Raw genomic sequence first — 67,312 nt, forward strand, 5'->3', positions numbered from 1 at the left:
GGGGGAGGAAGAGGGGACAAGGAGGGAGATGTGGAGAAGGGGGAGAAGGAGGGGACGAGGAGAAGAGAGAGAAGGAGGAAGAGGAGGAGGAGGAGAAAGAGGGGACAAGGAGGGAGATGTGGAGAAGGGGGAGAAGGAGGGGAGGAGAGAGAAGGAGGAAGGTGAAGAGGAGGAGGAGGGGGAGGAGGAGGAAGAGGGGAGAAGGAGGAAGATGAGGAGAAGGGGGAGGAGGAAGAGGGGACAAGGAGGGAGATGTGGAGAAGGGGGAGAAGGAGGGGACGAGGAGGAGGGAGATGAGAAAGGGGAGGAGGAGGGAGAGAAGGGGGACGACCGAGAAGGGGGGGGGGGAGAGAAGAAGGAACGCGAGGACCGGGAAGGAAGGGGCGGAGCCGGGGGGCGGGGCCCCGGGAGCGCCAGGTACCGTGGCTGAGCGGGCGCGCCGCCCCAGCCGGCTGGGCCCGGGGGGCTGCCCCCCCCCCCCCCGCGTGTTGCGCTCTGGGCAGGCCCGAGCGACGGACGGACAGACGGACGAGCGCCAAGAGGGACGGAGGGAGGCGGGGCTAGCCTCGGGCTCGGGGGAGGCGGGCCCAGGGGCGGGCTCGAGGGCGGGCGCTGTCCCGGTCGGGGCGGGCCCAGGGGCGGGCTCGGTCTGGGCACTGCGCAGTGACTCCGCAGCGGAGCTGGAGCCCGAGCCGGGAGCCGGGAGCCGGGAGCCGGGAGCAGGGAGCCGGGAGCCGGGAGCAGGGAGCCGGGAGCCGGAGCCCGAGCCCAGGCCAGCTCCGCTGGGCCGATCGCTGGGTCGAGCCTTCTTCCCTCCCCCCTCCTCTTCCTCTTCCTCTTCCTCCTCCCTCCCGCATTATCTCCCCCCCCACCCCGCCTCCCGTCGGCCCCTCTCCCCAGGCCCGCAGCCCCCGTGCGCGCCCGCAACCCTCGGCGGCCCCCTCCCCCCGGGCCGGCACCAGCGCCAGCGCCGGGACCCGGGGGGGGAGGACGGAGAGGCGGCGGCGGAGGAGGAGAACGACGACGACGACGACGAGGAGGAGGAGGAGGAGGAGGGCCGAGGCAGCTGCCTCCGGGGGCCGCGGCCCGAGGCCCCGGGCGCCCGCAGCGGGGCCCCCATGGACGAGTCGGGGGGCGGCGCGGGGGGGGCCGCCGGGGAGAGCCCCAGCCGCGCCGTGGAGTATCTGCTGGAGCTAAATAACATCATCGAAGGGCAGCAGCAGCTGCTGGAGACGCAGCGGAGGCGCATCGAGGAGCTGGAGGGCCAAGTGGACCGGCTGAGCCGGGAGAACCGAGACCTGCGCGCCGGCGCCGCGGCGGCCGCGGCGGCGGCGGCCGGAGCGGGGCCCCTGCAGGCCCGGGAGAGCCCGTACCAGAACCTGCGAGACACCCAGCGCCTGCACCTGCGCCGCGAGCCCCGGCCGGGGCACCCGCACCGGACGCCGCCGCCGCCGCCGCTGCCCCTCGCCGGGAAGGCGGCGTACGGGGCGCGGGCGGAGCACCACCACCACCGAGGGGAGCCCCAGAGAGACGGGCCCTTCGGCGGCGCCCCTTGCCACCTGCACCACGAGCGCGCGGCCCGGGACTGCCCGGGAGCCGCCACCACCCCTGCGAGGAGCCCTCTCCGTACCCGGGAGGGGGAGGCGCGGGGGGCCGGGGCGAGCAGCCGCCCCCGCCGCCGCAGCCCCCCCAGGCGCCGCCGCCGCAGCCTCCGCCGCCGCCGCCTCAGCAGCAGCAGCAGCAGCAGCAGCCCCCCCAGGCGCCGCCGCAGCCCCCCCAGGCGCAGCCTCCGCAGCCCCCGCAGCCGCCCCGGGGCCAGATGAGCCGGGGGGCCTCCAGGAGCTCCAGTCCGGGGGCGGGCGGGGGCCACAGCACCAGCGGAAGCACCAGCCCGGCCACGACCCTGCGGAGAAAGTAAGGCAGGCCGGCGGAGTGAGCGGGGGCACGGGCTCGGGGTGGGTCGGGGCGGGGAAGAGGCCTGGGTGCGCACGTGGGGACTCTCCCCACCCCGGCCGGCTGGGCGCGCGTGTGCGGGGGTCCCCCCCCTCCCCCGCCGGCCCGGCTTCGCCCCTGGCCTCGGGCCAGCCCCGCTCCTGCGGGCTTCTCCCACTGAGTTTCGGTGCAGCGAGGAGGAGATTGGAGCGCGGGGAGGGGCCCTGGCATCCCGGTGTGCGGGAGGTGTGGGCAGAGTTTGGAGGCCGGCCGTCCCCACCCCCTCCTCCTCCCCGGGGGAGAGCCGCATCTCCCCGGGCCTCCCTGGCCCGGCCGCGGTCACGGCTCTTCCGGGGCTGCTCCATCTTGCCGTGTGGGAAGCCGGGGGAGGACGCGTTCCGGGCCTAGAGCCTCCATCCCCGGCTTCCTCTCTGTCTGCCTTTGGGAGGCCCCGGGAAAGGAAGGGCTGTGGCAGCTGAGCTCACGTGGGTGCTTAGAGATCACCGGCCAAGACAGGAATGCCTTGGCGGAACCGCGTGCCCACGGGAGGGAAGTGGGGGCACAGGTTAAAATCGAGAGGCTGGGGGTGGGGGGGGCCCTCCCCAGCTGCCCTCCCGGACCAGCCGCTCCCTCGGGCTCTTTGAGCTTGGGGAAGCTGCTTTGTTGGACTTGCCACTTCCCCCTTCCTCTAGCCAGCTGGCCTGGCGCGGGCCCTTCCATCATCTCACCCCGCAGCGCTTCCTTGGTCTCCGCTCAACCTTGGGGGGGCTGTGTGTGCGTGTGCGTGCGCGTGTGTCTCGTGGCCCCCAGAGCGGGGTCGCAGGGTCTCCTGGGACGCCCCGGGTGCCGTGGCCAGGCTAGCCCAAGAGGCCCCTCTCTGGTGGCGGCTCCGGGGCCCCCTCCCCCCCCCCCCCTGTCCCCTGCACTGGCCAGTCCCTAGCTGGAGGACCACACCTGCCGGGTGGAGGAAGCCACTTGATTTTTCTTTTGCCTTTCTTAAGGTTTTCTCAAGAAGTTGCTTTTGACTGCATAGTCACTTCCCAATGATGCCCCCTCCCCCAGTGTCCTCTCTCCGAAAAGGAAACCAGGCCCAGTGTTCCAGAGTCCAGTGCATTAGCAGGGAGTTCTCCCACTTCTTCATCCAAGCTCTGTGTCTGCCCCTCCCCGTTCCCCCGTCTCAGGGTCCCATGCGCCGCTGGTGGCTGGGTGTGCCGCCCCTAGCAGTCTTAGGTAGCTGGTGAGGACGGCGATGACGACGCCGTGGTCTCTTCCCCGGGGCTCGGTCCACGCGACGCTTCCCGGCTTTTCCGAGAATCCCTCATGCCATTTCTCGTGGCATTCGCTCAAGTTCACATGCTATGCTTTTGTCCGGCCTCTCCGTGGTGACCACAAAAAGAGCCCCTACGGGTGTCTGGGTGCGCACAGAGCCCGGATTTCTGGCCTCCTCGGGCGAGGGCCCTCGCGTGAAAGGCAGGAACAGCTTAGTCCCTTTTTCCAGGGAGGCCACAGTTTTCCACATTTTATTCGGGAGCCAGTTCTCCAGAAGCCATGGCGTGAGCTGGGAATACTCGGCCCGGAGAAGAGGGGAGAGCGAGGGGGTAGAGTGGAACGGCTTTCCCCGGCCGGGGAGGCGGTCGGTCGGCCGTTCAACTTTGGGACCGCGCTCGGGCCGCTCCCTGCTGCGTGAGCTCGGGCAAACCTCGGTCTCATATGTAAACAAACAACATGTCCCAGGAAGCCATCGCAGAGGCTTCTAGAGGGCTATCGGGCAGAGTCACTAGGGAGCTTGTAACACAGCAGGCGCTTAATAAGCGCTCGCTGAAGAACCAATAGCCCGATCCGTCGGATCAGGGGCAGAATCATCTGAGGCCAGAGCCTTTGATGCCAAATTTAGGGCTCTTCCCGCTCCTTGGAGTGGAGCTGGCTAAGAATGGCTGCCGCTGGAAGTGTCTGAGCACAAGCGCTTGCCGCGTGCCATCTGCGGGAAGAGTTCTGGGGTGGCAGAGAAGGCAGAAGTGAGCTCGAGCTAGCCCCTTTCCCTTTTTGCTCCTTTTCTTCTTCATCTGCAAAATGGAGGGAGGAATCGGACAGAACTGCAGGCTCCTCCGGTTTCTGCTCTCAGCCGTGGCCTTCAGTAATTCTCCATCACTTCTCTTCTCTGTTGACATTGCTCTGTGTGTGTGTGTGTGTGTGTGTGTGTGTGTGTGTACAGTGGGGGGGGGGGGAATGGGCCCATATTCTGCTTCTCATGCTCAGCTCCGGTGGTAGAGGAAGACCTCAGTCCCTCCCCCCCCCCCCATTTCATATCAGACATAGAGATTTAGAGGCAGAGGGAAGCTTGGAAATTACGATTTCCCGGAGGAAGAAATCACAGGCTGGCCAGGGGCGGGCGACGGCTGGCCGAGGGAGCCCCTGGGCCTCTGCATCCCACCAATTGCAGTCCCTTGCCTGGTACTCCTTCCCCTTCTCCTCGGGCCCCTCGAGGAGTCAATGCTCCGGGAAGGTCGGGGGCGTCGAGTGCCCCCCGGGAAGGTGCCGGCTTCTTCTTGGCCTCGCCATCCCTGCCGTGGGCGGGGGGGCTGAGAGCTGGCAGGTTCTCCCCGCTCTCCAGCTCGCGTTGGTCTTGGAGTCTAGGTCCTCGATAGGAAGAGATATAGTCGTGCTGCCGGCACCGAGCGTGGGGTTCGCCAGACAGGCTAGAAGCTGCTTAGATCGGGAACGGGGGACCCTGGTAGTTCCTGGGAACCGGAGCCAAGATTAGCTCAGTTCAGGGCTATTTTCGGCTGAGACACTCGGAACGTCGGAGTCGGGAGAGACCTCGTAGCTTCTCCTTGGGGGACTGGAGAGCGAGCTGGGGCCCGTTGGGAGCCGGAGCGTTAGAGCGTCGGGGCCAGAAGGAGCCTCGGCAAATGTCTCACCACTTCGACACCTTTGTCCGACAGATGGCGAAGGTGGGACCCCCGAGAGGGGGAGTGCCGTGGCCAAGGGCATCGGGCGAGCGGGGCTTAGGGTGGGTGACCCGGGCTTCTGACCCGGGCTTCTTTCCCCTTCCTGGCTGGCTCGAGGGGTGAATGAGAGCTGTCTCCCCTCCCCCCAGTTGGGCCACTTCACGTGGTAGCCCACTGCTGGGCCTCCCAGGTGCACGTGGGCAGCTTGCAGGCCTGCTGCACTATTCCTGTTACATAATTTTCCTCAGTGGCAGGCAAGTCTGTTCCCTCCGGAAAGGAAGCCAAGGAAAGGAAGCTGGTGTGCAGGCGGCAAGTCGGGAGGTTCCAGGAAGGAGGCGGTTTGCGCCTCAGTGGGGGCCAGGGAGAGAGATGGGGAGGAGCTGGCCGTGGCCCAAGTGTGCAGAGACAGAACTCAGAGCTCTCCACGTGTCTCGGGGCCTCACTCGCAATTCTAAATCAGGCGGGGCCCGTGGCCAGTCTAGGGGATGCGACTGGATTCCCGGGCGGGGGTGGCAAGGCCGCAGAAGGGCCGGAGCTCTGGCCTCCACGCCACCCCCTAGTTGTGGCACCTTGGCAAAATCACCTGCCACGTAGGAACGACAAGTTCTTCACGGGCGGCCAGATGGCTGCCGCTGGGGCGGCGGAGACTGCCCGGGGGCTCCGAGCAATAGCAGCGAGGGGGTATTACAGGGCACAGAGCCCTCAAGGAGCCCCGAGTTCAAACTGGACTCGCTGTGAGATCCCGAGCGAGTCACTTCACCTATGCCTACCTCAGTTTCCTCGGTTGTAAAATGGGGCTGATCCTAGTAGCGAGGGATCACCCAGGGGTGTGGGGAGGACCCACTGAGGTAGTGTTTGTGAAGCACTTAGCACAGGGCCTGGGCAAATGGTAAGTGTGATAGAAGGCCTTATTCCCGTCCCTTTCCCAACCCCCAATCAAGTGGCCGCACGGAGTCTGGCATCGAGGTGTGAGCCCTCGGGAGGAGGGCTGGCGCCGCGGGTGGGATTGCTTGAGGCAGGTGCCGGGCGGCAGCCAAGGTCAAAGTGGACCGGAGCTACTTATGGAGCCAGAATGGCCTCATGGTCTCAAAGGCTGCAGGAGCCAGGGCAGGGGTGGGGGAGGACTGAGATTCCAAGAGGTGGCATCCCTCCCCAGCGATGACAGAGGCTCCAGGGACTCGTGCCGGTTTGCACACGGTCAGTTCGGCCTCCTGTGGAGAGGTGACCGGAGCCCTCCTTTCCTCCTCCTCCTGCCATCCAGTTTTCTTCCCTTTGAGCCTGAGGCTTCATCTTTCTGCTTAATCTTCTGAGGGAAGAGTGGAAGCGGGGGGGGGGGGGGGGGGGGCACATGGGCCACCGTCCCCCTGGCCAGTGCCCCTCACACTGGCTCGGCCGGAGCTCTGGTCTGCCAAGTGTCGCTTTGCAGTGTGGGCCTGGGTCGGGCCTGCGGTCTGCCCTGGTCACCGGGGGGCAGGAGCTTCCTTTATGTGGTAGGGGAGGGTGGCCCATGGGGCGGAGGGCCGGGGGGGTGGTTTCTTGCTTGAAGGATGGCCCAGGGAGGCGGACAGGGGGCTGGCACTGGGCCACTGGATGGGAAGGGCACGGAGATGGGGCTGGGACCCAGTGATCTTTCCCGCCAAATCCTCCCTTGGGGGGGTGGCCGGATCCAAGCCCAAGCAGTCAGCCTTCCTGCTCAGTAACTGGGGCCTTTACCGGGCCTCTCCCCGACTCTGCAGGTATTGGCGTGGAGGCAGCTGCTGTGGCCTCCCCGGCCCCTGGCCCCTGCTCCTCCAGGTCTCCCCCCCCCCCGGGCTGCTTCTGGCACTCCATTCCAGTGGCCCGTGGGACCTCAGGCCAGCCACTGTAGCATCGGGTCTCCCCTCAGGACCCTTCTTTCACAGACATTAGCGTATCTGCGCCCCCTTTCCCTGCCCGGGCCTCCATTCCTTCCCCCCGCCCCCTCCCTGGGGATGACGGAGTTGGCCTCTGTGATCTGCAAGCTTCTCGGGGGGTTTTGTAAAAGAGCTCGATGGGGACCTGTTATCTGCATTTCCCCATGTAGCCTTTCCCTCCTCACGAGGAGCACAAAGGGCCCGTGAGCCCCAGCGGCCCATGGCCCCTCTCCTCTTCCCCGAGACGGCTTCTCCTCTCCCTTCGCTCGCAGGACAGACTTTCCTTGGAAAGTTTGCCGCCTCAGACTCGGGGTTCAGTTTTTCCAGCCCCAGAATGGGTCGGTGGAAGTCCCTTCCAGCCGGGGAAGGCAGTGATCTTTGTTTGAGAGAGACGGGCGGAAAGGAGGGCAGCCCGGGGGCCAGAAGTGCGAGGCCCGTCCGGGCCTGGGATCTGCCTGTCTGACTGAGGCGGGGCTGGGGGCCCAGGGAGAGGGCCTGCTCTCCTCTCCTCCGTATAAGCCTAATTCCTTGTTTGCTTTTCTCCACCCCCTCCCTGCCTCCCCAAATCCCTTTTGCAGGTCTGATGGGGAGAACTCTCGAACGGTCAGGTCAGTCCCTGTTTCCTTTTGGAAGGGAGGGAGAGTGTGGGAGTTGGGGGGGGGGAGGCGTGCCTGGTCGCCACATGCGGGAGGATGGGGTTGGGGGCATCTGGCCGCCATCAGGGAGGTCGGGAGAAGGTTCGTCTGGCACCCGGGAGGGTGAGGCCCGGCCCCTCGGCCTCCTTCCTGGGGCTCTGGCCTCGGCAGCCTCGGGCCCCCGGTCCTGCCCGTCTTGTTGCGTGACCTTGGGCGAGTCCCCTTCTCAGCCTTAAGTTCCTGTGGCTCTAAAACCAGGAGCGCACAGAGGGGGGCCAGCCTCTTGGCCAAGGTCATAGTGTGGGAAAGCAGGGAGAGGGGGCGGTAACAGTGAGTGGAGGTTGCTAAGGGGATTGGGGGAGGAGGGAGGGAGGGAGTGCGTGTGCCTGTGTGGCGGGCTGGGGGGTATGGATATTGACACTTCTGCGCGGGGTTCCCTTGGCAACAGAGACGTGGTGTCAAGAGAAACCTCGGCTACCAGGGGCTGAGAAAGGAAGAGACCCCGTTCTGCCTCAGGGGGCCATCCCCCCCCAGGCTTCCTCCCCTTCCCTGGCATCCCCCCTCCTCTCTGGAGATCCTCGGGGGAAGGGACACTCCTAACCCCTTTCCCAATGACAGTTTGGAAAAGGGGAGAGCCAGGGAACAGAAGAAAGAGCCCTAAGGGGGGCTCACAAACCTTAAGACTCGTGGCCTCGGAGGGCCGCTCGGGGGGCTCTCGGGGCCTTGGGGCGTCCGTGGGACCTGCGCCTGGGAGGAGAGGAGGCACAGGCGGTTCCCGGTTGCCCCGTCTCCCCCTCTGTGGCCTCCTGCGGCCTCGGCCTCCTCCCCGCCACCGATTCTAAGCCGGGGAGAGGGGGAGAAGGCCCGGCTTCCCCCTTCTTCAGGTTTCCTCCTGCGGCCTTCCACTTCCCGACTCCTTTGTCAGGCGCTGGGCCTCGGTCCTCCCCTGTGAAATGGAGCTTGCCTTTGAGGCTCCTTGGACGGCCCCTCGCCCCAGGGGGGAGGCTGAGTGACCCCAGGGTGAGGGGAGGCAGGTCAGGCAGTTACCAAAATAAGCTAGGAGGCATTTCCCCCTCCCCTCCCCACCCATCCCTGGCGTCTCTGACGGCTGTAATTAGTAGCTCTGGAGATGAGTCAGCCATGCAGCTGGAGGAAGGGAGAGGGAGAGGGCGGGAGAGGGAGAGACAGAGACAGAGAGAGATACAGAGACACCCGGAATAGCCCTGTCCCTGCTGGAGTCCCAGCCAGCGCGAGGACAGGTGTCTGTGTCTCTGGCCGTCAACCATGGCTCATTGTGAGGATGGGGGGGGGGGGGTTCTGGCTGGGCCCCTGCGGTTGGTGTCCCGCTGTGTGTGGCGGCTCCAGGTGAGTGTGGCTCCTGTGCTCAGAACCGAATGTCTGCAAACACACAATAGCACCTCAATCCAAGGGGACTTGGGGCCCAGAGAGCCTAGGACACTGGAGCCAGAGGAGGAGCTTCCCTTCCTCGCACCAGGAGCCTTCAGGAAAGGAGCCCGTCCTAAAACACTTTGGCCTTGGGATCATCCGCAGCCGCGCCCTCACTTTGCACGTGACCAAAGTGAGGCTCCAAGACCTCAAAGTTGCTTCTCTCCCAAAGGAGGAACTGGTTACTGGGAAGGAAATGGTGGGATCCCTGAGGCCTGTCGCCCCCTAGAGTCGATGCTAGAGAGGGAGAGGAAACATGGAGTCTGAGGTGGCCCTGGGATTTGGAGAGAAGCGCTTCTGAAGGTTTCAGAGAAGGGGTGGGTAGAATCCCAAGGACTGAAATGCAAAATAGCAAGAAAGCTGGGGGCAGCTCTCCAGAAGGAAATCCCAAAGCCACAAGGGGCCGCCAGTCGGATGGGGAAAAAAGAAGGCGACACGGCTGTGCAGGGAGCTCCTTGGCCAGGAGTTGAGAGACCTGGGTAGAAGATGGAGGCTGGGCCCGGGAACAGGAGGATGGGCGAAGTGTGGCAAGGCTCTGCAAACTTGGCGTCTGGAAAGCCCAAGTTTAGAACTCATCGGTCTCCGAGGTTTAGTAAGCATCTGCCGTGTGCCAGGCCCTGGGCTAAGCGCTGGGGAAACGGGCAAAAGGCTCAGCCGACTTACAAACGACTCTGCGGGACCAAGATCTGCTGGGCCGAGTCGAAGGCAGTCACCAGAGGGGGGTCGGGAACAGCTCCCTGGAGAAGGGGATATTTTACCTGAGACTTGGAGCCCTGGGGGACAGCCAGGAGGTGGCGGGAGGGATGGCCGGTAGGCCGGCAGCACCGGGCCCCAGAGCGCAAGTGCGGAAGGAGACCGGAAAGGTCAAGAGCCGCGAGCTGGCGATGGCCGCGGAAGCCAAGGCCAACAAAAAGGTGGCGGTCTGCAGCCGGCCTCTCGAGGGAAAGGCCAGAATGGCAGAAGGGATGTGACGATTCCCAGGCACCAGAGATGGGGAGGGGCGGCCAGAGCCGCCTCTGGCTTCCGTCAAGGATGATGAGCGACCTTTGGCCAGGACGAGCCCCAAGAGAAGCTCGGCTCGGATGACGGGGAGGAGGGGAGAGGACCAGGTTTCCCGGAGTGAATTCAGGTCACCAGGTCCAAAAGGGGTGGACAGCCTCCCGCCTCCCTTGGAGCTTGAGAGAACCGGCAGGTGGGACTTCAGAGCACCATGGAGGGCTATCAGAAAGATCACGGGAAATGGGAGCGTGCCCGCGAGACCGGCGAACGAGTGAGGCTTTTCAAGAGGGACGAGGGTGCCGGCAAACTGGGGCCGGGAAGCCTGATTTTGGATTCGTGGGCAAATATCCGAAAGAGCAGACAAGTTGCGAAAGGGCTGGTGATTTCAGAAAGTCCAAAAGCCTCCCTCGAGAGCAGGCCCGACCGAGCCCATTCCTTCTTTGGACAAGGCCACTCAACTAGCGCGGCGGACGGGGCGCCTGGATTTCGGCAGATCCTTGCCTCGGACCTCATCTCCTCAGGGATGGGATGGGATGGAGAGACGTTGGCCACGGGGGTGTGGGATGGCTTCGGTGATGGCGACTCTGGAAGATTCACTGAGAACACAGCCTTAAGCTGAAGGAGGAGGGCTCTGGGAGAGGGCCACAGGGACCCATGGCTGGCCCCGAGCCGCGCTGAACATTTCTGCGCGTGCGTGACTTCCGGGAAGGCCTGCCCGAGGTCTGAGTCTTGAGAAGCGGGGGGAGATAATGAAGATGGCAGATGATGGCCAGGCTCCGAAAGGCCCCCGGCACATCTTCCCTTTTACAACCCAGTGCCAGGAATGGACGTCAAGGGTCACGCTGTCGTCGTCGTCGTTACCGTGTCTCTAGTGCTTTGAGTTTTGCTAAGTGTGTTACAAATATCTCTTGGTGATCCCAGGAGGGGGCTGTTGTTACAAACCGCTTTTTACAGATGGGGAAACTGAGGCAAGTGGCATTAGGGAAGTGACTTGCCTGGGGTCCCACGGCTAGGAAATGCCCAAGGCTATACATGCCCTTGGGTCTTCCTGCCTGATTTCAAGCCCGCAGCTACTTTGGGATAAATTCTAACCTCACAAATCAGGTACCAGGTCTCATGGGAGGGCAGTTGCTCTATTGCTCCGAAAGTGGTGGGGGCGGGGCAGTCCAACCGTCAGCGCCGGGGTTCTCAGGCTGCGTGGGCTGGGCTGGGGGTGGTCCGACAGCTTCCAGGACTGGGGAAAGAGTGACCCCCTCTCTTCCACCCAGGTCCAACGTCAGAAAAAGCAGAGGTGACTTGGGGTGTGTGGGGGAGAAGAGCTGTGGAGGGAAAAGAAGGTTGGGAAAGATCTCGTGCAGGGCGGCCAGGTGGGAGAGGTCGAGGGCGGCCAGGTCAGGCTGTCCGCTGAGCCTCAGACGACCGGAGCCCGGCCAAGTCTGAGGAGGCTGAGGGAGGCCCGGACTGGTTACCACGCGAGCCGGGGGCGGGGAGCGTGGTGCCGCGTGGCACTGCGTGGTGGGCAGGTGAGGCCGAGGCCATGAGTCAGGAGCGAATGGGGAACTGACAGGCAAGATCTCGTGGCTTCCGGGAGGGTCCGGGCTGGCTTCCTTCGGGAAGGAGGCTGGGAAGGCCCCGTGTGAGTGTCTCGGAGGGTGGGCAGGAGCCTCCCGTGGCATGTCCGAGAGTGCTCCCGAGGGGCTGGAGAGGAAGGGACAGGAAGGAGAGCAGGGCGGAGGGCAGAGCAGAAGGCGGGCATCCTCTTCCTGTCTTCAGCTGTGGCCCAGCTGCTGGGCGCTCTAGCCCCGGTCCAAAGGCCTTGAGGCTCCTCTTCCCCCCCTCCCCAGCCCAGGAGGCTGCATCGCTGGGGACTCTCCAATGGGGAATGAAGGCTCAGAAGAGGAAGGGGGACACAGCGGGGACACGTTCCCCTCCTCCCCGATGAAGGAAGGGCCTTGGGATCGTGGGACTGTGTCTCAGTCTGCTCCTGGGACTTGAGCGAACCTAGGGCAGCTTCTGTTTCTTGCACAGAGAAGGAAACTGAGACCCGGTGCTGCCTAAACCCGGCCTGCAGAGGAGACGCGGGGGGGTTGATGGGCAGGGGGAGCGGCAGGACTAAGGGGGAACGAGGGACTGAGGGAGCGACGGGGGAGAAGGAGGCAGGCCGGAGCAGACTTTCCAGTTCCCGTCTGGCTCACTGCCCCATTCCGTGGCCTTGGCTCCGCCCAGCCTCAGCCTCCAGCGTCCTGGTTCCTCCTTCCTGGCCCTGCCACAGTAGGGTGGTGCCCCCCCTCCCCCATCTGGCTTTGGGGCCCGAGCCCCATGGAGCCCCGTGCAGGGAGCAGGTAAGTTCCATGCCTGGTTCCCCAGACCCCAGTGGGTCTGTCCTCCCCGCGTGACTTGGCCCTTCTTTCCAGCTGGAAGGCTTCTAGGCCGCAGGGTCTCAGTTTCCTTGTCTGTGGAATGGGAAAGGGGAGAATCCCATGATTTCTCAGCTCCCGCTTGGCTCCGCCGTGCCCAGACCGGACAGAGGATTGGCGGGGATGTCCGAGAGCAGCCCCTCCCCAGCCCGGTGCCCCGGGGCTCCCCGGAGTCTGTGTGCTGTCTGTCTCCAGATGTTTCTCCCTCCCTTCTGTGTGGCCTCACCCCAGTCTCTCCCCTCCATCCTCCCTGCCCCTCGGCCCCCGCCCCTCTTCTCTGGGTCTGTCTTCTCACCTTTCTCCTCCCCCATTCCCCAAGCTCTCCTCCCTCAACCCACGGGGTAAATAGCGGGGCAGGTTCAGAACAGGACAGGCTGGAAGTGGACAGGAGCAGCTCCCGGGAGGCTCGGCCACAGATGGCCCCTCCTGGGGAGGGGCCCGTACCCTCAGCTGGCCGTCTGAAGTGGAGAACGGTCCTCGAGCCCAAGACCTCCCCCCTCGCGGGCCCTCGCCGTCTCCCCCCCTCCCACCAGCTCTCGCCGCGTTTCCTGCTTCGTCCGGGTCTCCCCTGCCCCCCTTATCTCTGTCCTTGTGTCTCGTGTCCATTTCTCTGGTCTGTGGGTTTCTCTGCTTCTCTCCCCCCCCTTTCCTCCTCGACCCTGTGGTGGTCCCAGGCCCCATGTGGCCGCAGAGGGCCCCCCGCCGCCCGGTCCTTACTCCCATCAGCCCTTGCTGCCTGGGCCCAGGTGCTCCCCGAAGGCCTCCTGCCCTGTATGTGCCAGCCTGGGTGTCGCCCTCCTCGCTGTTGCTGCTGCTGTTGGCTGTCTGTGGTTTTAGTGCCGTCCTCCCTTCCTGACTTCCTGTTTTCTTTTTCCCTCCTCTCTTCCCTTCTCCTTCATTCTTTTCCGTCTCTCTGTTGCCCTTTCCTCACATTGTCATGCCCGTCCCCATGCTGTACTCTCTCCGGGTGTCTCTGTCCTCCATCTCTATCTCCCTCTGGCTCTGGCTCCATCTCTCTCCCCCGTCTCTGGCTCGGGCTCCCCTTTGGGCTCCCTGTCTCTCTGTCTCTGACTCCCGCCCCCTGCTCTTCCTGCTGTCTCCCCTGCATCTCTTTCCTGAGTCCCTGCCCAGGCCCCGGCCCCCCCACCCCGGCTGCTGCCATTTCTCTTCTCCCCCTGCCTCTGGCCACCCCCCCTCCCCCTCTGCCTGGTCCCTCCCCCCCTCCCTCCTCTTGCCCTCCGCCTTCATCCCCTTCGCAGCTTTCCTTCTCCCCCCCCTTTCTTTTTCTCTTCTCCGTGTCTCCCTGTCTCCTTCCCTCTCGGTTTCTTTCACCCCCTCCATCCCCTCTGTCTCTCCCCCATATTTCTCTGTCTTCTCTCAGGTCCACAGAGTCTCCCACCCTCCACCAGTATTGCTGTCCTGCCCAGGTGTTCCTCTCCATGCAGCTACTCCCCCCAGGCAGGCCGACCGAGAGCAGGTAAGAGTTAGACCCGCCCCTGCCTCCACGCTGCTCTCCAGGACTTCGCCAGCCACGCCACTTTTGGGGGGGTGGCCGGGAGGCTCGGAGGAGGGCAGTGTCTGGGACGAGCGGCCTTTGAGCTGGACCGTGAAACGGGTCGGAACTGGGGGGTAGTGCCTCCCAAGCGGGGGGGGGGGTCACAGGAATTGAAGGCGCCTGAGGGGGCTGACGCAGACACAATGACGGGAGCATGGATCGTGCCCCGCTGGTGGCGGGGAGCCACAGAAAGCACTAGGCTGAGGAGCAGTCATCAGGCCTTTAGAAAAAGCAGAGGGAGGGAGGCGCAGGCGGGCAGGGTGGGACCAGAGTGAGAATGGATGGCTGCCGGAATGGATGGCTAGCGGAAGAGGTGAGTGGACTGTGTGGCGGCTAGAGACCTGAATAGCTGCACAGCCAGCCAGATGGAGTGGCAGATGGGTGAGTGATCGGCAGAGTGGATGACACGGGTGGCGGGCCGGGCGGGCAGCCGAGCGAGCAGGGGTACTCCAGCCCCAGCTTCGCTGGCCTGAGCCTCCGGTTCAGCAGTTCCACCCGATGCTGACCTTTCCCCTCTGATCCTTCACCCCTCAGGCTAGTCAGCTTGGAATGCCCCCCCCTTCCCCCCCCCATTCTCATGTGCACTGCTGCTGCGCGCGCCTCCCAAAGGCCACACAGCCCGGGCTCCCAACCCGGCAGAGCCCTTCTTTCTCCCTCTGCTCCGGGCTGTGACGAAGAGGCGCCCTCGCAACGTCTTCCCTGCCGTCTCCTCCTTGTCCCTTTCAGCTGGGTGGCCGGGCAGTCTGACTGGGTGACTCTGAGCCACTCACTCTGCCTCAGTCTTGCCTTAGTTTCCTTAGCTGTAACACGGGTGTCCCAGAAGCAGTCGGGAAGGTCCGGCCCGGTAGCTGGCACGTAGTAGGTACTTCTTTGTGAAAAGGTCCGCGAGCTCCAAAGTGCCCACTGTTCTGCTTCATTTTTCCAAAGACAGGCTGAGATGTCTCCCAGCGTTCACCTCGGCCCACCCTTGGTTCCCAAATGTTGCTCCCTCTGGCTTCCTCTCCCCGCTCCCCAAGACTCCCACTCTTCTCACCTTCATCCCCCAAGTTCCTTCTCATCTTCCTTCTTAACCACCGGCTCCTTCCTCGTTGCCCAGAAAGCCAGCCAGCCAGCCCTCGTGGTGCTCAAATGGCCCACAGGCGACCACACTGGAGCCCTGCCCCTGTCCTCCACCCCCCCGCCCCAGTGGCCTTTGCTTCCTCATCACCTTCTCAGTTCTCAGTCTCTTGCGGTGCCGAGACCACCGGGTGAGCAGGCCTGGTCTCTGATGCCATCCTTCCGGATCCTTTGTCTACGGCCCCCGCCTCCCCCCCACTTTGTCCCTCTCTGTCCCATACTTTGTGCTTTTCCTACCAAATGGAAAGCCTCAGCACAGCAGCTGGCCTGTTGTGGGTGCTTAATCAGCCTTCTTGCCTCCCCTTCTCCTACCAGGATGTCGCTTCCTTCTCAGCCTCCTTGGCAGAAGCAATCCTCACGTCCCACTCTCCTACACATGGTGACCCCCCCAACGCTGTGCCTTGGGGCCCCTTTTGGCGGGCTCCGTGACCTCCTCCATGCTCCCTTCTAGGAACGTGTCCCCCAGATCCATTTCTCGAGCTCAGACTCCAGGGTTTTGATCTTTTACTGACTTTCAAGCATCTCCAACGGTATATCCTGCAACTGACATCTTACGCGGTCCCGATCGGGCCTTGTCCTCTCGGCTTCAAGCCCCGTCCATCCTCCAAACTCACCCCTTTCCAGCGAGGGCGCTGCCGTCCCGGGCATCCCTCGGGCTCACCAATTGGGCGTCTTCACCCCTTCCTCCTCGGCCCCCTAGTGTATTTCCCGAGATTTCTCCCAGCCTCTCCTCCCATAGAGCTTCCCCCCTGATTCAAGCCCTTGGATCAGCACCCAGGCCGTAGTGATCGGCTCCTCTGAAGCGGTCTCTCCTCGTCACACAATTCCGTCATCACGCTACTCACACGACCTCTGCACTGCTCTTTCGTGTCCAGCGGGAAGTGCGATCTCCTCAGGCCTGCCCGGTCTGGCCGTGAAGGGCCTTGCCAGACCGTACGTATCATTCCTCTTGGCCTTGTCTACACCAGGACAGCACTCAGCCACTTCCCATTTCCCACCCTCACACTGTAGGCCCCCACTGCGTGGGGGTCTTTGCTGCCCTTATCCCTTATCTTGGAATCCTTCAAATCCTTCAAGGTTCAGCTCAGGCACCGCCTCCTCTGGGAAGTCTTCCAGAGTCCATACAGTGGCTAGTTCTGTCTCCAAATTATCTCGCTTTCACTCATCCATTTGCTTGTGGCCCATTGTTTCCTTCGGGAGAATGGAAGTTTGGGGGGGAGATGCTTCGTTGTGGTTTTTTTCTCTGTGCTGTCAGCGTAGGAAGGTGCTCGTTGGATGGATGGACAGACGGATGGTCAGCTAGATGGAAGGAACGAGGGATGGATGGATGGATGATCATCTAGGGAGACGGAAGGCAGGCTAGATGGAAGCAAGGTTCAGTGGGTGGATTGATGAATGGTTGGCTTAGTAGGCACATGGATTAGGGGCTGGCTGGGTAAGTATTGAGTGGATGGGTAGATGAAGGGATGGTTGGGATATATTTTGGCCCAGTCCGAGTAAAGCTTGGACTATTGCTTCTTCAGTCTTTCCCTTTCCCAAACTTGTGGAATTATTATTCAAACATAGGTCTTACCATGTCCCTGTCTACTTACAAATCTCCCGTGGCTCCCTAGTCCTTCTAGGATACAACGCAAACTCTTCAGGCTGACATTTAAGGCCTTCTACCATATGCCTCCCATTCACATCCCCGGGCTTTTTTCCTGACTCTGTGTATCCCCGGGGGCTAGAGCCTGGGCCTGGGATCAGGAAGCCCTGAGCTCAAGTGTGGTGTCTGACACCTCCTTCCTAGCTGTGTGCCTCTGGGAAAGTCACAGAACACTGAACGGTGTGCCTCGCTATCCTCAATGATAACAGCCCCTCCCTCCCAGGGTGGTTGGGAGGAGCAAAGAAAGTATTCAAAAAGCTCTTGGCACAGGGCCCGAAACATAGTAGGTGCTATCGAAATGTCCGCTCTGTGTGCCATCGGACTGGCTGGCAAACTGGTCCCACTTCTGCTCCCCACGTTCACAGTGCTTTCCCTCCTCCCCGGCCCGCTGAAAATCCGTCCCTTCTCCAAGATGTAGCTCAGGCTCACGTCCCCCTGCAGCTCTTTTGTGTGGTGGGGTAGGGTGCGGCCTCTGACACAAACCGCAGGACTCTGGGAATTCATTTCCCAGTGAGCACCTCGGGCAGTTCTCAAAGCTCCTGTCCCCTACCTGTGAACCTCCTCTTTGTAACTTCCCTCAACGTGGGTCCCGTCCCCCCCAACTCAAGCTTTGCATTTACTTTTCGTGCCCTTTGAGTCCCCCCATAGGTTCGCCACTAGCCCCAACCCCAATCCCAGGCTTAAAAGCCTGACCCTGTTTTGCTTTTTTCTTGGTATGTCAGGACACCTAGCCCATACCCAGGACACAGCATGGGTGTGGAAGAGAATTGAGGAGACCCCCTCATACCCCCATTCCCAGAGGGGCGGCCACAGGAATGGGCAGAAGGACAGTCAAGGATAAGGCTGGCTGGCTGGGGCCATAGAGAGACGGATGGTCCATGGATGGACGGATGAGTGCATGAAGGAATGGATGGGTCCATGGTCAGATGGATAGATGGCTGGCTGGCTGAATGGGTCCATAGATGGCTGGCTGGCTGGCTGGCTGGATGCATGGCTGGATGGATGGGTCCACAGATGAGTGGATGGATGGATGGATGAGTGGATGAGTGGATGGGTGGATAGATGGATGGATGGATGGGTCCACAGATGAGTGGATGGATGGATGAGTGGATGGGTGGATAGATGGATGGATGGATGGGTCCACAGATGAGTGGATGGATGGATGGATGGATGGATGGATGGATGGATGAGTGGATGGGTGGATAGATGGATGGATGGTCCACCAACGGATGGATGCATGGATGGGTCCATAGATGGCTGGCTGGCTAGAGGTATATGTAGGTGAATTTCTAAATAAATGAGCCGTTGGTCCTGTGCCATAGGATAACCCTCTCAGGCCCGTGAATCTGTGTGCCCGGAGAAATGGAGTTCTCACTGGTCCAGTAAAGCAGTGACAGATGGGGTAACAGTGGAAACTGTCGAAAAACACTGGCAAAGTGAGATTGGGAGACTTGGGGTCTTCTAACTGTAACAGCTCGGCTTGTCATAGTCGATCATTTTCTTCTCTCTGAATCCCAGTTTCTTCCTCCTTAAAAAAAGGAAGGAGCCTTAAAGGGGTCCCTTTAAGACCCCTCTAGAGAACTAGCTCAGAATGGGGTGGAAACGAGAGAGCTCTCGAGAAGGGGGGAAGAGAAAGAGAAGGAAGAGGCGTGAGGACAGAGCGCTTCGTCCCTGGTGGCCGGGGGCTCCCTGGGGGGGCGGGGCTGGGGTCCTCTCCATCTCACGGTCGTGGGCCTCAGGCGTCCTGTCAGAAACAGGAGGCGCTTGGTCCTTTTGGGTGCCGCGCTTCCCGGGATCTTAAGCAGGCCTTTGCAAGTTCTTCCGAGCTGGGCCTTGGTTTTCTAAGCATTCCTTCTTAGCGCTCCCTCTCAAGCTCTGATTTGCGCCCAGGCTCCTGTAGCTGGGGGCTCCAGATCTCTGGAGGGAAGGGATGGCTCCTGGAATGGGTGGTGGTCAAGGATGGAGGAGGCCCCTAGGGTTTGCTGCTAACTCAAGTCACGTAGGACCACGGGATAGGGGGCTGTCGTTTCCCACCCCACCCCCCTTAGCCCGGTTCCCTCCCACTTTCCTGTGGCCAGAGCATCCCCAGGACCGGCTCCCTGCCCACCTAACACCGGCTCTCCCTCTCTCTCTGTTGCCCACTGCCCGTGGCCCCACCTCTCTCCACTCCCCTTCACCTTTCCCGCCCCTTCCCTCCCCTCCCCACCCCAGGGACGAGGCGCTAATGGAGGATGACGAGGACGGCCACCAGTTCTGCTGCCCCCCTTCTGAGTCCAGTAGCCCTGCTTCTAGGTAACCTGGAAGTCCAGAGGCTTCACCTTCTCGGCCGGAGAATACTTGGCTTGGAAGCGGGCCCCTCCCCACGCTGCTCTCTCCCTCCGTCAGGGTCCCCGTCCCCACCTTCCTCAGCTCCATGGGCGTCCCATGTGTCTATGCAGAAGCCAAAGCCTTAAGTCCCCGCCTCCGGAAGGAACTGTACTGGCCTCTGTCCAGTGCGGGCCTCTCGCACTTTGCTCTGTCCTCTCTCCCTGGCCGTAGGGACAGCAGTGCCGATGGGGACCGCGAGGATGCTGGTCTTGGATCTCAACCGCTCCTCATTCCCTGCTCTGCCTCCCCCCCTCCCCCCCCCACGGACTCAGGGAGCCCGATCCCCTGGGAAAGCAGCTGCTCTGAGGAGTGCAGAGGAGGCTAGGGGAGGGCGGCCAGACGAGGGCCCGGATTAGGAGTTTGGGCAGATCCAGGGGGCTCAGAAGACGTTTCTGGGGAACCCTGTCCCCTCCTCCCCCCCCCCCCCCGTTCCTACTCTGTGCTGACTTTGAAGCTTCTGCCTACCACCCCCTCTCAGGCCTTGGACCCGGACAGACCGTCTCTTCCCTCTACTCTCCCATTTCAATAAAAAACAAATCTGCCTTCTTTCTTCTTCCACCTTAGCAAAGGCCTCTTGGGCCTGGCTCTGCACTCTGGGAAACGAGGCGGGCCGGGGCCGATGGCAAAGCTCGGCCCCGCCACCCACTCGGGGGTGGTGTGGGCTCTGGTGCAGCGGTAGCTCAAAGTGGGATTTCCCTTTCTCGGGAGATCTTAGACAAGTCACTTCTGTGTGAGCCTCAGTCTCCGCGTTTGTAAAATCCGGGTTCCGGTGAGCCCACCTACCTCACAGGGTTGTTGTGAGGAAAGCGTTCCGTTTACGTTTGTGCGCGCCCCTGTGCGGGCCGGGCCTGTGGGGGCGGAGAACGCGTTAGGGTTCGTGCCTCAGTCGCCTCGGTGATGGTTTGGTCCTTGGCGATCTCACCCGGTCACTCCTTCCTTCCTTCCGAGGCCTTCGGGACTGGGCCCTGACGTCCGACGGGGGCCCACGACTCGGGCGTTCCAAGGAGCGGTCCCTGACCAAGGCTTACACGTGGGCCAGAGGACCCCGAGCCTGCCTGTTGTCCCAGAGTCCCCAGAAGCCCGTGAGGCGCGCTGACCTACCGGGATGTTCTCCAGCAGAGGGACTTTTAGGCAGACATCCTTTGAGCCTCTGGTTCCTCCCAGAAACCCTGGGCTCTGCCTGTGTGGTTCCCTGCAAAATGCGCTTTTGCGACCGCTCCTCTCGCCCCGCCTCTGCTGATCCCTCCTGCGGCTGGACATCTGGGGTGAACAAGTCTTTGGTTGGCTCAGGGGCCGAACCCGGGGTGGGTTGCCGGCCCGACTGCCCTTGTTTGGCCGGAGAATGAATGGAGGCTTCTGGAGCAGCTGGTGGGAAGGAGAAGGGGGCGGGGCGTGTGGCCTGGGCCAGGAAGGGCACAGAGAGAAGCATTCCAGCAGAATTTCACCCCCTCCACTGGCAAGTGCCCCCTTTCCTCCCTGCCCCAACGGGTCCTCCTGCCATTGCTTCGGGACCTCCACAACTCGTCTGCGGAGTTGAGCAGCGCGCAGGGCTCTGACTTCGACCATCAGCTATCTTCACGCGCTCGTTGCGTTTGGAGGGCCGCCTGCGAGAGATGGGGCCGCTCCTTGTCCGGTCTGAGAAAGGGGTAGGGAGAGGGCACTCGGGAAGTGGACTCGAGTACGGAGCTGGGTGCCGCAGGTTGGGGCCTTGAAGGCCCAATGTGGGGCGAGGGGACCGCATCTGCTGAAGGCGGAGCTTGCCGCCCGGGGGCCTCCCATGTGTCTGTTTGAGCAATCTGGGCTAAGAGAGAAGCTCTGAGTTTGGGGGTGGGAGATGGGAGGGGAAATCTGCTTAAAAAACGCCTTCTGTGGGCTCCCCACTCCAGGCCTGGGGGGCTGACAGGCCCCTGGTTGCCAAGGTGATGCCTCCCCTCATCCAGAGGCTCCTTCCTGCTTTGGAAGCCATGGCAACTGGCCAACCCCCTCCTCCATTGCCATGGCAACTGTGTCCATCCCCAGCCCCCCCCCATCTGCCAGGGTTTGGGGAGGTGGCTCAGCTTAGGGGGAGGCCAAGAAATGGAGGGGAGAAAGGAGGGAGGCGGGAGAGCAAGATGGCAATGGGGTTGGGACACGGGGAGGATCAGAATAAGGGAGTGAGAGCGGGGATGGTCGAGGGGCCAAAGACAGAAAATAAGATGGAGACGGGGAAGGGGCAGGGAGAGGCAGGAGGGGTGGGAGCTGGGGAGAAAGAGGGGAGATGAGGTCTGGGGGACGTGGGAGGAGCGCACAGAGGAAGCACAACGGGCCACTGTCAGGGGGAGCACTAGCACTGGAGGGCTGGGGGCCCCAGTGTTGGGATTCTGCAAGACACTCCGGGGCAGGCTCTGGCTGGGGGGGGCTTCCCAGCGGGAGGGGGCTGCTCTTTGCCCCCCCCCACCATGCCCCTCTCTCTCCCCCATCCTCCCAGTCTTACCAGCCTGGGACTGAGGCCTACGCCACCTCGCTACTAGGGCCTCCCTGGCCCCATGAGCCGGTGTTGCCCCCCCCACCCCCCACCATGCGCTTTGGCCCCTCGGCCAGCCGGGCTCCCGACGGCTCACTCCCCACTCGGGTTGGTCACAGCGAGCGGAAAAAGAGCTCGGGAGGAGAGGGCCACAGTGGGCCTCGGCTTTGGGCCAGCCGCACCCTTAGCTGTTCTCTGTTCCCTGGCAGCCGGGTCGCCATGGCAGCCAGAGCCCAGGTGCCTCCCCAAGGTGCCACGGGCCCAAGTGGCCCAGCTGGGGAAGGAGGGAGCTCTGCCTGACGACTCCCTGCCATGTCACCTTCTGCTCCCTTGGGCTCCCCAGGGTGGCCCTGACCACTCTGGGGGAGGAGGAGGAAGAGGAGGAGGAGATGAGGAAGAAGGAGAGGTGGTCCCGAAGAGCCGCCCTCTATGTGTGAGGAGCGAGGAACCCAGGGGTTGGAGGGGGAGGAGGCAGGGCCACAGGCAGAAAGGAGTGGGAGGGAAGAGGAGGAGGACAGAAAGGAGGGAAGGAAAGTGCCCCGCCTTCTGGCCTTCCGCCGGCGTGCCTGTCCCCGAGTCCCTGCCGCAGGCCCCTTTCTCTCGAATCCCTTGCACTGGTGCTGGGAGTGGCAAGCGGAGCTGAGCCCCGAGCAGTGGGTGAGGGAGAGCGCAGCCAGAGCGGCCACTTAGAAGTAGGGGGGCCATCAGGGACCCCGGAGCAGGGTTGCTCAGGTCCCCAGCCCCATCCATCCCTTACCCTCCTGCAGTGTGGAGGGCGATGCCCCGTCCAGTGATCTGGGCGTCGGGGCCGACAGTCCGGAAAGCCAGGCCCCCTACCGTTGCGGGGGCAGTGGTGTTGTCAGCGAGTTCGCCAAGTTGTCGGACCCCTATGAGCTGTCCCCAGCTGCCTGCCATGTCCACATGCCCGGCCCGTCCGCCGCCACTGGCCTGCCCTGGGCCCAGCGGGCTCGCCTCCAGCCCGCCAGCCTGGCGCTGCGCAAGCAGGAGGAAGAGGAGCTGAAAAGGTCCAAGGCCCTGTCTGACAGCTATGAGCTCTCCACGGACCTGCAGGACAAGAAGGTAGGTGCAGGGCGAGGGGGGGAAGGGCCGCGGGGGAGCCCTCCCGGCCAGGCCCGGCTTCGCTGCCCGTTCCACACAAAGCCGAGCGGGTGTCCTCCTGTCCTTCGCGCCACCCCTTTGTCCTTCCTGCCTCTTTTCTCTCTCCCCCCTCCCTCCTCCCCTCCTCCCTCCCTTCTTCCTCCCTCCCTGCCTCCTTCCTTCCTCCTCTCTCTCCTCTCTCTGCATCCAGGTGGAGATGCTGGAGAGGAAGTACGGTGGGCCGTTCCTGAGCCGGCGGGCGGCCCGCACCATCCAGACGGCCTTCCGCCAGTACCGCATGAATAAGAACTTCGAGCGGCTGCGCAGCTCGGCCTCAGAGAGCCGCATGTCCCGGCGCATCATCCTGTCCAACATGCGCATGCAGTTCTCCTTCGAGGAGTACGACAAGGGCCAGAATGCCCCCTATTTCGAGGGCAAGCCGGCCTCCTTGGACGAAGGTGCCATGGTGGGGGCCCGGGCCCATCGGCTCGAGCGTGGCCTCCCCTATGGGGGCTCCTGCAGCGGCCTGGATGGGGGCAGCTCGGTCACCACCTCTGGGGAGTTCTCCAATGATATCACCGAGCTGGAAGACTCCTTCTCCAAGCAGGTGAGGCTCCAGGGGCCGGGGCATCCGCCCCTTCCCTCTAGACCCTTTGGCTGTGAGCGCCTGGCGGGCCCGGGGCCTTGTGGAGGAATGGAGAGGAGCCATGGAGCTCAGGGGCCGTTCGGGAGAAGGCGGGTCCGTTTGCTTCCCCGCCGTATTTGTTCCCCAGTCACCGGGCTATTGGCAGATCTGATAGAGTGTGGGTCTGTGGGGAGGGGAGGCCCAGCGTGAACTGTCCCCCCCCCCTTAATCCCTGTAAGACCAGAAACCCAGGAGGTTGTTCCACATCAGGGGAGGGAGTTTCCACACCAGGAGTGGCCAACTCTGTGGAGATCCTGGGGCCAGCCTTAAGCAAACATCTGTGGCCTCCAGGTGCCCTGATGGCCCTTGAGAGTTCAGGGGAAGAGGGAGGGGGCAGGGGCGGGACCGTCTTCCCTTCAGCCTCACTGATGGGTCCCGCGCCCTCCTCTCCCCCTTCCCTGCCACCCTCTGAGGAACAGGTGAAGTCCTTGGCAGAATCGATCGATGAGGCCCTGAACTGCCACAGTCTCCGGGGAGAGGAGGAAGAGGAGGAGGATGAGGAGGACGAGGAGGATGAGGAGGACGAGGAGGACGAAGAGGACGAGGAGGACGAAGAGGAGGAAGAGACGGTGGAGCCGGGGAGAGTGGAGGTCTCGGGGCCCCTCCCGGAGCAGGCGGAGACCCGGGACAGGGACCACCATGGAGACAGCACGGGCACCTCCTTCAGCGACGTCACGCTCTACCTGGACGAGACCACCGGGCCTGTGTCGCCACTTTCCCCGGACCACCCGGCCGGCAGCGGCGACACTCCCCAGCCGCCTCTCCCGCCCCCCCCACCCGGGGCCGCCAACGCTCGGGAGGAGGACATGGGGGCCCGTCGGGGCCCTCCCTGCCTTGAATGCAGGGACTTCCGTCTGCGGGCCGCCCATCTTCCACTGCTGACCATCGAGCCGCCCAGTGACAGCTCCGTGGACCTCAGTGACCGCTCCGACCGGGGCTCTATTCACCGGCAACTGGGCAACTACGAGGCCAGTGGGACCAGCAGCCCCCACGGGACCTTGCAGCAGCACCCGGAGCCGCCACCGCCCGGGAGACCCCCTCACCCCCTCCGCCACTACCCGGCCCCTGAGACTAGCAGCCTGGGAGCCCCCCCGCCACCCCCCGGAAGCTCCACCCTCAACAGCAGCGGTCCCTCTGGGGGCGGCGGTGGTCGGATCCTCATGAGCAAGTGTGAAGCCGGCACGGCTCCGGGGGCCGGCGGCGGTGGCGGGGGCGGGGGTGGCGGCGGCGACAACTCTGATGGGGAGCCTGATAGCTTGAACAGCACCACCAACTCAAACGAGACCATCAATTGCAGCTCGGGGTCTTCGTCAAGAGACAGCCTGCGCGAGCCCCCTGCCCCGCTGGGCTCCCAGACTTATCAGCGGGAGACCAGGCATAGCTGGGACTCCCCAGCCTTCAACAACGACGTGGTCCAGAGACGGCACTACCGCATAGGCCTCAACCTGTTTAACAAGTAGGTTCTGGCCTTCCCGGGCATGCCCGTCCCCTCCTCTACCCTTCTCCTTCCCCCCGGCTGCTTTCCCCCCCATTCTTTCCCTTCAGCCCCTTTGTTGCCCTGTACTCCAGTGAGCTGCGACCCAGATGGCTTTCGTGTAACTAGGCTCTGGGTGACCTTGGACCTCAGGCTCTGAATCCTGCAGGCAAGCCACCCGATAGCACGCATTCAAGCGTGACAACATAGGTGCACGTAGAGGTCGCACACTGCGCGGGGATGTCTGTGCGCGCACGCACACGCCCCAGAGAGCACCTCGGTGATGGCACATGCTCACCAGGACCGCACTCTGGTGACCGCTTGGCAAATGCCGATGTTTCTCGTTGGTAGTAACCTGTGTCCTCCCCAGGAAACCAGAGAAGGGCATTCAGTACCTGATTGAGCGTGGCTTCCTGTCGGACACGCCTGTGGGGGTGGCCCACTTCATCCTGGAGCGCAAGGGCCTGAGTCGCCAGATGATCGGGGAGTTTCTGGGAAACCGGCAAAAACAATTCAACAGGGATGTGCTCGAGTGAGAAGGAGTGGGTGGGAGGGAAGGTGTGGTCTTGGGGCGATCCCCCCGCCTTCACCGGGTGCCTCCTTCAGCTCTTATGGCCTCAGTTTCTTCCGTAAAATATGTCAGTCCCAGATGCTTCCTGCCTGGCAGGGAATAGACTGGACTGTGTCGGGGAGAGGGGGGGAAGGGGGGATTAAGGTTAGATTCCTTGCCGCCTTGGCCATACTGTAGCTATTACCCTTCCCGGGCCCTTCCCTGGCCAGATCCCGAGGGAAGGAAAATGAGGATGGGCTGACGGCCAGCTAAGGAGCGTACCCCCTCTTTCTCTTGGGTCCTAAAATAGCTGCGTGGTTGACGAGATGGATTTCTCCTCCATGGATCTGGATGACGCCCTGCGAAGGTTCCAGTCCCACATTCGAGTGCAGGGAGAGGCCCAAAAAGTGGAGCGGCTCATCGAGGCCTTCAGGTAAGCCCCCAACACCTCTCTGTCCCCAGAGACAGCAGCGGAGCAGAGGCTGCCACCCGTGGGGGACTCGGTGACGCTGACAAGGCAGGAAAATTTGGTGAGGGAGGACAGGCAGGTGGAACTGAGCCACCTCTACCCAGCCCTTCCCTCTCTCTGGCACTCGGTGGGGAATTTGATGACCATCTCTCCCTCCTACCCTTGCACGATCAACGGCATCCCCCGAAACAACCCCCCCATCGCTGTGTCCAGCCCCTGGATCCCTTCATGCTCCATAAGCTCCTCCCCTCTTGGCGCGGGGAGCTTCGGTCAGGCTTTCTTGTGACATCAGCCACGGTCCTAAAATCTTTCATGATTGTTTCTTTTTGTGTTTGTTTTTGCAGATAGAATATACTTTCCCTTTTTTTCCCCTCCCTTCCTCCCTCCCTTCCTTCCTTTATTTTCTTTCCTCCTTCCTTCCTTCTTTCCTTCCTTCCTCTCTTCCTCCCTCCCTCCCTCCCTTCCTTCCTTTTTTCCTTCCTTCTTTCTTCCCTTTCTCCCCTCCTCTTCCCCTTCCTTCCTTCCTTCCTTCATCCTTCCTTCCCTCCCTCCCTTCCTTTATTTTCCTTCCTTTCTTCCTTCCTTCTTTCTTCCCTTTCTCCCCTCCTCTTCCCCTTCCTTCTTTCCTTCCTTCCTTCATCCCTCCTTCCCTCCCTCCCTCCCTCCCTCCCTCCCTCCCTCCCTCCCTCCCTCCCTTCCTTCCTTCCTTCCTTCCTTCCTTCCTTCCTTCCTTCCTTCCTTCCTTCCTTCCTTCCTTCATCCTTCCTTCCCTCCCTCCCTTCATTTTCCTTCCTTCTTTCTTCCCTTTCTCCCCTCCTCTTCCCCTTCTTTCCTTCCTTCCTTCCCTCCCTCGCTCCCTCCCTCCCTCCCTTTCTTCCTTCCTCCTTCCAAAGCAAAATTCTTTGTCTCTACAACATTGTCAATACATAGATTGTTCTGGTTCAGTTCACTTTTCCTCACCCTGGGTTCTTAGAGATCTTTCTGCTTTTCTCTGGGACTGTTCATTTGAGCCTTCCCCCCCCCCCCCCCGAACTGGGTCTCCTAATGTTGCATCAGACACTCGTGGTTCAATCCCACTGCTGATCAGCAAGGCAGCTTCGATCCGCTTGACTTCTGACCCGCTCTTGTTCATCCCTCCTTGGGTCAGCCCTGCGCCCAGGGGATCACCATGTTGACGCTAACTCAGCGGAGAAGCCCCCTGATAGGTTGTTAGCCTGTTGCAGCTCGGTGATCCACCAGTTGTAGCAGTTCCGGGAGCGTATCACCCCATCCCCTAACTTAGGCACCCATCCCCCAGTCAACAGATCCCCCTTCGGTTGCCAGTCATTGGCCCTCACAAACAGAGCTGCTAGAAATCTTTGGTCCGTATGCATCTTTTCCCACCTTCTGTGACCTTTTGGAGGTCCAATTTTAGTACTAGTACCACTAGTCGCATTGGGGCAAAGGCTATCCCAGTTTAATGACTTGGGAGGAGCAACGCCAAAGTCCCTGCAACGAGTGTCGGGGCCCTCTTGCCAGTCTGACAGGGGTTAACTCAAGTGTGTCAGTTGGGCCCTTCTCAAACTTTTCTTACCCCCATCATTTTTTAAAATTTTTTTAGTTTTGTTTTTATCTTTTTCTTCCTTCTTTTTTCTTCCCCTCCCCCCATCATTATCGTTACCTTGGATCTCTTGGAGAGTCTTGTTTGTGTGAAACTATTTGTAGAATGGCCCGAGGTTACGGGGCTTTTGGGAGGAAAGGGCGCTGGAAGCCCAGAACTGTGAACTCTCATTCTTACAGAATCTGGGGGAGGGAGAGGCCATTGGAGATAGAAACAGGCCGAGATGGAGCTGGGGTCAGGGCAGGCGGTGGGGGCCCAGAAGCATCTCATGCTCCCAGGTGATGTGACAGGGAGCCAGGGCCAAGGAGAAGCCACCGTCTCCCTTCTGTGGAGAAAGGACGGGCTCGCTCCGGAGCAGGGTGAGCACATGTGTCTTCCTTCCCTTGAGCAGCCAGCGCTACTGTGTGTGCAACCCAGCTCTCGTGAGGCAGTTCCGGAACCCAGATACCATCTTCATCTTGGCCTTCGCCATCATCCTGCTGAACACGGACATGTACAGCCCCAACGTGAAGGCTGAACGCAAGATGAAGCCTGAAGATTTCATCAAGAACCTCAGAGGTACGCCAAGTGCCGCCTGATCCCCCGTTTGATGTCATGGCCTCGGGCTGCTCCTTGTCTCCTGTTGGGCCCTGTCCGCCCCCCTCCCCCCACCACATGTGATCTCAGATGACTTGGATGGAGCAGATCAGGGAGTTGTTTTTTTTCTCCCCCCCCCCCTTGGGCTGGGGTTAAGTGACTTGCCCAGGGTCACACGGCTAGGAAATGTTAAGTGTGTGAGAACAGATTTGAACTCGGGTCCCCCTGACTTCAGGGCTGGTGCTCTGTCCACTGCACCACCTAGCTGCCCCAGCTCAGGGAGTTTTAATGAAGAGTGGGATGGTTTACAGATCCTCTCTGCCTCCCAGGGTCACAGCTGAAACCCTCAGTTTCCCCCACTGTAAGATGATCCAATTCTAAGGCCCTAGGATCTAGCGACTGAGTCTGGCAAGTCTTGATAGGAGAGCCGTTGGGCGCCTGTGACCCACTGTCATAGGGCCCCCTCTGGGCCTCAGCTCCCCACATGTAAAATGAGGGGGAATGACCAAGACCCGTAAGCAGCCACCTTACACAGACATTCATTGCCCCAACCCATTCGATCCACCTGCAGACGTCCCTTCTCATCTGAAGTATTGCGGCGGCCCCCGGGTGGCCCCCTTATCTCACCTCTCTCCCATTCACCCTCCGACTGGAACCCCCTGAGCCCCAATCCTGGCCCGGAAGCTCCAGCGGCTGTCTGATATCTTCAGTCTGGCTTCTCCTAAGCTAGGCCCTCCCTGTGCTGACTCGGGGGAGACCCCCCGCACTTGGCGTGCTCTCGCTCCTCGCCATTGCCTGCAAGAATATTGGCTTTCCTTTGGGGCTAAGCTTGAGCATCACCTTGTGATACCTAAAGCATTTCTCTCCTTCCCCAGACTACTTCAATCTATTTTGTAGCAAGAGAATGGTGCCCGGCATACAGCAAGCATTTAATTAATGCTGATCGAGTACCTGCAACACGCTCGGCACTGTGTTAGGGGCCAGGAATACAAAAATCGGGGGAAACAGAAAAGAGGGATACGGCCGTATCCAAGTCCATAGAGAGTAACTGGAAGTAACTTTCAAGCCATGCGGTCCAAGGTGGTTTGGGGGGGGGGGGGATTGGGAATGGCTCTTTACACAAGGTGGCTGCTGAGTTAGGGCGGAAAGAGGAAAGGAAATGATGTTCCAGGATGAGGGTTTGGGACACAGGTGAAAGATGGGTGCCACGTGTGAGGGACAGTGACAAAAACACCGTCTTACTGGAGACTCACGAGAGTAACGTCCACTGAAACCGGAAGGAACAGGCGATGGAGGGAGCCCCAGGGCTCTCGTCCCCTGTCTGGCCATGGGGGCGATTGGGAGCCCCTGGGGTCCGGCTGCACCCCGCATGGCACATGATCACACCTTGTCCTTGCAAACACCAGTGGCCATATGGAGGATGGCATGGGGGGAGGAGGAGACACTAGAGACAGACAAGTCCCCTAGCAGCCGCTGCAGCGGTCCAAGGCCCAGCCCGTGTCCCACCAGAGGAGGATGGGGGCCAGATTCACGAGCCAGCCTCACAGACTCTGGATATGGGGGCCAAGAGATAGTGACGGGTCCAGAATGATTCCTAAAGGGGGAGTCCGAGGGGCTGGGAGGACAGTATGGCCCTGGGCAGTCACAGAGAAGGTGGGCTGGAGGCCCAGGGAAAGGGCACAAGTTCTGTTTTAGACAATTGCCTCGGGAGGCGATTGGAGCTAAGGCTTGGGGGTCAGCAGAGAATGGGGGCTCTAAGCAGATAGATGGAGGTGGCCGGCCAATCCGTGGGTGTGGGGGAGGGAGGACAGAGGAGGAGGGGATCCAGGACCTGACTTTCTGGGAACCCTCCAATTAGAGGGAGTGACCTGGAGGAGTTGGGACAGGACCAAGCAGGTAGGAGAGCCTGAAAAGAACACGAGGAAACCCCAAAGACTGCAGAGCAGTGTAGGGGAGCGAATCCTGTTTAGAACCGCACAGGGCTCAAGAAAAGTGCTGGTGGAAAAGGGGCAAAGGGTGGGCGGGTAGCTGGGTGGTGACTCGGAAGAAAGTCATTTCTGTCACTCAATGGGGCTGGAAGCCCCTCTGGGGAGGGAGTGGAGGGCGATGTCTGGATGCTCCCAATGGGCCCGGAGGGATCCTGAGCACCGGGCTGTGTCATGCTCCCTCCAGGGGTCGACAATGGAGAAGACATCCCTCGGGACCTGCTGGTGGGCATCTATCAGCGCATCCAAGGCCGTGAACTAAGGACCAACGATGACCACGTGTCCCAGGTGCAGGCCGTGGAACGCATGATCGTGGGGAAGAAGCCAGTGAGTATCAGGAACCGGGCCTGGCTTGGGTTACCCGGCCTAAACCCACTTCCAGTTTGGCCTTCACTCTCGCCTGCTCGAAGGGAACCTATGATGGAACCGAGGCGTCTGGGGGTCGGCGTCGCCCTGATTTGCCTCCTCTTGGTGCCCACCTTGCCAGGTCCTCTCCCTGCCCCACCGGCGCCTGGTCTGTTGCTGCCAACTCTACGAGGTACCTGACCCCAACAGGCCACAGAGGCTTGGCCTTCACCAGCGTGAAGTCTTTCTCTTCAATGACCTGCTTGTGGTATGAGCAATTGGGTGGGGGGGGGGGGGGAGGGGGGAGGGAGGTCAGAGGGGGCCAGGACGGGCATGTCGAGTTCTGTCACGGCCCTGCCCTGTGAGCTCCCTGAGTCCTCGCCACCACTTGCTTGCCCTTTCCTTCCCCTGCCCCCCCAGGGCAAGGCCTCGTGCTTTCCAAGCCCCATTCTATTTCAGCTGCCTCACACTTAACATTCCCATGGATACAGACCCCCAGCTCTTTTGGGGGGGAGTCTCACCGAGATTCTCAACTTGAGTCCTCTTGCTTGTTAAAAAAAATTGCTCTTTGGGTTTTTGCAATACTAGAGTCTCCCAGAGAGAGGCAGTGTGGTATAAAGCAGAGCCTCTTCCCTTTTTGTCACCTGCTCCTTGAGCCATCAGTCTGGTCTGGAAATGGGAATTCGGGGCTGATGGGTGAAGGGCGGGCCTTGGTACTGGGAATGCTCAGCATGCTTCCCTGTTGTGGCGCACACTGGGCAGGCCCTTAGTGACTCCTAGCTAAGGTGGGCATCCACGTTGGCGAAGGGGATTTTGCACATCAGGAGCTCCTTCCACTACACTAATGGAGGCACGGGTTGGGGCCTGACAAGTTACTGACACATCAACTCATCGAATCCCTTGAACAAAGAAAAAGCCAAATGAAATCCAACAAAGACATGGAGCGTGTTCAGGAGCAGCACGCACGCCACTTTATACCCAGAGTCGCCCACCTGGCTACAGAACAGGCAGCGGGGCAGGCTGGGGGAAATGACTGTACACTTGGTCTGAGCGGAGTGCCCTCTGGCCGTTATAACCCCCGTCCTGGGTCCTGCTTGTCCTGCGGGCGCCCTCGCCGCAATGCCCCGTAGTTTCCCCGGCCCCACCCCAGCCTCGTCCCCACGCGGTTTCCGGCCCTGGGCTCCCACAGACAAGGCTGCTTGGAATCCCAAGGCAGCGTGGCGCCTCAGTGTCCAGTGTCCACGCTTCCTCTTCTCCGCTTTGCCAAGTAGAAGGGTCACGGGGGCCGGCCCCGGGGATCGGAGCCATAAGGAGCTCCCTCCCTCCCTACTCCTCTCCCATGCCACAGGTCACCAAAATTTTCCAAAAGAAGAAGATCCTGGTGACGTACAGTTTCCGCCAGTCCTTCCCCCTGGTCGAGATGCACCTGCAGCTCTTCCAGAATTCATGTGAGTGCCCCGGGACCTTTGTGGGGGGGGGGGGGACAGGCCTGAGGAGGAGGAAACAGCCCGAGGGAGGGGTGGGGGGGGAAAGCCACTCCAGCTGGGAACTGTCACCACAGCTGAGGAAGGTGGAGGACTTGCAAAGATATAGAAAAATGGAGGCGGTCCGAGGAGGTCCCGGTGACGCGGAGCCCCCCACTCCCCCGCCGCACAGCTCCGTGTGGTCGAGGCGTGCAGGCTGGCTTCTGGATGAATGAACGGGCCCCTTTGCTGGGGTGCATCTTAGCCAAGCTCTGTCTCTCCGCCCGCGGAGAAGGAGAGGCACAAAAAAACAGGCCGAATCTTCTCCCCACTTGCCAGAGACACACAGAGAGGGGGCTTGAGTAACTCAGCCGCCTTCCAGGATGAGCGGAGGCCTGGAAAGCCTGGGCTCCTTCCTGGGAGGGGATTTCAAGTTCAGGGAGCAGCGGGGCGGGTCTGCCCACCCCGACGAAGCCCACACCCCTCCCTTCTCCTCTCCGGCCCCTGCCAGATTACCAGTTTGGCATCAAATTGCTGTCCGCGGTGCCGGGCGGGGAGCGGAAGGTGCTCATCATATTCAATGCGCCCAGCCTCCAAGACCGGCTCCGTTTCACCTCCGATCTCCGCGAGTCCATAGCCGAAGTGCAAGAGATGGAGAAGTACCGGGTGGAATGTGAGTGGCTCCCCAGGGTGGGGGCCGGCCAGCGACGGGGTTTCTCCTGCGCCCCAGGCCGACTGGCAAGGGAGGGGGCGGGCCCCACACGGCTCAGGAGGCGGCGAGGCGAGACAAGGCCAGAGGAGACGGGCTGGTCCTCCCACTCCTGGGGGTTTGCAGGGAGCTGAGGTCTCCTGGGGAAAGGGGGAGACTCAGAACAACGGAACCTGGCAGGCTCCAGCCCACAACAATGGGCCACTTGTAGGATTCACTCCCAGCCGGGAGACGTGGGAATGGTCCCTCTGGGGTCCCCCTCAGCCTGTGGCAAGCTGCCTCTCCATCAGGACAGACTGCAGGCCTGTAGCAGAGACATGCAGAGATACAGACAAATAGTTGTACATATAGATGGGGGGGGGGGAGAGACAGAGACAGAGAGAGAGAGACAGAGACAGAGACAGGGAGGGAGGGAGGGAGGGAGAGAGAGAGAGAGAGAGAGAGAGAGACAGGGAGGGACAGAGAAAGACAGAAGAGAGAGACAGAGAGAGAGAGAGACAGAGACAGAGAGACAGAGACAGAGACAGGGAGGGAGGGAGAGAGAGAGAGAGAAAGGGAGACAGAGAGAGAGAGAGAGAGAGACAGAGACAGAGACAGAGACAGAGACAGAGACAGGGAGGGAGAGAGAGAGAGAGAGACAGAGAGAGAGAGACAGACAGGGAGGGAGGGAGAGAGGGAGAGAGGGAGAGAGAGAGAGAGAGAGAGAGAGAGAGAGAGAGAGAGAGAGAGACAGAGAGAGAGAGACAGACAGGGAGGGACAGAGAAAGACAGAAGAGAGAGACAGAGACAGAGAGAGAGAGAGACAGAGACAGGGAGGGAGGGAGAGAGGGAGAGAGAGAGAGACAGAGACAGAGAGAGAGACAGAGACACAGAGAGAGAGAGAGACAGAGAGAGACAGAGAGACAGAGAGAGACAGAGACAGAGAGAGAGACAGAGACACAGAGAGAGAGAGAGACAGAGAGAGAGAGAGAGACAGAGAGAGAGACAGAGACACACAGAGAGAGAGAGAGACAGAGAGAGGGAGAGGAGAGAGGGAGAGACAGAGACAGGGAGGGACAGAGAGAGAGAGAGAGAGAGAGGAGAAAGACAGAGACAGAGAGAGACAGGGAGGGAGGGACAGAGAGAGAGAGAGGAGAGAGACAGAGACAGAGTAGGGGAGGGAGGGACAGAGAGAGACAGAGAGAAAGGGAGAGACAGAGCTTAAGATTAAGAGATTCATTTGGGCCACCAAATTCCTCACGAGGGCCAGTAAGCGCCGAATCTCCCTGGGCCGCTTGGGCCAGGCCTTGGGCCAGCAGACACACGGACACCAACTTAGTGAGTGTCGAACATCTGCAGGGTAAGAAAGTGCACCCCTCGTGCCAGCACAGGGAGGTGCGGCGTCCAGGCCAGGTTAGGATGTTACAGAGCAGAAGGCCGAGGCCCAGAGAGGGAAGTCCCTCGTCCAGGGGGGCAGAGCCCGAGTAGGCCGGCCAGAATTCCGGGCAAAGACGATCGGAACCAAACAGGCAGAGTTCTTAGGAGGCGAGTGTCTGAGGCCCTGGGTCCAACAGTCTGGGAGCCTAGGTTGCAGACCGGGTCACCCCTCATCCCCGCCTTTGGGGATATCCTGTGGGGACAGTGGCAGCTTGGAAGCCTCCTTGGGGTGGGAAAGCTTGGCTGTCCAAGGGGGACCCGGAGACTTAGGAGTCTGCCAGAGAGGGGGAAGGTCAAGGCTCACTAACAAAGGGGCCGCTCTCCCTGCCCACGCCCACAGCGGAGCTGGAGAAGCAGAAGGGGGTGATGCGCCCCAACACCTCCCAGCCCACCGGCTCCAAGGATGCGGTCAATGGCACGTTGCCCCGGTCCAGCCTGGAGGACACATACGGCCTCGGTGACGGTCTGAAGCGGAGCGCCCTTAGCAGCTCCCTGCGTGACCTCTCCGATGCAGGTCAGGATTGCCCCCCGTGAGCTGTGGGGATGGGTGGGGGGGCGGTCAGCGGGGAAGGGGGAGAGTGGTGAGCGGGGAAGGAGTCTCTTTCTCCTTCTGGGGGGCGTCCAGCCTCCTCGCCCACTCTCCTCGGCGCGGCCCGTGCGGGGTCTGGCAGACGGGAGCTCGGCAGCCAGAGCAGTGCAGGCAAAGGCAAGGGAAGCGGGAAGGGCCACGAGCTCTCACTCTCTGTCTCCTAGTCCTCCCTCCCTCCTCTTCCTCTCTCCTCTTCTTCCGCCATCTCCATCTGCCTCCTAGAAGGGAGGGGTAGAAGCAGGGAGGGGAGCCCCCCGAGGGCAAGGAAGGAGAAGGCCCTTCAGGGTGGCGGCCCCGGGTTTGAGTCTCAAGAGGCCCTCCCCTGACCCTCGTTGCTTACGGGCACAGGGAAGCGGGGGCGACGTAACAGCGTGGGATCATTGGACAGCACCATCGAAGTAAGTGGGGCGGCCCGGCCCCCACCCCCACCCCGTCTGCATGGGGCCGAGTGCCTGCCCCCCCTGTGCCCGTTCAGCCCCCATCCGCCACTTCCGGGGAGGAGCAGTGGAGAGAGATGAGCCCCCTCTGTCTCCGCTCCTTCTGTCTGTCCGTCTGTCCTTCTCTCCCATTCTCTTTCCGCTGCGACTTTCCAGGGAAGTGATTATGGTGACGTCCAAGTGACGGGGTTGTGGGGGAGATCTTCCTAGAGGGGGAGACGGAGGACTAGCATAAGGAACGGGGGGGAGGTGGTGGCCGCGGCCAAGAAAACCGGGGGGTCCGGGAAGGTGGCGGCTTGGAGCTCTCCCGAGCCTCGGTTTCCTTGTGTCTCTCCTCCCCACCTCAGAAGCTAGTGACTGATGAGAAGCAGGGGCTGATGGGAGCGTGTGTGGGGAGGCCCAAGGGCTGCTGCATCCAGCTGGGTCTGATCCCCTCTCCCTCTTCCCCCTCCCCCTCTCCCCACTTCCCGGTGTCCGCCATCCTGCCAGGGCTCTATTATTAGCAGCCCCCGGCCGCACCAGCGGATGCCTCCACCCCTGCCTCCGGCTCCGCCACCTGCTGAGGAGTATAAGGCACAGCAGCGCCCTGCCTCCAACTCATCCTCCTTTCTGGGCTCGCTGTTCGGCAGTCGAAGGGGAAAAGGCCCTTTCCAGACCCCTCCAGGGCCCACCTCTGCTTCTTCCTCCTCCGCCTCCTCCTCCCACCACCACCACCACCACCACCACCACCACCACCACCCCCCACCGGCCCCGGCCCCCCATCACCCCGCCGCCGGCCCCGGCCCCGGCCCCGCACCACATACACGCCGACGGCCCCTCCAAGCTGCAGGCCCTCCACGCCCAGTACTGCCATGTGCCCGCGGGGCCAGCCCCACCGCCCCCACCCTACCACCCCCAGCCTGCCCCACCCCCCACCCCCACCCCAGCCAGCCCCTCTCCCCCAGGTGGGGAACATCCCTCCGCCACCTGCCTCAGCGCCACCCGTGGGGCCTCACCGTCACTTCCTCGGCGGCCACGGGCCTCAGCACTTTACGCTGGGCCGGGCCGGGGGCCGAGCCAAACGGGGGGCGGCCGGAGCAGCCTCCATGGGGGGTCGCTACCCGCTGCACCAGCCCACTTCACCCCTGCCCCTGTACAGTCCGGCCCCACACCACGGGTTGGTCCACCACGCTTACCCCCCGCCGGGTCCGCCGCCGCCTGGTATCCACCACATGGCCAGCGCATCCAAACAGGGCCCCAAGCACTTTATCTTTGGCGGGCACCCCCCGCCAATGATGTCCCGGTCAGCACCCGGAGGGCCCTATGGAGGTGGCGGGGGTGGGGGGGGCCACCCCGGGCCAGTGCACCCCCCCCAGTCACCACTGTCACCTCACTCGCCCGTGATACCACCCCACCCTTCATACCCCACCGCTGCCTCCGCCCTCACCCCATACCCCACTCACCCCACATTCACCTGCACCACCCACTTCTCCCCACCCACCGGCCCATAGCCATGGTCACGGCCACCCCCACAGTCACGGCCACGGTCCCGGGAACCCCAAGCCCAAGCCAGCCAGTAGGATCAGCACCGTCGTTTGAATCATCAGCGGAAGGTCAGCTCGCCACCTTCTGGGTTGGCCTTGGATCCTCCCAGGACACTCTCTGCCTGCCCTTCGTAAAAAAAAATATATATATATGTATATACATACATATACACATATGTGTGTGTGTGTACATATATAATATATATATATATATATATATATATATATACACATACATATATACATACACACACATCCACGTACAGAGAACACGAGAGATGTGTCCACCAAACAACCCCGTCCCCGGTCCTGCTCCTAGGGGGATGTGGGGCAAACCCCTACTTCCCCTCCCTGGGCTTCGTTCCCCTCCATAAAATGAGGCGGTCACTTCCAGGTTTCCAGTTATGATCTTGTCTCCCCCCTCCACCCCCCGAGGCTCAGTCTCTGCTCTAAAACCAGAAACTTCACCCAGAGGGTCTAAAGCAATCCGGCACTAGCCTAGGATGTCGACCTGGGGCCCACCCTGCTCAGAGCTTTCCTCGGGGGCTCCGGATTCCCCCGAAGTATCCGATCACTGAGCATTAGATGTGGGAGTAGAGGGAAAGGAGGGAAAATCTTCAACACTGCGCTCCCCGTGGCCCCTGACGAGTCATGAGAGGGCTAGTGGAGAGACTCACCTGGAAGGGTGCCCCCCAGGAAGGTGGGCCGTGGAGGGGGGAGCTCTTACCACGGAAGCCCAGGGCTTGGCCCTGTTCCTCTTCCGTGGAGGTACTCCCCCTCTCACATGCTTGGCAAGAGATAAGGGCTACAGGGTGGGAGCCGCTTGGGTCCCCTTCCCGTCCCGCCTTTGGCTGCGCCCTTTCCTTCTCAATCTGCCTCCTCTGATGTCAGAGCTCAGGGGAATTTCTTTCCCACCCACAGTACAAATCCCAATTTAGGCTGATCTGGAAGGAGCGCTGAATCCCACCATTCCTTGTCCCCCTCTAGCTCTTGACCCCTCCCCATCAGCCAATATACTTTATAGACTGCGGGGGGGGGGGGGGAGGTAGGGAGAGAATGGAATTGTAGTTCTTCTCCCCAAATGCTGGGATGGACAGATGGACAGGGCCTCGCAGAGACCCCCTCCCCCCCCAGCGTGGGCTCCTGGGAGAATAGAGCGTGTACATGTATGTGTGTGTGCGTGTTGGCAGTCATGCTGGCGGGCAGGCCAGGAGACAGCTGGGGCAAAGTCCAACAGACGGGGCAAGACCGGGCAGGCCGGGCTCAGGCAGGACAGGGTTGGGCAGAGGGGGCTCCGGACTCAGGCTCCCCCCCACAGGGGCCTCCAGGGACACAGCCGCGGAATGGGGATGAGACAGGAACAACTCGGATGGACTGGATCCTGGCTGCCTCCTCCTTGTTTATTCTGAAGATGTTTTTTTAGCCAACCCCCAGTGCCCCAGCCAGCCCTCTTGCCCCCTTCCTGCCCGCATGTCCTCGCAATACTTGCCATTCTTTCCTGCCTACCCAGCCCCAGTTGCCTCCAGGGAGCGGACGAGGGGCGCAGCCAGGGCCGGCAGAGCGTTGGTCCAAAGCCCGAGGAAGGGGCGTCACTGTCTCGGTCGGGCCGCCTGATTTTCTTCTCTTTGTTGTACATAAGAATGTATATTTGATGTCTTATAAAAACCCCCGCCTCCGGCCTGTGCGCATCTTGCCTCCTGTGTGTTTCTTGGGCCTGGGTGGATTGGGACTGCGGGGGGGGGGGGGGGGGGGGGGGGGGGCTGGCCCCCAGAATCAGAGGCCTGGGCACAGGCACAACCTGTCATTCTGCTTGTTGCCCGGCATTCATTCATTTGTTCATCCGTTTTTCAGTCCAGATACTAAAAGCCTTTCCCGACTGGAGAGGAGACACTGAGAAGGGGGCCTCGAACCCCTCTCTCCCACTGCTGGGACCAGGAAAGCAGGCTGGTGGCTACTGGGGGGAGGGGAGAAAGAGACAGGTAGCATCCTTCATCCCGGGGCTTCCTCCTCCTTCCTTCCCTTCCAGCCAGTCAGCCTCCTTCGCCCCCGCCCCGCCCCTTTCTTCTAGCCTCCTCCCGCTGCCCCCGCCCCTTTCTCCCGGCCGGGCCCCGCCTCTCGGCCCCAGCCCCGTCCCTCTCGCTTCCTGGCTCCTCCAGTGCGCCTGCGCAGCTCTGGCCTTTAAACGTGCACGGCCAGCGACGGGCTCAAGAAGATCCGGCTTTGTTTACCTTTCCAGTACCTTTCCGCCGCCTCGCCTCAGGGACTTTTTCTTCCCCGGGGCTGGGGCCGCGGAAGGTTTATTCCGTTTCCACCCCTTCCACCCCACCCCAGGCTCCTTTGCGTCGAGCTCCCCCGAGGCCCCGAGAGGGCCTTTCAGCGGGGTCGGGGCCGGGAGCCGGGCCGGCGGAAGGATTCTGAGTTACTCAGAACGGAACGACCCAAGATGGCGGCGACGGCAGCGGCGTCAGCAGCGTCGTCGGCGACGGCGGCGGGGGCAGCGGCAGTAGTGGTCGGGACCAGGGGCTGTGCGGCGACAACGGCGGCGGCGGCGGCGGCGGTGGCATCCCTGGGGCGTTCCGGGTAGCGCGCACGCACACACGTACGCGCGCGCGCCGGGCTTCGTCCTGGTCCGCGTCCGCATTGGCGGCGGCGGCGTCGGCGTCCGCGTCCTCCCCCGCGTCCGCCATGGAGGCCGGGCCCGAGGACTTCGTGCCCCCTCCCGAGTGCCCCGTTTTCGAGCCGAGCTGGGCCGAGTTTCGGGACCCTCTGGGCTACATTGCCAAGATCCGGCCCATCGCCGAGAAGTCGGGCATCTGCAAGATCCGGCCGCCGCCGGTGAGAGGGGAGGCGGGTCCGGGCCGGCCGGCGGGCGGGTGCCGGGCCTGGGCCTGAGGGAGGAAGGCCGGCGCGTTCGCTCCCTAGGCCTCGACTCGAGCCTCGAGCCTAGGCCTAGGCCGGGGCCCGGGCCGAAGCCCGAGGCCCTGGGGTGTGCGCGTGCGCGCGCGTTGCCCCTCCTCGGGCCGGGCCGGGTGCGCGCACCCCGGAGCCGGCGGCTGCGCGTGCGCCCCGGAACCGGCTTATGGAGGAGGGGGAGAAGGGGGGAAACCTCCTGAGTCCCGGTCCGGGAAGAGAGGTCGAGGCAGCGCCCTTCCCGCCTGCCTCTTCTTCTCGCCTCTCTTCCTTTCTTTCCTGGGTACCGAAGGAGTTGGGACCCGATCCTGCGTCATGCTAGAAAGGCAGCTGGAGCCGGGGGGCGGGCCTGGGGAACTCTGCCCACCCTATTCCACCTGCCGGGGCTGGCCCAGTGAGCCCCTTGGGGGGGGGAGAGCTTCCTTCCCCTCCCCTGCCCCCCCCCACCCCCGCCGCCCAAAGGCCTGGTTTGGTCTGACTTTGTCATGTTCCTCCCCTCCCCCCCCCCCTTTGGTTTGACTTTTCTGTCGTCGTCGCTGCCCCCCCCCCATAGGCCTGGTTTGGTCCGACTTTGTCGTCGTCGTATTTCCCCCCCCCAAGCTTGGTTTGGTTTGACTTTTTCGTCCCTCCCCTTCACAAGGCTGAGCTTGGTCAGACTTTCTGTCGTTTCCTCCCCACCGCTCCCCCCCTCCCCCCCCAGCCAGACATGGCGGGCCCTTCCTTCCTCTCCCGGACACTTCCGTGGGCCATTAGGAAGAAGGGTGAGGTTCTGTACCTGCCCGGCTGCACAGCGCACCCCCAGGCACCGGGCCCTCCTCTCTCTAAACGCTAAATCTGCCCCAGCTTTGCTTGTCCAGGCCCTATGCTAGCTTACCTTGTGGCAGGGCCTTTTCTGGACCCCCTTCCCCCCCCATGGAGAGGGAGCCACTGAAAACCGGAGGCTCTCGGTTTATTGGCAGCGAGGCTCCAGCTTCTGAGAACTAGGCCTCTAGTTTTCCCCCCATAGTCTGTGCTGTAGCGTGGCAGAGCAGCCGCCGCTGGGCCGGGCCCCAGAGCCCTCCCTCTGCGACATCTCCCCGGCTCTGTCCCGGGCCTAACCTCGGGGCCCGAAGGGGGGAGACCGCTAAAGTGTGGCCAGCCCCGTTTCTCAGGTCTCCTGCTTTGCTGTTTCAAGCTCCTGTCCGGGAGCTGTTTGGTGCTGCTGCTGCTGCTGCTGCTGCTGAGGGGAATAGCACATGGGCCCTTGATCCCCGGCCAGGGATGTCCTGGGCAGAGCAGGCCTCATATTTGGCCCCGCTCCCAGTTGGTTTAAGTCCAGACTCGGCTGTGCTAGAAGGTGGGGCTTGGAAGTGGAGGACAGAGAGGAAGGTACCTGTTACTCATCCTTCTGGGGGAAAGTGTTCAGCGGCTTTGTGAGGCGGTGGCAGCCACTTGTCAGAGGCAGGCGGGGGCCACCAGCCATGTGCTTTCTCAGCTGGAAGAGAAGATCAAGCTTTTTAGAGCTCCTGATCTAAAGCCGGGATCTTCTGACCTTGGCAAGTGACCCCTTGAGGTCTCCCAACCGTTCCTCTGTAAAAATGAACAGCGTGGGGGCCAAGGGTCCTTAGTCCTGGGCCCTCAGAAGCACCCCGAGGTGTGTTGTGTATGTCTGGCTGGTCCCCCGGTCTTAAGAAGGGCAGCGTCGTGCGGAGAGGCAGGAGCCGGCCTCAGAAGCGAAAAGGCCCCCATTCCAGTGTCGCCTCTAGCGTTGCTGGTGCAGTCATTGCACCAGATGGCGTCTCCGGCACTTTCAGAGCTTCTGTTTTGGTTGGAATTTACGGAAGGGGCCTCCCGCCTGGTGAGGGGGAGTGGTGACAAAGTGATTGGGAGGCCCTCCTCCCGCCCCCTCTCCCTAAAGGCCCTTTCTTGTCTCTCATTCCTCCCTGCACTCACCCCTGGAGGTCTGGCCCCCCTCCGCCCCCAACACGCACTCAGAGTCCTCTGGCGACTTCTTCAGGACAGGCTGAAGCCGGAGCCGGCTATTCCCCACAGCCGTGCCGCGGTGAGCCGCCCCCCGACTGACCTCGCCCTCGTTCTCCTCCAGGACTGGCAGCCTCCCTTTGCCGTGGAAGTGGACAATTTCAGGTTCACCCCCCGGATCCAGAGGCTGAATGAATTGGAGGTAAAAGGGAGGGGGTGGGAACTGAGGGGGGGCGGGGCACAGAGAAAGACTGGCCAAGATGCCCAGGTGGGTCTGATGAGATGAGGCATGCCTCACGTGCCCTCTCAGGCCCACCTGCTGGGGGAGGAGGGGGGGGGCGGCGGTGGCCGTGTGGGCCGCTGGGCTTCTGCCGAGGGCGCCGAGGGGGCGGGGAGTTGGCTTGTTTGTGTGGAGGGCATCCCAAAAAACCCAGGATGCAAGGAGACAGCCCCCGGTGAGCCTCATGGGATCACGGATATTCTGCCCTCTCTTAGCCTGAGAAGATGAAGGAAGAAGAGGGAGCCAACAGTTGGGCCCTGCCGAGTCCCCAGTCCAGACTCCCCACACTGTCTGGAATCCCCTTCCTCTTTCAAATGGGGAATACCGGGACACCTAAGGTGCCTTTCTAGGTTGTCACTCTTTAGGGCTCCAGAGGAAGGAGCTTCCATCGTACCCCAGGACCTTCCCTCAGTGCCTCAGTCTGACCAAGCTGTGCAGCTGTCCCCCTCCCCTCCCCGGATGGGCTAGAGACATCTCGGGAGGGGAGAAGGGACTACAGTCCCCTCGCTGGGAATAACCAGGAACGCATCTGTGGCCTGAAACACAATGAACGAGGCAGCCTCGTTGCCTTTCGCCACCTCAGCGTGTCCTTAGTTTCTCTCTCTGACAGTTGGGGAAAGGAGAGTCGCTTCCTTGATCTCCTAAGGCTGGACTGAGCATTGGGGAGAAATTCCTTTTGTTCCTTGGCCGGGCCTAGCAGCCTTTGAGGCCTGGATCAGGGGACCCCGGGAGCCTGCCGTGTTCCCCACCTTACTTCGTTTCTTTCTGAGGCTCGGGGACGGGAGTCAACTCTAGAGACCAGCTTCCTCTTTGGACCTCCCCCCTGTAGGGCCAATTTCCTTAGTTTTCCTGAGACCCAAGTAAGTCCGTGTGGCAGCATGCCGAGCTGTGGGCCTAGGGTCAGGAGGCCCTGAATTCAAATGCACCTTGGGGGGCTTCTGAGCTGTGTAATGCTGGGGCTTCAGTTTCCTCTTGGGAAAACGAAGATGACCACCTGCTTCCCAGGACTGTCGCGGTGCCTGAAATACGGCACCGCATACGTAGTTGTTCCGATCGCCCTCACTGCCGTCAGCGTAGCTGCTTTACGGAGGGAGGACTGGCTGCCAGCCAGCCGAGAGGGGAGGCCGAGCAGCCCCGCCACCTCCCTCGCAGTGGCTTCTCCCCGTGGAATTCCCCGATTAGGGACTTCCTAGGAGGAGGCCGCATTGTCAGGGAAATTAGGGTCGGTGGCCACAAGGCACTGCCCGTGCCCCCTGAAGGTCAGGACAGGTGCATCACACGTGACTAACTCCCTTCTCCAGGCCCAGACCAGGGTGAAGCTCAATTACTTGGACCAGATCGCCAAGTTCTGGGAGATCCAGGGTTCTTCCCTGAAGATCCCAAATGTGGAGCGGCGCATCTTAGACCTCTACAGCCTCAGCAAAGTAGGCCCCGTTCCTTCTCCTGGGTGTGTGTGTGGGGGGGGGGGGGGAGGCATTTAATCTCTCTGGTGCCTGTAACTTTTCTGTTTTTGAACTTCTTTTCAGATTGTGGTCGAGGAGGGAGGCTATGAAGCCATCAGCAAAGACCGCCGGTGGGCCCGTGTGGCTCAGCGCCTCAACTACCCAGCGGGCAAGAACATCGGTTCCTTGCTGCGCTCTCACTACGAACGTATCGTTTACCCCTATGAGATGTACCAGTCTGGAGCCAATCTGGTGGTAAGAGAGAGGAAGGGAGGAAAGAGACTGGAGCTGGGCTGGGCTCTTAAATGATAGACTAGTGGGGAAATCACCACAGTTGGGTACAGAGATTGCCCTCCTGGAACTGGTTTGGCAAGCTTGGCACAGGCCCGGCCGCCCTCTTCCATTGTTGCCTGCTTGTTAAGATGCCTCACAGCCAGCACTGTCATCGGGGCCTGGGACCAAGGTGATTGTGTGGGCTGGGCTCTGCCCCAGATTTAACATTGGGGGGGACTCCATCAAGGGCAGAAATTGGAAGGGAGGGCCCAGGAGGAGAGGTGGCTCCCCCGGCCGCAGCTCGGATGAGGGGCGCACTGCTGGCAGTTCCTGATGCCAAGACCTGACCTACTTCTCCCCATTCCCTCCCGGCCTCCCCCCCCTTCCCCCCCCCCCCCAGCAGTGTAACACACGTCCATTTGACAGCGAAGAGAAAGACAAGGAATACAAGCCCCATAGCATCCCGCTGCGGCAGTCGGTGCAGCCCTCCAAGTTCAACAGCTATGGGCGGCGAGCTAAGAGGCTGCAGCCTGACGTAAGTGCCACACCCGCTACCCCCACCCCTGCTCTCTCCTCCAGCCCTGTGGGGCTGCTGTCTTCCAGCAAAGGCAGCTCCCCTGGACATCAGTTTGGGGGGGAGGGGGACTGCTATCTTGCCCCGAGGCCAGCTCCCCCAGCTATTGGCTCGCAGTCTGCTGGCTCTCCTTTTCCCCCCCCTCTCGCCGCTCGTGTGCACACTTCTCTCTGCTTTTCCTTCATCCTGCTCTCTTAGCCGGAACCCACCGAAGAGGACATCGAGAAGAACCCAGAGCTGAAGAAGCTTCAGATCTATGGTGCCGGACCCAAGATGATGGGCCTGGGCCTCATGGCCAAGGACAAGAGTCTTCGGAAGAAGGGTGAGGCGGCTTGCGGGCACTCGCGGGGCCCAGGGAGCCTGCTGCTCCCAAGGCCTGCTGACTCACTGTCCTCCCCAGATAAGGAAGGTCCCGAGTGCCCTCCCACGGTGGTGGTAAAGGAGGAGGTGAGCGCCGAGCCGAAGCTGGAGCCCGCCTCCCCTAAAGCCTTCACAGATGGCAAAGAGGAGCTGAGCCACAGCCCCGAACCCTGCACCAAAATGACCATGCGGCTGAGGAGAAGTCACAGTAACGCCCAGTTTGTAAGGAATAAGGAAAACTTCCTCCTCCCTGGCCCTTGGGTCAGGGGAAGGATTGGGGTTTGGAGGGAGGGGACCGAGCCCGGCAGGGCAGGGGGCCTGGGTTCTGGGGGCGGCAGCCCCTCTCATCTGGCCCAACTCAGCCGGGCTCCTCGGGAGCTGGCTCTCTCCGTCCTGGTGGATTTCACATCTGCCGAGAGGGGCCGGGCCTGCTGAGCATAAGGGGGCATGAGGCCAGGGCTCACAATGACCTGGGGGCGGGGGTGAGGTGAGATGGCTAGCCATACCCTCAGAATGAGGGAATTGTGGGCCTCGGTGGGCGGGGGGGGGGGGCCAGGCGGCATGCTAACACCCCACCCCTCCGCCGTGACCAGGTCGAGTCCTACGTGTGCCGGATGTGCAGCCGAGGGGACGAGGACGACAAGCTGCTGCTGTGCGATGGCTGCGATGACAATTACCACATCTTTTGCCTCCTGCCACCCCTTCCCGAGATCCCCAAGGGCATCTGGCGCTGCCCCAAGTGTGTCATGGCGGTAAGGCGCTTGCTGCAGGAGGCGGGAGGTTGGGAGGCCACGCCAGTGTCTGGCAGCCCCTCTGCCCCAGTCGCCCAGCCTTGCAGCCCGTGGCCGTGCCTTGCTTTGCAGGAATGTAAACGCCCCCCGGAGGCCTTCGGCTTTGAGCAGGCCACACGAGAGTACACGCTGCAAAGCTTTGGGGAGATGGCCGACTCCTTCAAGGCCGACTACTTCAACATGCCTGTGCACGTACGTGCCTCATCCCGGGCGGGTAACGGGCTGGGGCTGGGAAGGCCACAGTCCTCCGGGTGGGCCGAGACCAGGGCTTTTCTCCCTCGTGCCCCCAGATGGTGCCCACCGAGTTAGTGGAGAAGGAGTTCTGGCGCCTCGTGAACAGCATCGAGGAAGATGTGACGGTGGAATATGGGGCCGATATCCACTCCAAGGAGTTTGGCAGCGGCTTCCCCATCAGTGATAGCACCAGGCACCTGTCCCCTGAGGAGGAGGTGTGGGCTGGGGAGGGGGGGGAGGCGGAAGGGAGGGGGTGGGCTGAGAGGCTCCTATGGGGGGGAGGGGTGTGGTTGCTGTTACTTCCCCACCGGGCCCAGTTGGCTTTTGCCCCCTCCCAGCTGGGGGGCATTTACTTCCAAGTGTTCCAGGTGTTTATTGGTGCTGCCAGGCTGGGAGGTTGGTCTTTCTGGCTGGGATCACTCCATGGGAGGCGGGGAGTCCCCTGGGGCACGTACCCTGGCACAAGCCTGAAAAACTGGGGGTGGCATGCCATCTGTGAGGCTGAATCACTCAGAGCTTGGAGGGTTGGGAAGGCAGGGAGGCCAGCTCGGAGGCCCACAGGGAACTCGGGCCATATCTGCCCTTCTCCAGGAGTACGCGGCCAGTGGTTGGAACCTGAACGTCATGCCCGTTCTGGAGCAGTCGGTCCTGTGCCACATCAATGCTGACATCTCCGGCATGAAGGTGCCCTGGCTCTATGTGGGGATGGTTTTCTCAGCCTTCTGTTGGCACATTGAGGACCACTGGAGCTACTCCATTAACTACCTCCACTGGTGAGCAGGCAGACGCCCAGCAAGGGGCGTCCCCCTGTCTCTGTCCCTAACTGTCCTCCCTTTTGTTTGCGTGTCCCCCTGTCTGTGTCCCCCCTCTTGTCTTTCTGTGTGTCCCCTTGTCTATCCTTCTGTCTGTGTCTCCCCCATCTGTGTCGCGCGTCTGTTCTCTTGTCCGTGCCCCATCTGTCTGTGTCCCCTCCATATATGTGTGTCCCTGAGTGTGTGCCCTGTCCTTAACTGCCTTGTACCCTGTGGGCAGGGGAGAACCTAAGACGTGGTACGGTGTCCCGTCCTTCGCAGCTGAGCACCTGGAGGAGGTGATGAAGAAGCTCACGCCGGAATTGTTCGACAGCCAGCCCGACCTCCTCCATCAGCTGGTCACGCTCATGAACCCCAACACGCTCATGGCCCACGGTGTGCCGGTCAGTGCCACGGCCCTACGGGGGTCGTCTTGTCCCTCCTTCCTCCCCTTTCTGGGCAAGCTAGGCGGGACAGCTCACTGATGGGTTCCACTTTGCCCAGAGTCCCGCTCTCCCCTCCGATCTCCATCTAGAATCAGTGCTTTTTTTTTTTTTTTTCCTCCCCCTTGGGGTCCTTTGCTTTAGGACCCAGCCACCTCTGCCACTTCCCAGGAGCAGTCTTCCCCTTTCTCCGTGGCCTCTCTCCCTTGAGCATCTTGGAATAGCCTTTGTAGGTAAACCCCCACTCTTGCCAGTCCCCAGTTTGCCCTGAACCCAAGAGAAACCTCGGCCTTCTGTGTGCCTTTTCTGCCTGGGTCCGTCTGAACCCAGATGTCTCCAGCCTGGTCCCTCTGTGGTCATTTTGGCCTGCTCGGTCCTCCCACTCTGGGGACTGAGAAGGCCGTTCTGTGGGGCTGGGGCCCGTCCCGTCCAATCTGATCCGTTCCCTTGCCCTCAGGTTGTCCGCACCAACCAGTGTGCGGGAGAGTTCGTCATCACCTTTCCCCGAGCCTACCATAGCGGCTTTAACCAGGGCTACAACTTTGCCGAAGCCGTCAACTTTTGCACCGCCGATTGGGTAAGCCAGGGCCTGGGCTGCTCAGGGGAGGGCCGGGCGCTCGGGCTGGGCGCGACTCACCCTCGCCTATCTGCAGCTGCCCGCGGGGCGCCAGTGTATAGAGCACTATCGCCGGCTCCGGCGCTACTGCGTCTTCTCCCACGAAGAACTCATTTGCAAGATGGCGGCCTGCCCCGAGAAGCTGGATTTGAACTTGGCTGCAGCAGTGCATAAGGAAATGTTTATCATGGTACAGGAGGAGCGGCGACTGCGAAAGGCCTTGCTTGAGAAGGTGATGTCTAGGGGGGCGGGGGGCGCCATGGGGGTTCTCCAAAATCCAGGGCGCAAGGAGACCTAGAGAATTCCTGGGAGTTAGGGGTAAACTCGGTGGGCGCTGGAGGCAGCTGGGTGCCGAATGCCAGGACAAGGAAGGAGGGGTCTCGGGCTCGGAGCCACGCCGAGGGTTGGCGGTGACAGAGCTCGGTTCCAAGGCTGGCGTGGAGCAGGGAGAGGAGGAGTGGCAGGGAATCCAAGTTTGTGGGGTTTGGGAACGGGTCTGGCTGTGGGGACAAAGGCTGTCCCCAGGATGAGGGGGGTCGGAGTCACGATCAACTCAGAGGAGGGAGGGGAGGGAGCCCTGTGGGCTGCACAGAAGGGAGACGGATGCCAGGTCATGTTTGGGGTGGGGATGGCGTGTGGAAATGAGCAGACCTGTACCTGGGCACTTTGACTCGGTGCCAGCGGCAGGAGATGAGGGCGTTTTGTGGGCCGGACCCTTGGAAATTCTTTTGTATTGTCTCTGGGGCACCCGCCCACTCACCAGAGCCTGACTGCATGGGTTTGGGAATCGGTCCCTTGGGCCCTCCCGCTAACCTTCCCTCGTTTTACAAATGGGAATGAAGTGACTCGGGCCCGATGGCTTCAAAGGGGGGTTGGCAACCCCTTGGCCAGCCGGCCCCGCCCCTGTCCCTTTCAAGGACGCTGCGATCGTTTACCATGTCAGCCTTCAACTTGACTCCTGGGGTCAATCTCTCCACTGACTCGGCTGCTCCTTTGCACCCCACCCCCACCCACCCCTGCGGTGCAGAAAATTGCCCTCCCCAGGGGAGGGCTTGGGGTTCTCCAGCAGCAACAGCAGTCATTGGCCCGTGAGCTTTGGTGAACACAGCAGCACAAGGGGCCTCCAGTGGCAGGCCTTCAGGCCCTCCCGGAAGGGCATGGCGGCTCCTTTCCTCCTCCTGGCGTCACTCCGAATGCAGACGGCAAGATGGGATACTCCTCCGCTAAGCAGAACGTGCTCACCTTTGGTTGAGCACCTTTGGGGCCTGGCGGTGGTCGGTGCTGCCCGTGCCTAAGGGCTCATCTTTGCTGGGCCAGGCTAGGCCCGGGCTCCAGAGCCCCAGAGAGCTACGGGGCACAGGGGGCCCCGGGGTGCTGGCAGGCACGATGGTGGGCCTCAACAGCCGGGCCTCCCAGAGCTTCAATCCCCACTTGTAGCCTTAGTTTGGCGGGCCGCTGGCACGCCCTCTTGAGTCCGGAGTCCTGAAGGTGGGTCTCAAGCAGCTTTCCTGGCATGTGAGTCCTAGGACCGGATGGCTATAACCCTTCCCCACGTGTGCACAGGGCATCACAGAGGCGGAGCGTGAAGCCTTCGAGTTGCTCCCTGATGACGAGCGCCAGTGCATCAAGTGCAAGACCACCTGCTTCCTGTCTGCGTTAGCCTGTTACGACTGTCCCGACGGGCTGGTCTGCCTCTCCCACATCGACGACCTCTGCAAGTGTCCCACCAGCAAGCAATATCTAAGGTGAGCAGGTGCTGGCCGTGGAGGCACAGGAGGATCTGACTGGGGGGCCCTGGGCACAGAACCCTTGCCCTCTGCCTGCCTCAGTTTCCTGATAACCTGCCTCACAAGAGTTGTTGTGAGGATTTGAAGAAATTGCCCAGAGAGGCCTTGACCGACCTCGAAGGGATGCAGACACGTGTGCCTGCTGAGTTCGGGGCTGCGATGGCACGAGGCCTCCGGTGGAAAGGAGGACCTTAGGGAAGGAGGAGGGGATTCCCAGCAACGGAACGAGGCTGGGGTGCCAGCTGTGGTCACGCGCTTCCCCTCAGGTACCGCTACACGCTGGATGAGTTGCCCGCCATGCTGCACAAGCTGAAGGTGCGGGCCGAGTCCTTCGATACCTGGGCTAGCCACGTGCGAACAGCCCTGGAGGTGGAGGACGGACGGAAGCGCAGTAAGTGCGGGGGCAGCCGGGGGCAGGGGGGTGTCTGTGGGAGCCGGAAGCCCACAGGCTGGCACTCTCCCCAGGTCTGGAGGAGCTCAGAGCTCTAGAGTCCGAGGCCCGGGAGCGCCGCTTCCCCCACAGTGAGCTCCTGCAGCGGCTGAAGGACTGCCTGCACCAGGCCGAGGCCTGCGTCTCTCGGGCCCTGAGGCTGGTCAGCAGCCAGGAGCCAAGGAGTGTGGACCCCAGTGGGGAGCGCCGGGCCCCCAGGGTAGCACCCCCTCAGTTGACCCTGGAGGAGCTCCGGGACTTCATCGAGGAGATGAGCAGCCTGCCTTGTGCCATGCACCAGATTGGGGAGGTCAGGGTAAGGAGGGAGGCCTCCTGGCTGGGCCTGAAGGCAGTGGGGGCCGGGGGAAGGGGAAGGAGCCATGCCTGCCCCAGGCTGAAGAATCAGCCACTTCCTTTTCTCCCCTCCCCAAACACAGGGCATCCTGGAGCAGGTCGAGGCTTTCCAGGACCAGGTCCAGGCGGCTCTGGCCTCTCTGCCGGCCACCCTTAGCCACCTGCCGGGCCTGCTGGAACAGGCTCATCGCCTGGGCGTTGAGGTGCCCGAGACTGAGCAGCTGAAGCTGCAAGTGCAGCAGGCCCACTGGTTAGATGAGGTGAAGAGGGCCCTGGCACCCCCAGCCCAGCGCGGCACCCTGGCAGTCATGCGGGGGCTGCTGGCATCGGGGGCCGACGTGGCGCCCAGCCCCGCCGTGGACAAAGCCCGGGCCGAGCTACAGGAGTTGCTTGCCATTGCGGAGCGCTGGGAGGAGAAGGCCCATCTCTGTCTGGAGGCCAGGTGCTCCCTTGCCCCTCGGCCTGCCTCTGTGCCACTTGCCTCTGCTGAGTGCTGGGAGGAGGGGGCCTGTCGTTCTGGAAGCCCGGGGCTCCCCGTGGCACCCCCTGGCTTCTGGGTGTGTCCTGGTTTCCAGCTCGGGCTTGCCACCTCCATGACTTGCCTTCTTTCTCCGTCAGGCAAAAGCACCCTCCCGCCACCCTGGAGGCCATCATCCGAGAGGCTGAAAACCTCCCCGTGCAGCTGCCCAACATCCTGGCCCTGAAGGAGGCCCTGGGCAAGGCCCGGGCCTGGATCGCCGATGTGGACGAGATCCAGGTGAGCTCGCCGCTTCCAGAGGGCGGAGGAGGGAGGAGGCGGAAAAGCGGGCACCCTTTGGCCCCCCGGGGGCCAAGAGGGCCGACGGGATGATTCTGTCTTTCAGAACGGCGATCACTACCCGTGTCTGGATGACCTGGAGGGCCTGGTGGCCGTGGGCCGGGACCTGCCTGTGGGTCTGGAAGAACTGAGGCAACTGGAGCTGCAGGTGCTGACGGCTCACTCCTGGCGGGAGAAAGCTTCCAAGACTTTCCTCAAGAAGAACTCGTGCTACACTCTGCTTGAGGTGAGGCCGGCCCCGTTCTTCTGGCCTCTGGCCCGCCGGCCTGTGGGGCCTCACTTTGCCTTTGCCCTCGCCCCTGCCCAGGTGCTGTGCCCATGTGCGGATGCTGGCTCCGAGAGCATGAAGAGGGACCGGTGGAAGCGCGAGAAGGAGCTGGGCCTCTACCGATCAGACACTGAGCTCTTGGGACTCTCTGCCCAGGACCTCAGAGACCCAGGCTCTGTGGTGAGGCTGGGGGGGGGGGGGGGCGGAGAGACGGGACGGGACAGGGTACCGTGCCCAGCCTCTGGCTTACCCCAGGGGAGAGGGCAAGGAAGGGTGGGGGCAAACGGGAGGCCGACCTCGGTCTTCTGACACACCATCCGGGATTTTCTCTCCGGCCCAGATCCTGGCCTTCAAGGAGGGCGAGCAGAAAGAGAAGGAGGGCATCTTACATCTGCGCCGTGCCAACGCAGCCAAGCCCTGCCCTGTGACCCTCAAACTCTCTGGGCCCCGTTCCCCCGAGGCCCCGTCCTGTGTGTGTGGGCAGGCGCCAGTGGGCGAGGGAGCCCTGCAGTGTGACCTGTGCAGGGACTGGTTCCATGGCTGCTGTGTGTCGGCCCCGCGCCTCAGTGGCCTCCGGCCCCTGAGTCCCGCACCCCCAGTACCCCTAGCCTGGTGGGAGTGGGACACAAAGTTCCTCTGCCCACTCTGCATGCGTTCCCGCCGCCCTCGCCTGGAAACCATCTTGGCCCTCCTGGTGGCCCTGCAGAAGCTGCCCGTTCGCCTGCCTGAGGGGGAGGCCCTGCAGTGCCTGACTGAGCGGGCTATTGGCTGGCAGGGCAGGGCCCGGCGGGCCCTGGCATCCAGGGACGTGTCGGCGCTGCTGGCTCGCCTGGCGGAGCTCCGGCAGCGGCTGCACAGGTCCCCAGCCGCCCCTCGCCCCCAACCCGGCGGCTCGGCCCCGGCCCCCCTCAGGGAAAGCAGAGGTGGTGAGGGCAACGAGCTTCAGGTGAGCCCCCCCAGGGTGATCCCTGGGACAGGAGGGGGCCTGGGAAAGGGCCTCGGTGGCCTCCCATTCCCTTTGTTCTGTGTTGGCCTCAGGTGAATTTGGAGAATGGAGATGTAGTGAAGAACCCCGAGAAAAGTGGTGTGGGAGCCGGTGCAGGTAGGAGCCTGAGGGCTGGGGTGGCTGGAGGGAGCACAGGGGAGGGCCGGGAGAGCCCACCCGCGGCCTCGCCCGTCCCCGCAGAACTGGAGCTGCTGTCCTCGCTGCTGCCCCGGCTGGAAGGCCCCGTGCTCGAGCTGCCTGAGGCAGCACGTGCCCCCCTGGAGGAGCTGATGATGGAGGGTGACCTGCTGGAGGTGACCCTGGACGAGAACCACAGCATCTGGCAGCTGCTGCAGGCGGGCCGCCCCCCCGACCTGCCCCGGTTGCGCACACTGATTGAGGTGAGGGTTACGGGGCTGGGGCTGGAGTGGGGGGGGGAGGCCGGGGGCTCCAGGCCAGCCCGACCTCCCACTTGTTCCCTCCTCAGCTGGAGAAGGCCGAGAGGCAAGGGCCTCGGGGACGCAGCCGTGCTCCAGAGAAGCGGCGGCGGAGGAGGGGGGAGCGTGCAGGCGGGGAGTGTGCCGATGTGACCAGGGAGGAGCTGGAGCCAAAGAGGGCCCGGGGCCCCGTGACCACCGAGGCAGAGGAGATGCTGGAAGAAGAGGAGGAGGAGGAAGGGGAGGCCGAGGGGCCCAGAGCTGGGAACGAGGACCTTGCCCCCGGCCGTGGCACGTGGGGTTCCGGCCCTCCCCTGAGCCAGAGCAGGCCTGAGGTGAGGCCAGGGAGCCAGGGGGGCGGCCCCCCACCCGCCTCCCCCTGTCATTCAGAACAGCAGCAGTTGTGACAGTTCGGAGCCAGACACGCGCCTAGTCCCGTGTCCCCACGTCCCCAGCCGGTCCACCTCGGCCTCAGGAGGGGAAGCGAATGGGACGCCGCAGCCAGGGGCTGTCAGCCGTGCCCGTCTGAAGGTGGCCTTTAGGGGTCTCGGTCCCCTCTCCTCTCCCTGGAGGGGGCCTCCTACCAGCATTCATTCCCTTGGCCGGGCAGGCCCGTGGTCTGCCTGCTCCCGTCTTCCTCTGGCCCTGGCCAGTACCATTCCAGGAGTGGGGGGGGGCAGAGAGGAGAAGGGCCGAGGGCTGCGGGGCTGGCTCGGGGCATGGGGCTCTCACGCCCCTGACCTCCAAGCTGGGCTTCCACTCGCCCCACTCTCCCTGCCCTTCTCCCCCTCCTCTCCACTCCCCACCCAGGGGCGAGGAGAAGAGAACGATGGTCAGCCACCTCTTGGGGTTTTCTTTTTGATGATTAAATTTGGGGGGGGTTTGGAAGAAAGCTTCTTTGGTGCTGCTCCCATAGGCCCCATCAGCCTGCCCCCCCCATGACTCCCCCCTCCCCTCCCTGTTGCCCCGGGATGGCGGTCGTCGGGAAGGGGAAAAGCGCCTCCGGGAAGAAGGAGCCAAGGAACTGCCCCCCCTCCCCCCACCAAACAAAGCAAACCAACCAACAGGAAACACGTCTTTCCCGAAGTTGCCTCTTTTAATTTTATTTTATTATTTTCCTCTTGTTAGAAATAAAACTGTTAGCAATGGTTTTTGGAAGGCCGACTCAACCCTGGCCATTGCTTCTCTGGCCCTGGGGGTGGGGGCTGGGAGTTGGGAATGGAAAAGCCCGTGGCCGCTCCCCCCGCCCCCCCAGGAGCAGACTTGGGCCTGGCTCCACCCTCCATCTCCCTTGTATCAGACCAGCTCAATTCTCAAGCTGCCCTTGAGCAAGGGGGAAGAGATTGGATTGGGGGGGACCCCAGCTCCCCTTGTCTACTAACACTTGTGGGAGCCCCCATCTCTAACATCTGGAGCAGTAGCACCTCTCTGCTGGAAAAAGGGCCAGCTGGGAGGAGAGGATCGACCCTGGAGGCAAGGAGTCACCTGTGCCAATGGGTACCCTTGGACCAAATGGGGCGGAAAGGCAGCTGGCTGACCCTTGGGCCTTTGCCCCTCAAGCCCTTCCCACCCTTGACCAAGGTCACCAAGAGCAGCCAGGCCCACCCTAGAGGGTCAAGGTGGGGGGGAATGGGGGGAGGTGGGCCACCACCAAGAGTGTACTCGTGAAGCCTTTCTCTTGTCTCCTGCTCTCCATCTTGGACATCTGACAGTGCCAGAAGGTCACACTTGGATGTGACAGATTCAGGCAGGCCAGGGGTGGTGAGGGAGAGAGCTCTGGGGTTCTAAAAGGAGGGTCAGGCTGGGACCTACCAGGTACTGGAGGACACTTTAAAGGGATGGGGGTGGACATCTGGTATCTCCATATCTGTGGGAGTGGGCCCCATCCTCCACTTCCCAGATAGTGTGGATGTAGCCCGTGGGGGTGGGGCAAGGGGGCAGGAGGACCTGGAGTACCAGGGAAGTGAGGAAGGAAAGCCCAAAGGACCCATGGTCTGGCCTCCCACCTCCCTGGAGCTTTCCTTAATGAAATCCTCTCTGCCCTTTTAGGCACAAGACTTAATGAACCCACCTGTTGTGTTTGATGAAACAAGACTTTGATGATGGAAGCCGATTGGCTAAGCTGAGCTGAGTTAGTTGCCTCTCCTTCCCCAGCAATGGGAGGCAGGAGCAGCACCTTACTGGGCTCTGTCACCAAATGTGTGCTGAGCACAGGGCCCGTCCCTGGCAGTGTGCTAAGCACTAGGTACACAAAGAGACAAAAGCCTGCCCCTCCCCTCCAGAGCATGCAGTCTGTTGCTGACAGATTTGTCAAGCAGGCTGTGGGCAGGGTAAATATGAAATAGGGTCCTGAGACAGTGGGCAAAACCTGGCAGGGACAGCTCGTTTTAGCTGGGACTCATAGGAGGTCTGGGAGCTCAGTCATTGTAGCAGAGCATCCCTAGCGTGGGACCCAGAGAAAATGTCTGGGGCCTAGGCTCACCGGGTAGAAGAGGACCAGCATGGGGGGAGGGGGGAGGAGTGGAGAGCTGTGACAGGAACCTAATTGTGCTTTAGGGAAATCCATTCAGTGGCTGAATGGAGGCTGGAGTCAGGCAGAGCCCCCCCCCCCCCCAGCAGGGCATCAGTACTGGTGTGAGGTGAGAGGAGGGGCCTACATCAGGGTGGGAGCACCATCGGGGAAGGGGACAGGACAGGTAGATGTGAAAATCATCGCCATATCAGTGACAAATGAACAATGGTAGCTGACAGGGTCACCAAGTAAAGGAGTATAGAAGGGAAAAGTAGAGGGCCCTGGACAGAACCCAGGGAGATCTGGAGGAGCCCTTTGGAGGCAGAGAGAGGAGGAGAACCAGGAAAGTGTTCTGAAACCTAGAGAACAGAGTACCCAGGATGACAGTGACCCGCAGAGTCCTAGCCCATGGAGAGGCCAGGCAGAAGGGATCCTTGGCCACATTGGAGAGAAGGATGGCAGCTAGGTGATGAAAATACAGGCTGGATAGGAAGGGCTTAAGATAGTGAGGAAGTGGAAGGCTGTAAAGAGCAGAAGAGGGCTTGATCGCTTCCCATTAAAGGCCAGCCACTGAATTAAAAGAGGAAGTAGCAAAGTTGTACTAGGAGGGGGCTTTCACTTTACCCACCCAGAGTTCCAGAAAATTAACTAACAGAAAGAAGGAAGTTAATAGATAAATAGAATTTTAGAAAAGTTCAACGTGATAGATTTCTGGAAAAAAGCAAATGGGAACAGAAAGGAGCGTACTTGTTTTTTCCTCATCTTTACCCAGCTCCTTCACAAAAAAATGGACCCCATATTCGGGCAGAAAAACCTGAGAAATGTAGAAATATTTATTGCACCCTTTTCAAACCATAAGCAATCCAAAAAGACATTCAACAAAGGGCTATCTGCCTAGCAGAGTCCTGAGTAATCTGAAAGAACGGATTGGTCAAAGAACAAACAGTAGAAACTATTTCATTAGAAAGAATGACATCACAAAACTTGTGGGATGCAGCACTAAGGGCAAAATATATCACTAGTATGGCTGCAGAGGAGACAAAGCTGACTTTAAAAAAAAAAAAAAAAATTTAAATCCCCAACTGAAAGTGGAACCAAATTGGAAACCCTGAAAAATTGGAGAGCTTAATAAAAGAAAAACCCTGAACTAATCAATAAAACTAGGAACTTTGTGGGGGCAGAAGCAATAAAAAAAGATAAACCATTGGTTAATGTAAAAAAGGAAAAGCAAATTATCAATATCAAAAATGAAGAGTTTCTTAGCTGTGACCGTGGGCAAGTCACTTAACCCCAATTGCCTCAGCAAAAAAAAAAAAATGAAAAGGGTGAATGCAGTACCAATAACTTGAACTTAAGGTAATGATCAGGAGTCATTTTGCCAAAGCAGATGCCAGTAAAATTGACCATCTTAAGTGAGATAAATGAATATTTACAAAAACAATAAATGCCCAGGTTTACAGAAGAAGAATCTTCGAAAAGGAAAAGTCATCAATGAGCTCCCTAGAAAAAAATCTCTTAAGACCACCTGAATTCATAAAGTGAATTATATCAAACATTTAAGGAATAATAAATCCCAAGTCAACAAGTAGTCCTACCACATTCCTTTGAGGACACAAATATGGTTTGGATAGTTAAACCAGGGAGAGCAAAAAGGAAACTAGAGACCAGTTTCCTTAATATTGACACAAAGGTTTTAAATAAAGTACTAGTGCAAAGCAACTGAAATACTAAATCACTGTATAACATTTATACTAGCCATGCAAGTCTGGTTCAATATTAGGGGAACTCGACACAACTACCATGTCAATAAGAAAATGAAAATCATAAAATTTTCTCAATGGGCGCAGAAAAACCCTTTGACAAACCACAGCAGTCATTGCTATTGAAAACACTAGAGAACGTAGGAATAGATGGAGCTTTCCTTGGAATGATGAATAGTATCTAAAACCATCAGCAAGCATTATCTGGAATGGGGATAAGCTACAAACCTGGATAAGATAAATAGTGAAGCCAAGATATCCATTGTTGCCACTATTATTGAATATTCTACTAGAAATGCTCATTAGAGCAATAGGATGAGAAAAAGACATTGAAGGAATAAAAGTAGGCAACATGGAAACAAAACACCCTTTGCAGATATTGGTATTTTTGGAGAATCGACTAAGAAATTTCATTAAAACCATGAACAACTTTTGCCAAGTTGCAAAGATATAAAATGAACACAAACCAGCAATACTGCATATTACTTACAAAATCCAGAAGAGAGAGAAATCCTATTGAAAGGATACAGTTGTAGGCAACATCTTGGGAAGGTAACCTACAGAGGGATCATATAAAGGTGATTCCAAAAACACTTCCCCACAAATACAAATTGCAGAAATTTTAATTGCTCAAGGATAGGTTGAACCAATATAATAAATGCCAATTCTACCTGTTAATGTACTTAAACTACCAAAGATTTCTTTTATACACCTAGGCAAAAACTAACAATTCATCTAGGACGGGGATGGGAAACCTTTTCTTCTGCCAAGGGCCGTTTGGATATTTACTGCATCATTCACAGGTCATACAAAATTATCCACTTACAGAACTGGAGCAGTGAGGATGTGTTGTAGTTAGTTTTTATTTGTAGTTACCTCAGCAAACGATTTCGGTGGCCTTGTGTGGCCCTTGGACCACATGTTCCCCGCCCCTGATCTAAAAGAACAAAAGGTCAAGAATATCCGAATTGATGAAAAAAGAAAAAAAAGTAAAGGAAGATAGCGGAACCATACCAAATCTCAAACCATATTAAAAAGCGGTAATGGTTACAACAATCTAGAACTGGCTAAGAAACAGACTGGTGGATCAGTGGGATAGACTGAATGACCACAGTAATCTTGTATTCGACCAACCCGAAGTTCCAAGCTTTGAGGTCACACAAATCAACCCTTGGCGCAAAGTTGCTAGAGGAACCCGAAAATGGTTGGGAAGAAACTCCACAAACGTCTCACACTGTATACCAAGATAAAGTCCAAATGGATACAAGACTTACACATAAAGGGAATATAATTAGGGGAACATGAAATATTTTATCAGCCGGATCTCTAGATGAGGAGTTTATGACCAAACAAGAGATAGAGAGGTTTGCAGGAAGTAAAATGGATAATTTTGATTTTACAAAATTAAAAAGCTTTTCCACAAACAACAGAATTAGAAAGAGCACAGGAAACTGGGAAATGAAAATAAAATATTTGACAGCAAGTTTCTCTGAGGAAGTCTTCCATCCCCAGTTATACAGGAAAACAATGAAATCTGTAAGAACAGGGGTCATTCCCCAATTGAACTGAGCTGGGCCTGGCCGGCTGGCCTCTTGGCAGAGGGGAAGCCCCCGAGAGGGGGGAGCTCCTTCCCCACCTCCCTTCGCTGTGCCTCCCCGGGAATCCGGCCTCGGGCCCAACAGCTGGGGGCGGGAGGGGGACGTCGGAGGCCCGAAGGGCTGGGGAGCGTACTAAGAGCTCCATGATGAGCCCTTTTCCCGGACTCCCACCGGGCCGGGCCGCAGCTACCATTAGTATTCCCACTCTCCGCGGCTCTCGGCCCGCTTTGGGCCATGCTCGGCGCGAGACCCCTTTCTGGCTTGATCTTGAGGGGGCAGAACTCCCCCCCCCCCCCAACCTCTGTGTAAGGCGACTTCCTCCCCTTGGCCCCAACAACTGGAGCCCCTGAGCTCAGAGTGAGGATCTCGGAGCTGGAAGCGCGAGGTGCCGCACGCAGCAGGACTGGAACCCGGATCTTGGCCTAGCCCGCAGCCCCCCCCGCCAGCCTGCCCCCCTCCCTTCCGTCTCCCAGCCCGCCTCCCTGACGCACTGCCCCCGCCGAGTACATAGCGCCCCATCGGAGGGAAAAGTGAGAAAGTCGAGCCCTAAGCCGTCCGTCCCGGAGCCTGCGCACTAGGGGCACCCCGGCCCCGGCCCCTCACAGGCCCAGTTCCCGCCCCTGGTGGGTGGGCTTCAGCTCCTCCTGGCCCCGCCCACAAGAACCTATTGGCGGCCGGTCCCGGGGTCGGCCAATCAGAGGACGCAAGGCGGTAGAGGGAAGGGCCGGGCCCAGCGTCCCCGCCTTTCACTCGCCCTGGTTCCCCCCCCCCCCCCCAGGTCTCAGCCGGCTCCCGCTTGCTCGGGGTTCCTGCGGGTCTCGCCTCGGGAGGGGGACCTGCGGGGTAGGCAAGGCCCCAGGCCCCGCGCCGAAGCTGGCCCCCGGGCCCCCGGAGACAGCTCCTGGGTTGGGCTTGCAAGCTTAGGCGCCGGAGCTCAGCTCCGAGCCTTCCCTCCGGAGGGAGCCGGGAATTCCGGCCGTTTGCTCCCAGCCGGGTCGGCCGTCACCTGGGGAAGTGGCTGCTGGGAGAAGGTGGCGCGCCAGCTCCGGCGGCTACAGCCAGGCCCCTGCAGGGAGAGACCGGGGCCCAGGCCAAGCACCCCCACCCTCACACCTGCTGGCCACAGCCCGGGACCACGGGCCAAGAGCCGGGGACGGGCGGCCTGGCGTCTGCCCCCACAGGGGCTACAGCCGCAGCACCCGAGACCCCCGGAAAGGAAAGTCCAAGGGCTCTCCAGCAGGGAGCTGGAGGCCTGTGGGTAGGCCTCCTTCCCTTCTGAGCCTCAGTTTCCCCAGCTATGTCCCTGGCACACAATAAATGTTTAATAAATACCACACATCCATCCTCTGGCTCTGTTTCCTTCCCTCTCTCCTCCCTTCTGCCTCTCTCTCAAAAAAAAAAAAAAAGAAAGAAAAAAAGCCCACTCTCCCTCTGTCTCTCTGTGCTTCTCTCTGTCTCTTCTGTCTCTCTCCTCTCCATCTCCCTGCCTCCCTGTCTATCTCTGTCTCTCCTTCTCTCTGTCTCTCTTCTCTCTCTGTCTCTGTCTCTCCTCTCTCTTCTTTGTCTCTGTCTCTCTGTCTCTGTGTGTCTCTGTCTCTTTCCCTCCTCCCTCTCCCTCTCCCTCTCTGTGTCTCTCCATCTCTCTGTCTCTGTATCTATCTGTCTCTGCCTCTTTTTTGTCAGAAGAGAAGGCAGGGATCAGAAAAGGGAAGGGGCTGCCTTAAGGTCACAGGGAGTTCCTGAGCAAACCGAGTCCTCTTCTTTCTCCACTGCCCGGCACTGCCTCCCTCGGAGCTCCCCAGGAGCCCCGTTACTGTTGGGAGCCTTTCTGTTGACCAGCTAGTGCTCCATCTGGACCCCGGCCTCCTCCGGCCTCCTCCGGCCTCCTTTGGCCTCCCTTGGCCTCCTCCGGCCTCCTCCGGCCTTCTTTGGCCTCCCTTGGCCTCCTTTGGCCTCCCTTGGCCTCCTCCGGCCTTCTTTGGCCTCCCTTGGCCTCCTTTGGCCTCCTTTGGCCTCCCTTGGCCTCCTTTGGCCTCCCTTGACCTCCTCCGGCCTCCTCTGGCCTCCTCCGGCCTCCCTTGGCCTCCTCCGGCCTCCCTTGGCCTCCTCCGGCCTCCCTTGGCCTCCTCCGGCCTCCCTTGGCCTCCTCTGGCCTCCTCCGGCCTCCATCCACCCCCAAGCACCAGCTGGGTTCACTCAAGCAGGCAGAGCCCGAGGCTTCCTCCGCCTCCCGGGCCTCGGCCAGTGGGGGAAGTCGGTGGGGGGGGGTCCGTAGGTGGCCAGAGCTGCCCTGGGGGCGGGTGGGGGCTGAGGGGAGCGGAGAGCTTGAGAAAGTATGGTCTCTGCAGTAGGATCTCTGTCGGGGAAAACAAAACCAGGGAGAACACAGCACTTTCAGGTGTTTTTGAAGGCCTGAAATTGGGGGTGCTGCCACTGCCCTGCAGGCTCCTCCCCCAGTCTCCTTGTCCCAGCAGCCTCCTGGGCCCGGAGGATTCCCCTCCCACGGCCCCTGCCTCCTTGGGAAGCTCCGTTGGGAGGAAGGGGCTCAGGCCGGCCGCCATCACTCGTCAGCCCCCGTCGGGCACCCCTCCAGGACGGCCCCTCGCCGGGCCCTGTGCCGGGAGCCCTTCCCCTCTCCCCTCCCCCACCCCAGGGGAAACTCCCACAGGCCAGGCCGACCCCGGCTGGGCCCAGGGCCCAGCTGTGGCGAGGCTTCCATTAGTGCTCCTCGACCAACCGCCCAGCCGGGGAGGAGGCGGAGGGAGGCGGGAGGATCCAAACTCCGCCCGAGCTGCTCCCCACGGTTGCTCCCGAATGGGGGGGGGGAGACTCCCCCGGAATCGGCCGGCCGACGGCAGAGCCAGGCCAAGGCCGACTCCTCAGTCACTGGCCCTGCTCTTTCCAGGAGCGGAGGTCAGGCCCCTCGGCCTTCCGGGCTGCTGAGGTAAGAGTCCGGGCCCCCTCCCCGCTCCCCCCACTCCGAGCCCCTGTCAGAGGTCGGTGCCCGGGCCCCCTCCCTGCCCAAAGCTGCTGGGGCCGGGCAGCGCTGCCTGTTCCCCAACAAGCCAATGATGGGTCCCTGGCAGCCGTTCCCCCTCCCCCGCATTGTGCCCACTCCAACCGGGCTCCGTGGGGATGCAGATGTGGCAGAGCTGGGGGGGGGGCGCCACTGGAATGTGCCAGGCACATGGTTCCTATTTCTCCTCTTTTCTTCCCCCCATATGCCCCCCCCAAATCCAAGGGGAAACAGGAGATTGTGTCTAGCTTGGGGAGCCGAGTTCTGCCTCATCCCTGCAGGCCAGAAAAGTGATCAGCTAGGCCCTGCAGGGGGGAGGGGTGATGCCTGGGGGGGAGGGGTGATGGGGGGGGGAGGGGATGGCCTGGGGGGGAGGGGAAGGCCTGGGGGGCAGAGGACCAGGGGGATCCAGCTATCTCCCAATGGAAGGACCCTTGAGGGTCATCAAGGCCCATCTCCCTCAGTTAACAGAGGAGGAAATGGAACTTAAGGGAGAAGAGGCCCGAGGTCACAGCCACCATGTTTTTGCACTGGCCTGAGGTCACTGTCCGCCATGTTTTTACACTTGCCTGAGGTCACTGGCCGCCATGTTTTTACACTTGCCAAAGGTCACTGGCCGCCATGTTTTTGCACTTGCCCAAGGTCACAGCCGCCATGTTTTTACACTTGCCCGAGGTCACTGGCCGCCATGTTTTTGACCATGTTTTTGCACTGGCCCGAGATCACTGGCCGCCATGTTTTTGCACTTGCCCGAGGTCACTGGCCACCATGTTTTTGACCATGTTTTTGCACTGGCCTGAGGTCATGGCCACCATGCTTTTACACTTGCCCGAGGTCACTGGCCGCCATGTTTTTACACTTGCCAAAGGTCACTGGCCGCCATGTTTTTGCACTTGCCAAAGGTCACTGGCTGCCATGTTTTTGCACTTGCCCGAGGTCACTGGCTGCCATGTTTTTACACTTGCCAAAGGTCACTGGCCGCCATGTTTTTGCACTTGCCCAAGGTCACAGCCGCCATGTTTTCACACTTGCCCGAGGTCACTGGCTGCCATGTTTTTGCACTTGCCCAAGGTCACAGCCGCCATGTTTTTACACTTGCCCGAGGTCACTGGCCACCATGTTTTTGACCATGTTTTTGCACTGGCCCGAGATCACTGGCCGCCATGTTTTTGCACTTGCCCGAGGTCACTGGCCACCATGTTTTTGACCATGTTTTTGCACTGGCCTGAGGTCATGGCCACCATGCTTTTACACTTGCCCGAGGTCACTGGCCGCCATGTTTTTACACTGGCCCGAGGTCACTGGCCGCCATGTTTTTACACTTTCCCAAGGTCACTGGCCGCCATGTTTTTACACTTTCCCAAGGTCACAGCCACCATGTTTTTGCACTGGGGAAATCGCCTGAAGGCCTGGAAGAGGAAGGGCCCAGAGACACCCTGGTCATGAATAGCAGAGGTAGGACCGGAACTAAATCCTCTGGCTCCAAAGCCAGGGAAAAGTGCCTCTGACCCCAGATGTGATGCTCCTCTTGTGGCCGCTTGGAGACCAGGGGAGGGTGGAAGGGCCCATGGCGCAGGAGGATGGAAGAAAGGACTGGCTTCGGAGGCAGGGCACCTCCGGGGCACAGAGTCTCTGAGGGGGCCCTTCCCAACGCCGGGGGCAGCGGGCTCCGGAGGCCATAGACATTCCGCCATGGCTCACATGGACCCGTAGGGGCGCGATTGGGTAATTAGTGTCCATGGCCCCCTCTGTCACCCTCACTCTCACTCATTTTCAGCCCCCCCCATCTGCAGGCTCTTTCCCTCCTGCCCACAAATGAGCTGTGTCGCCCCCGGCCCTCGCTGACCCTTCCATCCTCTCTGCTGCTCCGGATCTCGTCGGCCTCCTCAGAAGGGCCTCTAGCCCAGCTGCCCCCGCTTCCTCTCCTCATGGTCTCTTCTTGTCCTTTACAATCCAACCTCCAACTTCCCATCCCATCCACACTACTCCCTCCAAAGTGATCGGTCATCTCTTTATCGTCCCCTCCCGTGACCTCCGTGGCCTCATTCTCCCTGTGGCCTCTGACCCTGTGGATCCCTCTCTCCTCCCTTTATAGACTAATCTCCCAAGGTTTATGGGACATCCCTATCTCCCAGTTCTCCCCTTGCTTCTCTCCCGCTCCTCCTCTGGTTCCTCCTCCAGATCACACCTCCTCATCCCAAGGGGCTCCGGGCTCTGTCCTGGGCCCTCTGCTTCCCCTCTAGACCCGGAGTCCCCGAGCTCCCCGTGGACTGAATGCCCATCTAGCTCCACGCTGAGGCCCGATTCCCAGATCCCCCTTTCCTGCCCCAGCCTCTCCGACACCTGGACCCGGATGGCCAGGAGGCACCTGAAACGCCCTCCCCAAAACAGAACTCCCTCCCTTCCCCCTAAACCCTCCCTGTGGTCATGGAGCGGCACCGCTCTCCAAGGGCTGCCGATCAGCGGCGTCTCTCGGCCCGACCGCGGTGCGGGCCCTCGGCTGCTACCATGGCTGCTTTTTTGATGGGGAGGGCCCTGCTTGCCTCAAGCCTCTCCCCTCCATCTCAGCCCACCCTGCATTCAGACATTTTCCTAAAGCACAGGTCCGCGCCCAATCAGGTCCTCCCCTACTCAACGGACCCCAGTGGCTCCCTGTGGCCACCAGGATCCGATACAAAATGCTCTCCTTGCCATTCAGTGCCCTTCCTGGCCCACCCCCTCCTCCCTTCCCAGTCCTCTCACCCTCACTCCCCACCAGTGGGCCCGGCCTCCTGGCTGGTTCACCCACAATCCCTTCCTTCTCTTCTTGGCTCCAGGTCTTCCCCCTGGCCACCCCCCAGGCAGGGCACGCTCACGCCCCCCCCCCCATCAGGTCAAGCATGCTCACCCCCCCCCAGGTCCCTTCTCCAGGAAGTCTTAACTGCCCCCCTTTCATTCCAGGCCTTCCCAATTCCACATCTCTCCTTTCCCCTGGTCATGGCTTCTTGGGCATAGTTGTTTGCCCCCCATTAGACCAGGACCTCCTCCCCCCCCCCGGGGCAGGGACTGGCTTTTGCCTCCTTCTGGGTGCCCAGCCCTTGGCACAGGGTCAGGTCCGCAGTGAAGGTGGCTTGATTCATCCATTGGCTCTCTGAGATCTACTTCTGTCCCTCCAGCCTCAGCCCCATGCAGTGCCCGCGTGGTCCAGCAATGGTGACTGGGGCCCAAAGCCAGCCCTCACCTCAAGGAGTCCAGGGGCCCGCTCCCGAGGGGGCACAGGTCACGCCGGGGCTCCTCCAGAACTCGCCCTGTGGGTATCTATGACCCCAGGTACGCCCATATCTCCACACAGGCACTCAGCTCACGGGTCCACGGCCCACGGTCTACATGAGCCACATCTGTGGCCCCAGACACATAAGCAGGCGTGCAGAGGTGCAGACGCCCCCGGCCCCGGCAGCCGGCCAGCGTCTCCCCGATGCCCACGGTGTGTCAGGAACCATGGGCAGTGCTGAGGGTGTGCAGGAAGGTGACCCGATCTCAGGCCCCACCCTAGGGGAGCCCACCAGCAGGAGCGGGACGCATGCAATGCCCGGCTGCACACACGGTCCCAACTGCACCTGCCAAGCACCACGAGCAGCCCAGGTCCAGGCAGGGCAAGGGCCCTTTTTGTGCACACGGGGGGAGGCTGCACAGGCAGAGGGGCAAGCCCAGCCTGGCCCAGAGCCCTGCACACAGCCTCCCCTGGACCCCCACCCCCTGCCAGACCCCCCCCCCCCAGCGCTAGAATTTGAGTGTGAAGGGCTGAGCCTCCGCCGTCCCAGCTCGGCCTCCTCCCCACGGAGGCCCCTGGGCTCCTGCCATGCTGTACCTCTCACTGCCCCTCCATCCAACTCTGGCACTTTCACTCATGCTGTGATCTGCTTCAAAAGCCTCCTCCTACCCCTGCTGCCAGGTCCTTCCTCCCTCCGTCCCTCCTTTGTCCCTCCCTCCTTTCTTCTTCTTTCCTTACTTTTTCTTCTTCCCTTCCTCACTCCATTTCTTGCTTTTTCTTCCTCTCTCTCTTCCCCTTCTTCCTCCCTCTCCCTGCTCTTCCTTCTTAGCCTCCTTCCTTTCTTCTTTCCTCTTTCTTCCTTCCTTCCTCCCTCTCTCCCATCATTTCTCCCTTCCCTCCTTTTTCCTCCCTCCCCTTCTTCCTCCTCCCCTTCTCCCTCCCTTCCCTCCTTTTTCTTCCTCCCTCCCTCACTCCATTTCTTCCTTTTTCTTCCTATTCTTCCTTCTTAGCCTCCTTCCTTCCTTTCTTTCCTGTTTCTTCCTTCCTCCCTCCCATCATTTTACCTTCCCTCCTTTTTCCTCCCTCCCCTTCTTCCCCTCCCTCTCTCCCTCCCTTCTCTCATTTTTCTTCTTCCCTCCCTCACTCCATTTTTTCCTTTTTCTTACCTCCCTCCTTCCTTTCTTCCTCCCTCTCTCCCTTTCTTCCTTCTCTCCTCTCTTGCTTCTTCTCTCCTCTTTTCTTTTTGTATTTTTTCCCTTTTTAAAAATTAATTTTATAATTATAACTTTTTATTGACAGTACATATGCATAGGTATTTTTTTTTTACATTATCCCTTGCACTCCCTTCTATGGTGAATTTTCCCCTCCTTCCCTCCACCCCCTCCCCTAGATGGCAGGCATTCTCATACATATTAAATATGTTATAGTATATGCTAGATACAATATATATGTGCAGAACCGAATTATATTGTTGTTGCACAGGAAGAATTGGATTCAGAAGGTAAAAATAACCTGAGAAAAGAACAAAAATGCAAACAGTTTATACTCATTTCCCAGTGTTCCTTCTCTGGGTGTAGCTGATTCTGTCCATCATTGATCAATTGGAGCTGAATTAGATCTTCTCTTGTTGAAGATATCCACTTCCATCAGAATACATCCTCATACAGTATTGTTGTTGAAGTGTACAGTGATCTCCTGGCTCTGCTCATTTCACTCAGCATCAGTTGATGTAAGTCTCCCCAAGCCTCTCTGTATTCCTCCTGCTGGTCATTTCTTACAGAACAATAATATTCCATCACATTCATATAACACAATTTGCCCAACCATTCTCCAATTGATGGACATCCATTCATTTTCCAGTTTCTAGCCACTGCAAAAAGAGCTGCCACAAACATTTTGGCACATACAGGTCCCTTTCTCTTCTTTAGTATTTCCTTGGGATGTAAGCCCAGTAGTAGCACTGCTGGATGAAAAGATAAGCATAAAGCTAAAGGTGTGGATTATTTCTAACAGCTTTTTAGTAGAATCTCGGGGGTTCTCTAAGTATAGCATCATATCATCTGCAAAGATTGATAATTTGGTTTCCTAATTACTTTCTCTAATTCCTTTAATCTCTTTCTCAACTCTCAATGCTGAAGGTAACATTTCTAATACAATATTGAATAGCAATGGTGATGGTTGGCAACCTTGTTTCATTCCTGATCTTACTGGAAACGGTTCCAGTTTATCCCCATTACAGATGATGTTTACTGATGGTTTTATATATATGCTCCTGATTATTTTGAGGAAAAGTCCATTTATTCCTATGCTCTCAAGTGTTTTTAGTAGGAATGGATGTTGGATTTTATCAAATGCTTTTTCTGCATGTATTGAGATGATTGTATGGTTTTTGTCAATTTGGTTGAGACGTTCTCTGTCCTAAGGTTTCCCTGGTTCTGATGTTCTCTGTCCTGAGGTCTCACTCACTCTGACATTCTCTGCCTTAAGGTCTCCCCCATTCTGATGTTCTCTGCCCTAAGGTCTCCCCTGTTCTGACTTTCTCTGTCCTGTGTTCAAGGCCCTTTGGTCCCCTGTTAGTTGCTGTGATGTTAAGATGGCACAAAGAGTCCCAGGTCCCTCTTTCCCACTTCTACCAAGGAACCAGGTGTGGCCGCCCAGCCTTTTGCCGCCGCCCGCTATGCGAACCTTGGCACCGGGCAGCCCCAGGAAGTCTCCCAGAGCCCTGGGCCTTTGTTCTGGAGTTTGCCCAGAGATGAAGTAGCCCTTCCCATCCGTGACCCCAACGGCGGCCTTTAATCATCTGGGCACGTGCCACTGTAATGCTGGAGAAAATGAGGCAAGATAGAGATTAGAGAGTTTTTTAATATTTTATTAATTGGAGAGTTTAATTGACTGGACAGGACTCTCGTCTCAAGTATCCAGTAATGAATGGGGGAATAATAAACACTTTTTATAGCTCTTCAGACAAAGGAAAGGAAAAAGAGCGGGAAAACTAGAAGCCTTTTCAAAATGGGGGAAGTTGTAAATTTTTACTAAAAGCCAGAGTCAGGA

At 60.4% G+C, this 67,312-nt stretch overlaps 2 protein-coding genes across 11 annotated transcripts; both read left to right on the forward strand.

Annotated features, from left to right (window-relative positions):
* Positions 1 to 1,201: 1,201 nt before the first annotated feature.
* Positions 1,202 to 36,126, forward strand: IQSEC2 (IQ motif and Sec7 domain ArfGEF 2). Of its 8 annotated transcripts, XM_074277967.1 has the most exons (16): positions 1,202 to 1,914; positions 7,351 to 7,380; positions 13,651 to 13,746; positions 22,223 to 22,535; positions 22,765 to 23,160; positions 23,658 to 24,694; positions 25,083 to 25,244; positions 25,573 to 25,695; positions 27,723 to 27,889; positions 30,080 to 30,219; positions 30,380 to 30,505; positions 31,586 to 31,685; positions 32,212 to 32,373; positions 34,166 to 34,339; positions 34,763 to 34,812; positions 35,341 to 36,126. In XM_074277967.1, exons 1-16 carry the CDS (start codon positions 1,820 to 1,822, stop codon positions 36,124 to 36,126), a joined length of 3,957 nt encoding a protein of 1,318 aa, XP_074134068.1. In that variant the 5' UTR covers positions 1,202 to 1,819. The 8 variants fall into 8 exon arrangements, with proteins under 8 accessions (XP_074134068.1, XP_074134070.1, XP_074134072.1 ...); XM_074277969.1 differs by lacking the exon at positions 13,651 to 13,746; XM_074277970.1 differs by lacking the exons at positions 1,202 to 1,914; positions 7,351 to 7,380 and adding an exon at positions 12,011 to 12,194.
* A 2,933-nt stretch (positions 36,127 to 39,059) lies between these two features.
* Positions 39,060 to 53,283, forward strand: KDM5C (lysine demethylase 5C). Of its 3 annotated transcripts, none has more exons than XM_074277976.1 (25): positions 39,060 to 39,209; positions 41,368 to 41,445; positions 42,825 to 42,947; positions 43,050 to 43,220; positions 43,639 to 43,773; positions 44,011 to 44,134; positions 44,213 to 44,394; positions 44,766 to 44,924; positions 45,036 to 45,155; positions 45,254 to 45,412; positions 45,789 to 45,970; positions 46,230 to 46,392; positions 46,889 to 47,008; positions 47,085 to 47,279; positions 48,611 to 48,792; positions 49,101 to 49,225; positions 49,300 to 49,580; positions 49,702 to 50,060; positions 50,237 to 50,375; positions 50,482 to 50,661; positions 50,743 to 50,883; positions 51,044 to 51,649; positions 51,742 to 51,805; positions 51,890 to 52,089; positions 52,176 to 53,283. In XM_074277976.1, the coding sequence occupies exons 1-25, from the start codon at positions 39,060 to 39,062 to the stop codon at positions 52,530 to 52,532; spliced, it is 4,695 nt and encodes a 1,564-aa protein (XP_074134077.1). In that variant the 3' UTR covers positions 52,533 to 53,283. The 3 variants fall into 3 exon arrangements, with proteins under 3 accessions (XP_074134077.1, XP_074134078.1, XP_074134076.1); XM_074277977.1 differs by having other exon boundaries at positions 43,642 to 43,773; XM_074277975.1 differs by having other exon boundaries at positions 44,011 to 44,394.
* The last annotated feature ends 14,029 nt before the right edge of the window (positions 53,284 to 67,312 follow it).

Source organism: Sminthopsis crassicaudata, chromosome X (assembly GCF_048593235.1).
Source record: "Sminthopsis crassicaudata isolate SCR6 chromosome X, ASM4859323v1, whole genome shotgun sequence".
NCBI classification, from domain to species: domain Eukaryota; kingdom Metazoa; phylum Chordata; class Mammalia; order Dasyuromorphia; family Dasyuridae; genus Sminthopsis; species Sminthopsis crassicaudata.

Excerpts from the sequence above, each read along its gene's own strand:
- IQSEC2 (XM_074277966.1), top strand. The coding sequence starts at position 12,686 with ATGGCCCCTCCTGGGGAGGGGCCCGTACCCTCAGCTGGCCGTCTGAAG. Across the intron at positions 24,695-25,082 it reads GGCCTCAACCTGTTTAACAA|GAAACCAGAGAAGGGCATTC; the intron begins GTAGGTTCTGGC and ends TGTCCTCCCCAG. Across the intron at positions 25,696-27,722 it reads CGGCTCATCGAGGCCTTCAG|CCAGCGCTACTGTGTGTGCA; the intron begins GTAAGCCCCCAA and ends TCCCTTGAGCAG.
- KDM5C (XM_074277975.1), top strand. The coding sequence starts at position 39,060 with ATGGAGGCCGGGCCCGAGGACTTCGTGCCCCCTCCCGAGTGCCCCGTT. Across the intron at positions 44,395-44,765 it reads GTCACAGTAACGCCCAGTTT|GTCGAGTCCTACGTGTGCCG; the intron begins GTAAGGAATAAG and ends CGCCGTGACCAG. Across the intron at positions 49,581-49,701 it reads ACCAGATTGGGGAGGTCAGG|GGCATCCTGGAGCAGGTCGA; the intron begins GTAAGGAGGGAG and ends CCCCAAACACAG.